Source organism: Callithrix jacchus, chromosome 9 (genome assembly GCF_049354715.1).
Source record: "Callithrix jacchus isolate 240 chromosome 9, calJac240_pri, whole genome shotgun sequence".
In the NCBI taxonomy this organism is placed as follows: Eukaryota; Metazoa; Chordata; class Mammalia; order Primates; family Cebidae; genus Callithrix; species Callithrix jacchus.
Window position 1 is genome coordinate 108255514 of NC_133510.1, and position 72089 is coordinate 108327602.

Below are 72089 nucleotides of genomic sequence, written 5' to 3' on the forward strand. Positions count from 1 at the left end.
TATCCTAAAAAGGAAAAAGGAGGCACTAGACTTGTTTCATTCTACATTAGGAACGGTACTAACATTTATTGGGTACTTACTATATGCCTGACATTTTACTAGGAACGTTTCATACTCTGCCTCATCAAGTGACCTTGCTTGCCCTTTGAATGAAACGTTAACTCCTTTCCAAGGTGTATGTTCCGATCTCCCTCTCTGAAATCCCCACCCTCCCCATCTCTGCTGCACAGATGGGCCTTTGAATTCTGGCCTTTTTTTTTTTCCTGTTTATGAAACACACCCAGCATATTCCTGCCTCAGGGCTTCTGCTCTTGTCATTCTCTTTGCCTGGAATCCTCTTTTCTTGGATCTTCTCATGTCTGATTTCTTTACCTCAATCAGACCTCCACAAAAATATCCTCTCTTCAGAGAGCCTCTGTAACCCTCCTGCTAGGTTAGTGCAAAAGTAATCATGGTTTTTGTCATTAAAAGTAATTGCAAACAAAAACCATGATTACTTTTGCACCAACCTTATATCTACAATAGCAACTCTTCCTCTACCAATAGTTTTCTATTCCAGTCACTTATTTTTCCCCACTGCACTTAAGAGTATCTAAAATTGTCTCATTGTATTTGTTTTAATGTGATTTTGATTTTTCCTCTCTGTCTTGTTTATTGCTGTATCTCAAAAATCCCACTTGATTTTTCCTGTCTTGTTCATTGCTGGATCTCAAACATCTAGAAGAGTGGCTGGCACTTAAAAAAATAGATTGGGGGTACAAGTGCATTTTTGCTACACGGATATATTGGGTGGTGGTGAAGTCTGGACATTTAGTGTAACCATCACCCAAATCATGTACATTGTACCCAACAGGTAATTTCTCACGGCTGGAGCTCCTAAGGTGATATTCAATAGAGCTTGTTGAAATAATTGATAAATAACATAATCTATAACATTATAAGGCAGAATGCACACCATGAGGAACCATGAGGTATCTCAATAAGTGAGTCTTAGAAAAGAACTTACAGTATTTAGGTTCATAATAGGTGATTTTGGTTGGGATTTAAGGGAGCAGGACTTTTTTTTTTCTGCATTGGATATTGTCAGGAAGCAGGGACAATTCTATGATTGGAGATTCTTAATGAACCTCACCTCTAAGGCAGGAAGATGAGAACAGGGCTAAAACCATAACTGGTAAAGCATCAGCAGTCATTCATATCAGGCAGGATGGGAAGATGTTCGGTGTCTTGGGGGTTTGCACAATGACCTTGTTTTGTCAGCACTTAGACAAGATTACTGAGTGGCCTTGTTTTTTGTCTCATTTCACAATTTATAGAGGGGCCTTGTGCGAGACCAGTGTTCTGTACAACTGTGATTAATAGGAGAATGCAAAGGCCCAGCTGGGAGTGTCACAACTTCCAGACCAGTTTCTAGGTGTCAAGGTCCGTTTTCTGCCTCTTACAAGTGTCCTAGGGCTGGTGTCTAGCGTCAGCACAGAAATAAGTAGGGGTATATCTTTTGGCTACTTGATAGTCCCCTTTTCCCCAATTCTGGATTTGTATTAGGATGGACACTGAACGAAGACAGCACAGGCCAAGGTAGAGAAGCAGTACTTCTAGAAGTCAACTCAAAAATGCCTTTATCCACGAATTAATTATCCTCTCAGCACATGGTGAGCATAGCTAATTTGCAAATGGAGAATGCTATGTATTTTGCATCCTGAATGACAGAACCCACCATTGCCTCAAAGGTCACGTTCAAAACTGCCAAGTCCTTGATTCTGGTCCAAATTTTTATCTAAACACAACAGTATGGTTTCAGGAAAGTCTTTTAACCAGCATCCCAGCATCCTCTGGGATTCTATAGCACCTGTTTCCTCTGTTAACATCCCAGCTATATTGTAATTAATTTATTGTAATCCATCTGTCTGGTTAGACTGGCTCCCACATGTCTGTATCACTGGAACTTAACAAAGGACTTGGCACAGGCTAGGCTCCCTACAAATATTAAGTGAATTTAAAATGGATCTTTAATTCCTGGCTTGGATTCACCTCACAAAACATTTATTGAGTCTGTATTACAAGCCAGGAGGATGCTATGAAAAATCAGAGAGTCTTTCCCTTTAAGAAATTTGTAGTCACTTCTAGTAGAGTTAATAATAATAATGATAATAGCTGATATTTACTGAGGATAGGGAACTTTGTAAGGTACTTTATATGTACCCGAGTTATTGTCATTTTACAGGTGAAACAATGGATGTACCGATGGGTTAAGTTACTTTCCTGAGGTTCACAGAGCTATCAAGGGGCAGAACGAAGACTGTCACCCAGACAGTCTGACTGCAATAACACTGGCCCAACTATCAGGTTGAAACTGACAGCACCGTGTCCATCCATAATTCTCTCATTTAGCAGAGAGGAGGTCCTGAATCCAAGTTATAGAAATCGTGGCAGACATTTGTTTTAAAGAGGAATAGGTTAATATGACCAGTCTGGGGAAGAACTTACTTTCTTTGCCAGTCAGCGCGGGTGGGAAACAGCTGCGTTAGCCTTCTGTTAAAGCAGCAGGGGATTTCGGTTTTGACTTCAGACCTGAACATCATTCAGTCAATAGCATTTATTGGGCGTCCACTGTGAGGAAAACAGGAGCCCCCTGCTACTTCCTCTCCTCCCCACATCCTGGGGCAGGGAGGGGAAGTGAGGGAAGAAAAGCAAAGCAAAGGCAAGGAGGATGCGGAGGGTGGGCAGGTAGGCACCCCCGCCCCACCAGCACCGGCCACGCCCTCGCCCCGAGCCTAATTTAAACTCCCGCCCCTCGTAACGACGGCCAATGGCCGATGGTGAAGCGCGCAGGAAAGTAGGGATTGGCCGGCGCCGCGGTTGCCGGGGCAACGGGTGGGCCTGGCGGGTCCCGGGCGGGGCGGGGGCGAGGGGTGCTGGGTGGTTTCCGCCACGCAGCCCGCAGCCAGCCGCGCCCAGGCGGGCGCCCCCCGGCGGCGCAGGGGGCGGCCACCACTCAGTCCTCAGCCCAGAGCAGCCCAGTCAGCCTCCCGCTCGGGACGCGCCGCCCTCCTTCTGGGTCTCCGCCTCCAGGACCCGCGGCTGAGAGCTCTGGAGCTCAGCTTCCCCGGCCGGCGGCGCGATGGGCTGCGGGAACTCCACCGCCACCAGCGCGGGCGCGGGCCGAGGTGAGCGCAGTGGGCGGCAGGAGCCAGCGGGGGCGGCCGGGAGAGGCGGCGGGAAGGAAGGGTGCGGGTATGTGGGGTGGGGGGCGCGCAGCCCCTCTCCCCATCCCCATTTTCGGGACAGGAGCAGACCGCTCGTTTCTGGAAAGACCAAAAGCGTGTCAAGTCCCCCGCGCGGGGGCGGTAGCGCCTGGAGCAGGCGAGCCTGCGGGGCATCTCTGCTTAGGGAGCGCTGGGAGGACTGTGGCGGGTTCCCCTGCCACCGGCGGGGCTCGGCGCCCTCCTGGGGGAGAGGATTCCAGGAGGTGGCCCCCGGCCGGTCCCCCGCCTCCCACAGTTGCTCCTCCAGGCCTCTTCCCCACCTCCTCGGAATCCAAGCGCTGCACCTGGAAAAGTGCAGCGCAAGACAGGACTTTTAGGACAGTGGTGGTGGGGCAGGAAGCGGGGAAAAGGTGGGAGTGGGGTTGGGGAGAACTAGAAGCATAGCTGCAAAAACGCATCCGTGTCAGTCTCGATGCCTAAGACCGCCTGGGATGCTCTTAGGATTTCTTTGAGAAGCTGCAGCAGTAAGGATGTTTTACATATGTGAGACAGTCTGTTATTAACAGTCAGTTAAGATACTTTTCATTTAAACACACACACATACACAGATAGATCGAAACTTTTTATATCACTTCATTTTGTTGATTGGCAGGCCAGGTTTTCTAGCTTTCCCGGGCCAGCCAGGCTTTGTGTCAAGTGACTTTTTCCAAAACTCACCCTTCTATTTCTTCTGTCTCTGGATTTAAGGTAGCCTGGATCTGTTTTGAGTAATATCTGCTGACCTATTTCAGTGTCCTTTTGGATAAAGGGTTCCTATCTCCTCCAATTGAGATCGATCAGATGCCACATCCTAGCCTAACCAGCAAATGAAACAGCAGTCGGAGGCTGCAGTATTTCCTAGGTGGCTGTGGAGGCCCTGGCAATGACTTTGTAACCTTGGGCCTGTCACATCCTTTAACCCAGACGCCGGTTAAAAAAAAAAATAGTTTAAGACTCAAGACTTACTTATTTACGTTGCAGTTTATTTTAACGTTCATGTAATGGAATCGGATGTGGGCATCTACTCAATTACTTGGCCAAGTTTGTTTTTCCTCCTTGGCTGTCATTGCCACACATCAGGAATATTCCACTTCAAGAGAAGGGGCTAACATGTGTGCAATTCTAGTCCTAGAGATATGAATGAACCCAGGTAGCTATGCATTGAAAAATGTATGACTTACAGTTAACCTTTACCATCTTGAGTTAAATCCTGTCCTGGTGATATACAGAGAACCACAGGAAAGCAAGTTTTTTAGATTCATGTAACAGTGGGGAAGGTTAGCTTATGCCTTACGCTATGCCACCGCCCCTGGCTCCCATTTTGATTTATTAATGTATTCCTTGTCAGTTTTAGGGATGAGGGGGGTTACCATTACCAAATGAAAATCAGAATGCTGGACTAGGCGTGGTGGCTCACACCTGTAATCCCAGCACTTTGGGAGGCCGAGGTGGGTGGATCACCTGAGGTCAGCAGTTCGAGATCAGCCTGACCAATATGGTGAAACCCAATCTCTACTAAAAATACAAAATTAGCTGGGTGTGGTGGCGCCTGCATGTAATCCTAGCTACATGGGAGGCTGAGGCATGAGAACTGCTTGAACCTGGGAGGCAAGGGTTGCAGTGAGCTGAAATCACACCATTGCACTCCAGCCTGGGCAACAAGAGTGAAACTCTGATTCCTCTCAAAAAAAAAAAAAAAAAAGGAAATAGTAGAATGATGGTAAGGTCTGATGAGCTAGCTCTAAAATGTAAAGATCAGATTTTGGGGGAAAATATGATTTCTTGGAGAACTATTCTCTTTAATAATATTTGATTGACTTTTTTTTTATTTCCCTAGGAGCACATCCCTTATCACCTAAAGGGAAGTAATATTGGAAAAAAAAAATACTCAGAGTAGTTTGAGGAGCAGCTTCACTTTCGTTTGTGAAGGACAGTGCACGTGAGAGCATGGTATTCTCTCCTCCAGCTTGCTCTTTGCCAAAAATTACTTTTTGTTCAGAGGAGAGCAAGATAGTGAGTGCAGACTCAAATCATGCAGGACACAACATGATGAGCAGAGAGTTATCGCATCACCTCTTTGATGGATCTGTGCTTGTCTTGGAGAAGCCATTCCCAAACATTTCCCTGCCTGTGCGTCCAGCTGGCTGACTTTGGGAATTGGTCATTGTTATTTTGAAATGTTCTGTCAGTTGGTGGTAGGAATTTAGTTTCAGAGAGGAAATGCATTGGAATGAGAGATGTAAGGTTAAGAAAAATAAACCACAATGCAAAGGCACTGAAAATCTCTTTCAGCTGTGAGCTTGGACATCAGCGCCAACTACACTGTTGACCAAGCTGCACACTTGGAGGACTGAACTCAGCAATACGAAATGCATTAAAGAGACGTTGTCCCTTTCTTCTAACTACTCACAGTGCACATCTTCCCGTATGTCCCAGGAGTCATACAATTCAATAGCCAAACTTAAACTTTTCAGAAAAAAAGTGTACAAAGAGATTGCGGAAAGAGTGTTGAACTTAAGCGTCTGGACAGTGAACTTAAGCTTGGGTTTGGTGCTGTGCTGATTGCATTATAGTGTGTGTTTCATGTTACCTTTTGGAACTTTGGTTTCTTTGTTTATATAATGGGAATAATTGGGTGTATCTTGTTTCATAAGGCTACAAAAACTCAAAAATAACATGAAAGCACTCTGTAAACTGTAATTATTACTATATAATAATAGTATTATTATCACCATTTTGAAGGCAAAGTAGTTTTCCTTGAGTATTTTTCTATAAAAACATGGCAAATCTTTTTTCGTGCATTGACATATTATTACAATGCCCCTAAATTTTAACTCTCCATTGTAAGCCCTGTTTTACTTCTTGAGGGGAAACAAAATAATTGTTTCCCCTTTCCCTGAGCTGTCAGGACAGCTGGCTGTCTTGGCTTTTGTCTGGGGACTCCATTAACAGGACAGATTGATATGTAGCAGTGTACTTGAGTTAAGTGAATTCCGTTTGCTTGATGTGTGGAGAAACTGGTATGGAGTACAATGGTCGAGTGGCCATAAGGAGTAGTGAGATGGATCAATCCCTTGATAATTCTGGGAAGACTTGCCCCTGGAGTATGTTTCTATTAATAACTGTAAGCATATGTATCTTCCACCCCTACGTGGGACCTCCTCTGCTAGGAACTTCTAGGGCAAGGGTGGGGACAGTCAGCAATGGATGTTTGTAGAATGAAGTCAAACTGTTGCTCTTGAGAAATTGATAGTCTAGGTAGGAAGATTAAGCAATCGAGAATGATTGCAAAGCAGTGTATAATAGAATATAACCTGGACATCCAATTTTTCAGGAGGTGTTGAATGACACAGTTTAATCAAAGAAGTCCTCCTGGAGGAGTTGAGCTATCAGCCTAGATGGACTTGTGAGAGGCATTTTGAGTACCCAGAAGCTCTCCACTTTCACATTTTGATAGGATCACTCTCTCAAGGTGGGAATTTGATTTTTCCTAACCTACAACTATATTGAGGATTCAGTATATTTTTTTCTGCATAGAGTCTAGACCTCAAATTATAGAGAAACAGCTGGATAGAATAGTTCATTTTAAAGTGTAGCATTTATTACAAGGCAGGGAGCTTTGCACTCTTGCTCACTCTCACTTTCTTTCTCTGCAATCAGATTCTCTACTTGCTTGTTTTTTCCCCCAGCATACCTCCTGACTAGGCAGAGAAATGAGCAACCTTGCATTTTGAGTTAATGGTGTACAGCAGATCAGTCATTCCTTTTATACAGTTTCATACATATAGACTATGAAGCAAGTCTCTGTAATATAAATCAGAAATTCCTTTTTATGTAAACCAGAAAAATCCCTTCAAAGTTTTAGATAGTTCCCCCATCTACAATAGCCTATTTTAATGCAGCCTAAAGCTGTAGAAATTATTTGCAGCAGCAGTAATATTTGGCTCATGATATTTGGTTAAATTGGTTAGTTGAATTTTTTTCTGCCAGAGATATGTAATTGGCAACTGATCTTAACTTCACAGGCAATTTATTGTCAGAATGTTTCCATCATCGTTTTTTCTGCTGTTTATGTAACAATAGTCTGAGGAGGAGGAGCTTGATAATTATTTACCCTGTTTTATCAATGTACCCAGAAAGTTAATACAATCCTTTTGGGTCCAATTATTTAGATTAATTATGTCCTTGTCCTCAATTAGCTAGATAATTGCATTCTTTTGAGGTAGCTATATTGGTCCAGCCTTAATTTACATCTTTAAATGGTCTGGTAGGTATTGAAATGATGCAACTGTTCTTAGCATTAGTCCCACATTTGTGGGGGAAATAATTTAAAAATAATATAAAATTTTGTTGATATCATCCAACGTTTTTATCTTGCACTACTCCCCTTTCCCACAACTATGTACCATTCTTCTTTCTGTCTTCACACATGCTGAACTCACTCTTGTTTTCTCTCTGTTTGAAACACGTTTTTGCTGGAGAGCTGATAGTATGTTTATTTCTTGCCTTTTTCTTTCCCCTCTCCCAACGGAGGCCTCATGAAAGCCTATACATTTTGTTTACAGCTGTATCCTCAGCATCTAGACCAGCTTTCACAATTTTAATGGGTTTTTTGGGCCTTGAAATATATTTGTTGAATGAATGAGTATATTTGGGAAACAAAAAAGATATAAAATGAAGTCCTAAGTTGGTGTGGGCACACTGTACTGGTGTAGTAATTGAGGGAAGAGAATAAAACCTCAGGAAGTCAGGGAAACTTTTGTGGAGGAAGTGGAACTTTATTTGGCCTTGAAGAATAGTGTGGAGGAAGTGGAAGTTTGTTTGGCTTTGAAGAATAGCATGAAGGAAGTAGAACTTTATTTGGCTTTGAAAAATAGGTAAGAGTTGGATAGCAGAAAATGGAAGGCAGTTCATTTTTAGTGCTGTAGGAAGTCCTGCATACGGAAATGGGCTTGGTGCATTTCAGGGTAGTAAGAAGTCTAGCCTGATTGGATTTAGTTGTTCACATTGGTTGCAGGGTAATGGGAAGAAAGAACGGTTAGGATACAGGATGAGGAGGACAGAGAGGCACTGAGGCCTCAGAGTTGAGAGTGGTTTCTGCAGCCAAAAGGCCCAAGTGTAAATCCTACATTTGCCATTCATCATTTGTATGACCTTGGGCAACTTGCTGAAGCCGTCTGTTCCTTAGGTTCCTTGACCATGAAATGGGGGAGTAATAAGAAACCCTACTGTAAATTCGGTGAGTTAATGTGCGTCAAGTGTTTAGAACAGTGACTTGTATGTTGTAAGTACCCAATATACTATTTATTGTTAATACAGGGAAAGACACAGCTGGTATAGAAGGAAGGAGTGAGCTACTGAAGACGTGTCCATATTGAAGTGGCATAATTCAAAGCTGCTTGCTGTCTGCACTCGGGGAAGTGCTGAGGGCCTGGATCATGGCTGTGGGCCCTGAGTGGTAGAGAAGCGTTGAGGTCAGAGATACGTAGAAGACAGCTGGGCTAAGGAGAGGCTGCACATGTGGGATGAAGGAATAGGGATAAGTAAAAATTAAACTGTTAGAGCCGGGGTAACTGGAAGGAGTTGCTACTCTAAAAGTAAGGTAGAAAGGGGCAAGTGATCAACATGCTCTTGAATGTACCATGTTTGGAGTGATGATGAATAAAGAGAGGTATAGAGACCCCTCTGCTCAGGTAGTAATCCCTGGTAAGACAGAACCAAGAAGGTCTGTGCATCATTCACTTGCTCTCTTTCCGAAGAATTGGTGATACAACCATGTGAATGGTTCATAAAGGCATCCAAAGTGAGTGATTCATTTCTGCCATTGTCACAGCCTGGTAGGTTCTTCTTGCCCACTGCCCTAAACGAAACCAGTGAGGGCCAGGCACGATGGCTCACACCTGCAATCCCAGCTCTTTGGAAGGCCGACGCAGGCGGATCACCTGAGGTCAGGAATTCGAAACCAGCCTGGCCAACATGGCAAAACCCCATCTCTACTAAAAATACAAAAATTAGCTGGGTGTGGTAGTGCGTGCCTGTAATCCCAGCTACTTGGGAGGCTGAAGTGGGAGAATTGCTTAAACCCAGGAGGGTTGCAAGTGAGGCTGTAGTGAGCTGAGATCATGCCACTGCACTCCAGCCTGGGCAGCAGAGTGAGACCCCATTATGTAAAAAAAAAAAAAAAAAAAAAAAAAAAAAAAGAGAGAGAGAACAGCAGTTTTTGTGGCAAAGAAAGAGTTTAATAATTGCAGGGATGGCCAAGTGAGGAGAGCAAGGAGAAATTTCTTAAACCTATCTCCCTGAAAATTCAGAGGCTAGGGTTTTTTAAGGGGACTTGGTAGGCAGGGGGTTACTGAGGAATTGGAACCATTGATCGGCTAGGGATGAAGTCATAGGGGCATCTAAAATATCTTTGGGCAGTCAAGTCAGTTCCCAGGAAAGGGTTGGTTCTCAGAACCAGGTGGCATCCCTTGGTCTACCAAAATATGAAATCTGAAAAATATCTCAAAGACCAGGTCTTTAGGTTTCACAATGTGATGTCATCTATAGTCGTATTTGGGGAAGTTGGAAATCTTGTGACCCCTGATTACATGATTCCGGGGCAGTAGGCAACTTAGAGGAAAGCACACTAAACAATGGCAGGTCATTGTTTATGCCTTTTTTTTTAGTAAAGTTTAAGTCCGTATCATAATTTTAACCTTGCCATATGAATGCAGCTTTGATCTCTGAACAAGGACAGGGGTATCAGGGGGGTGAGAGGGTCAGTTTTCCTTGCTTCAAAGTTTAAGTACAAACTAAATTCCTCTCTTAGTTATCTTGGCTTCCACATTAGAATAAGTAAAGGAAAAAAAAGCTTGTGAAATTAAAAGCAAAGCAAAACAGAGTCAATTATATATTAAATTTCTCTCATCATTTATAATTCAGCAAAGGTAGGTTTACCATGAGCCACTTATAGCTCCATATAGGCATGGCTTAAGTTGTATTATATCAGTTAAATGTCAGTGCACTAACTTATTTATGCCTGTACTTCTTATATGGCTGTATTTATTTTTTTGGGTTTTTTTTTTTTTTTTTTTTTGAGACACAGTCTTGCTTTGTTGTCCAGGATGGAGTGCAGTGGCGAGATCTCAGCTCACTGCAACCTCCACCTCTCAGGTTCAAGAGGTTCTCCTGTCTCAGCCTCCCGAGTAGCTGGGATTATAGGCGCATGGCACCATGATGTCTCTATTTTTAGTAGAGACGCAGTTTTACCACGTTGGCCAGGCTGGCCTCAAATTCCTGACCTCAGGTGATCCACCTGACTTGGCTTCCCAAAGTTCTGGGATTACAGGTGTGAGCCACTCTGCCTGGCCATTTTCTTTTTTGGTTTTTGCTTGCCTGAAGTATAGCTACATGTCTTAGTTCATTTTTGTGTTGCTATAAAGGAATACCTGAGACTGGGTAATTGATAAAGGAAAGAGGTATATTTGGCTCATGGTTCTGCAGCCTGTACAAGAAACATGGCACCTGCATCTACTTCTGCTGAGGGCTTCAGGCTGCTGTCATTCACGGCAGAAGGTGAAAGGGAGCCATAGCATTCAGAGATCACACGGGGAAAGTGGAAGCAGTAGAGAGAAGGGAGAGGGGTGCCAGGCTCTTGCTCACAACCAGCTAGCTCTCATGGAAACAAATACAGTTAGAGCTTACTTATTGCTGCTAGCCATTCCTGAAGGATCTGCCGCTATGGTCCAAACACCTCCCATTAGACCCACCCCCATGAGATTTAGAGGGGACAAACAAGGAGAAATAAACCAAACTCTAGCACTACTCAACAAGGATGACCTCTAAAAATGAGATTTTCTATAAGAGCTTCCATTTTCATTGACATAATTTTATATTTCTAGGACACATTGACCTCAATTTTTTCCTCCATTATTTGAAGAAATCACTTACGAATCTGTGTTTTTTTTATTGTCCTCTGAAAAATAAGCATTGCTTTGGATGAAGTAGTAAGCTGTTGTTCATTTCTTTTGGCCAAACCAAGACTATGACATAATTTTATAACTATTATGGGTCAGAAGAGCCATAGCAAGCTGTCAGAATTAAAGGGAATTTTATTTATTTCTCTGCAGTTATATTTATATAGTTCTCAGAGGGACTGTTTCTTTTCTAAAACAAACAAGGAGTAAAACATTCCTGCATGTTTTTATTATTTCCCATAAGAGCCATAGGCATTTATGTTTCTGATTATTTATACTAAAAGAAGAGTGCTTTGTAAATCTTTAGGTTTTTTTTTTTTTTTAACAAATTCTTCACATACATAATTTTATTTTTGGTGTGTGTGTGTGTGTGTGTGTGAATTATCACCACTTGGTTTGAAGAATATAACTTAATATGTAACATAGCAATTCATTTATCTGTGAATATTTCTAGTATATTTTATAAAGTCTATAGAGTCTGTATAGTATAGTGATCATTAAAGGCATTAATAGACTTATTGTTTTAAAATGTAAAATGTATACATAAAATGTATATGACCTTTTCTTTCTTTCAAAAGATATAAGTATGTTCTTCATAATGGAATTTGGAATGTGGGAGGAAACTCTCACATCAATAAATGTTTGAATCTGTATAATACCGAAGACATGCTGGACATTATGACTCAGTTTTTAATGTATAAGACAGGCTGATTAGCTCTCCAAGGACCATCTGTGTGTAGGAACCAAGATATTGTATCTACTTAAAATTACTCCATGCAGGCCAGGCATGGTGGCTCACGCCTGTAATCCCAGCACTTTGCGAGGCCAAGACGGGTGGATCACAAGGTCAGGAGATCAAGACCAGCCTGGCTAACATGCTGAAACCCTGTCTCTACTAAAATTAGCCAGGCATGGTGGCATATGCCTGTAGTCCCTGATACTCAGGAGGCTGAGACAGGAGAATTGCTTGAACCCAGGAGGCAGAGGTTGGAGTGAGCCGAGATTGTGCCACTGCACTCCAGCCTGGGAGACAGAGCAAGACTCCATCTCAAAAAAAAAGAAAAAAGAGAAAAAATTACTCAACGCAGTAAATTGTAGCTGGCTTGCATTATCATTCACTAGGAATAAAATTCTGTTTGTGTCGTGCATGATATATATATATATTAAATTTAGTTTCTCCCCAGATATTTTACTATGTATTTTAAAAGAGTTTTTTTTTGTTTTTTTTTGAGCCAGGGAAGGACAAAGATAAGAAGGTGTAGTGGGTTGAATGGTAGCCCCCCAAAAGGTATGTCCATGTTTTCATCTCTGCAGTGAGTGAATACAGTCTTACTTGGAGAAGGATCTTTGCAAATGTAATAAAGCTAAGGATTTTGAGATGAGAAGATTACATGAGATTATCTGAGTAGGCTCTAAATCCAATGAGAAGGGTGTTTATGAGAGATATAAGAGAAGACAGACATAGAAAGGAAAGTGATGTGAAAATGGAGGTGGAGCAGAGAGGGACCACAAGCCAAAGAATGCCAAGGAATGCTCACTGTACCAGAAGCCAGGAGAGGCATGGAATGGTTACTTCCCTAAGGCCTCTGGAAGGAGTGTGGATCTGCTAACACCTTGATTTTGTACTTCTGGCCTCCAGATCTATGAGTGCCTGGATTTCTGTTGTTTAAACCATCTAGTTTGTGGTAATTTGTTATAGCAGCGATGGGAAACCAAGACAATATTTTTCTGCAGTTGTTCAGGAATGGGACAAAATTAGAAAATAAGAAAATTTATTAAACTCTATACCTGGAGTATAAATAATTCTTTGCTGAAATAAATACAGCATGATGCAATCTCGGTATGATTCATAAAGTCCTTCAGGACTGTTCAGAACCTTAGCCATTACTAGGAAACATAAAATTTTTTATATAAAACATAAAGAATGTCTGAGAGGTTTTTTTTTCTTCCCTTCCTGACATCTAATTCTCCCAACACCAGTGTCCTACAATTCAATTCAATTCTAACACTACCTGGAGTTATAGTGTCAGCCTTCACAGGTTTAACAGGTCGGTCCCACAATACTGCCCTCACTTCAGACTCTAGTTGCAAATATCCGGCGTCTGGGTTGCCATACTTCTGTCAGCTTGGCTATAGATTCGGGGATCTTCACAAATCTTCTCCTCAGGCCCAGTGATTTGCTAGAATAGCTTATAGGACTCAGGAGGACACTTACCTCATGTTTACTGTTTGATGATAAAGGGTCTGAATGAATAGCCAGTGGAAGAGGTACTTGGGGAAGTCTGGAAGCATCCCAAGTGCAGAAGCCTCTGACCCCAGTGGAGTTGGGCTGTGCCACAGTCCTGGTGCGTAGATATGTTCACCAACCTGGAAGCTCACTGAATTCAGTGATAGAGTTTAATTGTTTCCACCCAGATCTCACCTTGAATTGTAATAATTCTCATATGTCAAGGGCGGGGCCAAATGGAGATTACTAAATCATGGCTGTGGTTTCCCCCATACTGTTCTTGTGGTAGTGAATAAGTCTTACAAGAGCTGATGGTTTTATAAATGGGAGTTCTCCTGCACAAGCTCTCTTGCCTGCTGTCATGTAAGATATGACTTTGCTCCTTCTTTGTCTTCCGCCATGACTGTGAGGCCTCCACAGCCATGTGGAACTGTGAGTCCATTAACCTGTTTCCTTATAAATTACCCAGTCTAGGGTATGTCTTTATTAGAGTGAGAACAGACTAATACATCCAGTTATTTTGAGGTTTTTGTAGGTGCTGTGGTTTGAATGTGTCCCCCAAAGTTCATGTGTTGGAAACTTAATTCCCAATGCAGTTGTGTTGGGAGGTGGGGCAATAAGAAGTGATTAGAGCTTAAGACCTCTGCTCCCATGAATGGATTAATGTGTTTAATCATCAATAAACTAGGGGATGAGAGGAGTGGGTTGGTTATTGAGAGAAAGGGCTGTTATAAAAGCAAGTTTGGCCCCTTCTTGCTCTCTTGCTGCCTTGCCCTTCTACCTTCCCCCATGGGATGGAGCAGCATAAAGGCCCTCACCAGATGTAAGCCTCCCAATCTTGGACTTCCCAGCCTCTAGACTGTAAGAAATAAATTTATTTTCTTTATCACTTACCCAGTCTGTGGTATTATGTTATAGTAACACAAAAAGGACCAAGACACCAGTATGACTGGTTAAATCCTTGGCCACTGGTTATTAACTCAATCTCCAGCCCCTCTCCTCTCTCTGCAGATGGCAGGGTGGAGCTGAAAGTCCCAAGCTTCTAATCAAGCCCCCATCCTGAAGCTATATCTGAGCTTGGCCATATATAAAGAGTCATCTCATTAGAAGTCTCACAGAGACAGGCTCCTGTCACTCATCACTCAGAAAATTCCAGGGGTTTTAGGAGCTCTGTACTAGGAACCAGGGACAAAGTTGGAACCTTTTTTTTTCCTTTGGGAAGTTGTGTGTTAGGGAGCCATATTCTCATTACCCTGGTTACAAGCTTATCAATAATCACCATATGGCTGGGTGCGATGGCTCATGCCTGTAATCCCAGTGCTTTGGGAGGCCGAGGTGGGCAGATCACCTGAAGTTGGGAGTTCGAGACCAGCCTGACCAACCAGAAGAAACAAAAAATACAAAATTATCTCTACTAAAAATACAAACTTAGCCAGGCGTGGTGGCTCATGCCTGTAATCCCAGCTACTTGGGAGGCTGAGGCAGGAGAATCGCTTGAACCCAGGAGGCGAATGTTGCAGTGAACTGAGATTGTGCCATTGCACTCAGCCTGGGCAACAAGAGCAAAACTCTATCTCAAAAAAACAAAACAAAAAACTCCACCATGTTTCCTTGTTTCTAAGATGCACATTTTCTTCCCTATTAAAACATGGAGTATATTTTATAATCACATATATATACACACACATGCTTCATGCAGTGTTTCTGACTTCTTTGCCCCACTCCTACCATTGCAGTTATTCCGTCAATGATGCCCTTCCAAAGGAGGGCCATTTTAGAACAGAGGGAATGGTCTGTTGACTTTGTTTTAAATGATGTGGCACCATGCATTTCCCTTGGGCCTGCTGGGATGTTAAATGATGAGCCCAGCAGGGAAGAGGCCCTTGATAGTGCCCATAGCTTGGTGCAATCAAGGTGAAGTAGATGGAGAGTTTCTGATGCTGATTAAACACTGAATGCACAACATGTGGCCATTTATAAACTCATTTCTCATTTCATACATGTTACTGTGCTTTGCCTTCCTAGCTGCATTTGTTGGCCCAGTATGTCTTTGTTTATTAGATGCTGAAACAAAGTGCTTTAGTGACTGTTAGACAAATATTGGCGCAGGGACCTGACTCTAGTCATCTGCCTTCCGATTCCATGCTGTTCTTACCCCATCACCCTGCTGCCACTCCTGAGATGTAGTGGAGGCAGCCTTGGCCACTCTCTTCTTCCTGTGGATTGTAGTAGATCGCCCTTAGTCTTTAAATGTTGAGGACTCAGCTGGGTGTGGCAGCTCACACCTGTAATGCCAGCACTTGGGGAGGCCGAGGCAGATGGACAACTTGAGGTCAGGAGTTCAAGACCAGCCTGGCCAACATGGAGAAACCCTGTCTCTACTAAAAATACAAAAAATATTAGCTGGCATTGTGGCAGGTGCCTATAATTCCAGCTACTTAGGAGGCTGAGGCAGGAGAATTGCTTGAAACTGGGGAGTGGAGGTTGTGGTAAGCCAAGATTGTGCCACTGCACTCCAGCCTGGACAACAGAGTGAGACTCCATCTCAAAACAAAAGTTGAGGACTCATGGTCCACATTGTAATCATCGTTTTCTTCTCTGTGTAAAACTTGCAGAATCAAAGGCTCACCTTTGGCTCTCCATTCCCTGACTACAGGAAAACCCAAACACATTCTTTATTCTTTTCCACAAAAATAAAAAAGAAAATAAAAGCTAAAAAGATTTTATTTTCTTTCTAGATGTAAACTGAAAATTCTAATCCCCTGAACCAATTAAATGGACCCCTCCTGTTGGCCAAAGGCATTCCTAAGTTCACCTGAAAAACTAGTTCAGGCCATGACGGGAAGTGGGGATTGTACATACCTGATTATAACCTCCTTCCTTTGAAATTCAGGCACAGCAGACCAGCATTTAACATTAAAACAGTCCTTAAGACTGACAAAGCAGACTCTTTGTAGCAATAAGATACTGACATGACAGATAGCAGGCTCTAAAAGATCTCAGGTTGGGTGTGGTGGCTCATGCCTGTAATCCTAATACTTTGGGAGGTTGAGGCAATTGGATTGCCTGAGCTCAGGAGTTCGAGATGAGTCTGGGCAATATGGCGAAACCCTGTCTCTATTGAAAAATACAAAAATTGGCTGGGCATGGTGGTACACACCTGTAATCCTAGCTACTCAGGAGGCTGAGGCAAGAAAATAGCTTGAACCCAGGAGACAGAGGTTGCAGTGAGCTGAGATGGCACCACTGCACTCCAGCCTGGGTAACAGCGTAAGACTCCAAACGAAATAAAAAATAAAAATAAAAGAAGTCAAAGTATTTTACTCCAAAATATATTTCTTTGACATATTTTGAAATGGCCAAGCAAAGCTATCACTTGTGGGGGAAAATCTATATTCTGTAGAGAATTCTCTTCCCTTTCCACATCTTTTTGCTGATCTAGGAGAGAATTAACTTCCTTTACACTAAGGTGTAAAGAAAAAGGAAGATGTGCTACAAGGTAAGTAAATAAGTCTGTGGGGAAAGTTATTGCCAAATTGTAAGAACAATTCAACAATGATATTAATTTTCCCTCTGAAATACTGCAAATTAAAGGCTGATCCTAAAAATAATCGAGGCTATGTCTCAAATTCTTTTAAGGCTTTGAATAAACCTAAACTTCGTAATAAACTTAGTTCCTTTCTTCAGGGAAGAACATTTCTACGCTGTAATTATTGTTTAAATCATACATATGTAAAACTGCTTTAGAATCAGAGATTATTAAACCAAAAAATTCTAAACTTAAAAAAAATGTAACATAGGGAAAACTGCCAACAGTAGTGTTTTGATAGCAAAAAATAAACAAAAGAGTAGTGCCACCATAAATCCATGAAAATGAGCGCTCTGTTTTAGAGTCAAACAAGCATGAGAATCTAGAAGAAAGTCTATGTAAATCAAAAAGTGTCTCAGATAGGTCTCAATCAATTTAGAAGTTTATTTTGCCAAAGTTAAGGACATGCCTGTGACATAGCCTCAGAAGGTCTTGAGGACATGTGCCCGGGGTGGTCAGGCTACAGCTTGGTTTTATACGTTGTAGGGAGACATAAGATGCCAATCAATTCATGTACGATGTATATTGGTTTGGTCCAGGACAACCCAAAGGTGGTGGGGGTGGGGGGTTGTTTCCAGGTCATAGGTGGATTCCAAGATTTCCTGATCAGCAATTGGTTGAAAGAGTTTATTTAAAAATCTGTAATCAATTGAGTTAAGGAATTGTTTGAGTTAAGATAAGGGGTTGTGGAGATGAAGGCTTTATTATGCAGATGAAGCTCCTTTAAATGTTTCTTATCAGACTTAAAAAGGTGTCAGGCTTGGACATAGTGGTTCACACCTGTAATCCCAGCACTTTGGGAAACTGAGGCAGGCAGATCACCTGAGGTCAGGAGTTCGAGACCAGCCTGGCCAACATGGTGAAACCCTATTTCTACTTAAAAAATACAAAAATTAGCCAGTGTGGTAGTGGACACCTGTATCCCAGCTACTCAGGAGGCTGAGGCAGGAGAATTGCTTGAACCTGGGAGGTGGAGGTTGCAGTGAGCCGAGATTGCATCACTGCGTTCCAGCCTGGGCGACATACCTAGACTCCATCTCAAAAAAACAAACAAAAAAATAGAGGTGCCAGACACTAAGTTAATTCTCTCCTAGATCAGGAAAGAGACCTGGAAAGGGAAGAGAATTCTCTACAGAATATAGATTTTTTTTTCCCTACAAGCAACAGCTTTGCTTGGCCATTTCAAAATATGTCAAAGAAATATATTTTGGAGTAAAATACTTTGACTTATTTATTTTTATTTTTTTATTTCGTTTGGAGTCTTACGCTGTTACCCAGGCTGGAGTACAGTGGTGCCATCTCAGCTCACTGCAACCTCTGTCTCCTGGGTTCAAGCTATTTTCTTGCCTCAGCCTCCTGAGTAGCTAGGATTACAGGTATGCACCACCATGCCCAGCCAATTTTTGTATTTTTTAATAGAGACAGGGTTTCACCTTGTTACTCAGGCTGGTCTTGAACTCTGTGACTTGTGCAGAAGTTATTTTAATTTCAAAATTAAAATATTAACAAGTGTCATTTCTATATGCACCAGCTTTGTTTTGAGTGTTTACATTGTCTTTTTACACATTGTCTTTTAAAATCTTCACAATAACCTTTGAGAAAGATACTCTTTTACCCTCATTTGACATGAGGGAAATGAGATCTTAAGAGGTTAAAGGATGCTTAATAACGTATATCTTGTAAGAGCTGGAATCAAGTACTGTGCCTCCCAAATAAAGATACTGGGAGGAGGAAATGTGGGCAGAGAATCTGAGAAGTAAAGGGGATGAGGACCAAAAGAGATGGGCTGTCTTTTTCTCATGGGTGGTGTTTTAAGGTTCTCCAGAGGGACAGAACTAATAAAATAGATGAATGCGTGAAGGGGAGTTTATTAAGGAGAATTGACTAACATGATCACAAGGTAAAGTCCCACAATAGACTATCTGCAAGCTGAGGAGCAACAAAGCCAGTCCCAGTCCCAGTACCTCAAAAGTAGGAAAGCCAACAGTGTACCCTCAGTCTATGGCTGAAGGCCTACAGCCCCTGGCAAACTGCTGGTCTAAGAGTCCAAAAGCTGAAGAACCTGGATTCTGATGTTTGAGGGCAGGAAGCATCCAGCTTAGGAGACAGATGAAGGCCAGAAGACTCAGCAATTCTGCTCTTTCCACCTTCTTCTTCCTGCTTTATTCTAGCTGCGCTGGCAGCTGATTAGATGGTGCCCACCCAGATTAAGGGTGGGTCTGCCTCTTCTAGTCCACTGACTCAAAATGTTAATCTCTTTTGGCAGCACCCTCACAGACACACCCAGGAACAATATTTTGCATGCTTCAGTTCAATCAGGTTGACACTCAGTGTTAACCATCACACATGGAAAGCCAGTGGGGCAGTTAGGGATGCATGTGGCTCTTTTTGGAACTAGGCTGGTGTCTTTGAGGCTTCCTAATTAATGTCGTCCATTGCTTGCATTAGTGCACAGTGTGACTCAACCATGCCATGCAGACACCCACTTTGAAGGTGTGTGGCTTAGAAAAGAAAAAGTTTCTCGAAGTCTGCCAGTTTTAAAATTCGTAAAATGAGAGGTTGGATTAGGTGATCTGTAAAATCTTTTTCAGAACTGGCACCTTGTAATTTACAGGAGTTGTTGAAGATGGCTAGAATAGATTCCAAAGCTAAGATTTGAAACTTAAACTAAATTTGAAATTTAAGATTGGCATTTTAGGCCAGGTGCAGTGGTTCATGCCTGTAATCCTAGCACTTTGGGCGATCAAAGTGGGAGGATTGCTTGAGCCCAGGGGTTGGAGGGTAGCCTGGGCAACATGGTGAAAACCTATCTCAAGAGAAAATACAAAAATTAACCGGGCATGGTGGTATGCATCTGTATTCCCAGCTACCCAGGATGCTGAGGTGCGAGGATCAGTTGAGCCCGGGAAGCAGAGGTTGCGGTGAGCTGAGATTGCATCACTGCACTCCAGCCTGGGCGACAAAGTGAGACCGTGATTCAAAAAATTAAAAAATTGAATTTTATGATGTTTTGCCCTCCTTTCTCTGTTTTTGAAATTTTTAAAAAATCATTTTCTTGTCTCTTTAGGAATATTACTGTATTTTAGTTAGGTATTAGACAACATTTTTATAGCAAAACTATCACACCAACACAAACCTATCTTCTTTCTTTTTCTCTAGGCCCTGCAGGAGCAGCTAAAGATGTGTAAGTATTGAATATTAATGATTTTTTAAGCTCTTTTTCTGAGGAAGTTGCTTTTTTTTTTCGTGATTATGACCTTTAGATCTCTGTGGGTATGGCTGAAAAGACATGAAAATGCTTTTTGTATAATGCACATGTGAAGATGATCATTTGGTTTGTAACTAAAGTGCTATTTGGAGAATATTCTTTGTGCTTTTCATTTTAGCCTTTTAGTTGCCTGGGCACTTTAACTCAGGATCTTAAGAAGGGGAAATGTTGAATTGTGTTTCCATCCCAACTTGTGTAGTGATTATAGGAGAATTAAGCACGTAGCTTCTATGACTGTGCAGTGTTTTAGAGTTAGCCAGGGAGAAAAGCCTGGGGCCAAGCAGTTACCCAGTGCACATTGAGTTGTTTTAAAGTTGATAACTAGATATTCAAGTGAATATATAGGGCTGTTCAACACAGTCACATTGAGCTATCTTTAGAGCATAGGACATTTAATCATGGGCATTTCCCTTATGCCCAGGGTTCTGGAGCTCAGGAATATTCAGTATTTCCATGCCCCTTCTCTCTGCATCATCCTTTTCTAAGATAGCTATCTTGAGGACATCGCAGCAGTTCCCTCTTTTAAGAGTGTTTGTGGTTACCCAGTGGAGGGTGGGATCAACTCTCCCACCCAAAACTGGGTTGGATATCAAGACTGATTCACCACACCCTAGGAGGGTGTGAAAAGATGTATTACTCACATGAGCCTTTCTGGGGAGAGCAGGGCAGCCATCCAGATGGGTCTGTTCAGCTAGAGTGAAGGAAAGGATATGAGTGATTTTGGTTGGAGAGTGGGCTGGGGTGAGGCTGCTTATGAATGGGCAGAGGTTTGATTTTCCTGCTGGCACAGGAAAGAAGTGCCCCTCCTTTCTTACTGGCTTATACAGATGTGTGGCAAAAGGGGAGTTATGGGGCTCAAAAGCTGTCAATGGTCAAATATCAAAAATAGGTCCAGGCCTGGTGGCTCACGCCGATAATCCCAGCATTTTGGGAGGCTGAGGAGGGTGGATTACTTGAGGTCAAGAGTTCAAGACCAGCCTGGCCAGCATAGTAAAACCCTGTCTCTACTAAAAATACAAAAAATTAGCCAGATGTGGTGGTGGGCACCTGTAATCCCAGCTAGTTGGAAGGCTGAGACAGGAGAATTGCTTGAACCCGGAAGGTGGAGGTTGCAGTGAGCTGAGATTGCACCCACTGTACTCCAGCCTGGGTGACAGAGCCAGACTGTATCTAAAATGAAAAAATAAATAAATAAATAAATAAATAAATAAATAAGAGCCAGACTTTCTTATTTCTTATCACAAAAAAATTTAGAGAAGATGAGAATGGGGTCGTAAAGCTTTCTGGGAATTAAATATGCATTTTTAAAATCAGGACTTTAGATACAAAGGAAGTAGTAATCAGTTGCTTCTAACTCCTGGTTACAGTGTTGTAGCTTATTACCCAAACATTTAGCAATAGTAAGTTGTGCACTCTGACTTTATTCCTATTATTGCAATATTTTTGTCTCTCCTTCAGTAGCTCCCTTCAATTTCTATATGTGTTGCCAGATTAATTTTCGTCAAGCACCGCCCTGCACTGGTATAGGACCTCTGCTCAAAACCTTTCAATTATTCCCCATTGTCCACTAGACTGAACCCAGGATTTATTAGGAATAGGAAGAGCATTTATGTTTTAGCATCAAACCAACTGGCTTACATGGTATGGGAGGAGATGCTGCAGTGAGTAGTGAGCCGAGCTCAGGACCAGGAGGGCAGTGCAGAGCTGCTCTAGGCCACTGTTCTCACGGGGCTCCTGCTACATCATGTTTCCTGCTCCTGTCCTTGTGTTTTGCTGTGCCCACTGCCTGGAAAGGCCCTTTCCCTTTCTGTTTATAGAAATGCCATCTGTTCTGTAGGGCTTGTGTGTCATCCTTCGTGAGAAGTATTTCCTGGATGTCTCAGCTGCATAGTGTGTCTTTCTCCTCAGAACCTTCACAGCATTTTGGACCTTTTTGTGATGCATCATTTTGGGTTTATATTGTAGTTCTTCACGTTCTTGTCTTCTTTTCCTTGGGGATTAAGGATTAAGAGTGGGGAAATGTCTTACTCTTTTTTTTTTTTTTGTATTTTTTTTTATTGCATTTTAGGTTTTGGGGTACATGTGAAGAAAATGCAAGATTGTTGCGTAGGTACACACATGGCAGTGTGATTTGCTGCCTTCCTTCCCATCACCTGTATCTGGCATTTCACCCCATTCTATCTCTCCCCAACTCCCCACCCCTTGCTGTCCCTCTGTCTTACTCATTTTATAGTGCTCTAGAGTTATTCATATCATGCTTTGATCATAGTTTGTGTTGAATAAATAGTTGTTGAATCAATTCCATCATTTCTCTTCAAGGACAGAGTGATTTCATGACATCTTTCTTTTTGTAATGAAATTTAGTGATGATTTTGTCAGCAGAATTAACTGTTCCAGGATGTCAGATGCCATTTAACTACTTAACTATTTCACTCTTTTAAATTCTGAATTCTTCAGATTTAGGTTTTCTATGACTATACCTCATTCTGTGTCCTATAACTTTAAAATAAAGTAATTTTATTAAATACATGACCGTTTAAAAATAAATGCAGTAAATTTAACCAGAAAAAGTTAAGGAATGTTATAATATTACTTTTCCTTAGACAAAAAATGTATTCAAACACATTCAATTTTTTTAAGTGGAAGCTATAGATTTATATGTCTTGACTATAATATTAGGTGATACCGTGATTGAATGACAAGCTAAGAAATTAAGATGACTTAAATTTTTTATTATGCCCATTAAAATAAAAAAAAAAATCTAAACAGACTGATGCCAAACCAGAAGAATTGGCCAAAGTAATATAATAAGTACTGAGAGTAAGGAACTTTGAATAGGGCAGCCACAATATTACACAGACCACAGACAAGTCTTTGTAGGAAAATGGTAGTTATTTTTGGAAGCCAGAAATACTTTAATTACTCCCTTACTATATATTAAAAAAAATCAGTTCTCTAGGAAAGGTCTGCAATTTTTACTCCTCCCCCTTTTTACGTATTTATTTGCTATTTTCTATAGCTGAGAAGTTGGTATATGATAACAAATAAAATGATGTATTTGTCCTGAAGTAGATCGCACTCTACTAGGGACCAAAATACGGTGTGATAATTGCTAATTATTACAATATTCAGAATTTAATTCTGGCCTGGGCATTGAAGGATGAACAAGAGTTCATGCAGAAAAGGGGGAAAATGGCAATCCAGGGCAGAGGACAAGCATGAAAAAAGACATGGGAGTGCAAGAGGACAGTAGGTCTGGGAACGGCCAGCCAGGTGGTATCTCCTGGAGCCTGTGGTACAGTCTGGGTAGAAGTGAAAGATGAGGTTGATGGCCAGGACTGGCTTGTGAAGGGCCTTGGGTGCAAGGCCAATAATTGTGCTTTTTTTTGTTTTGTTTTTTAATGCATTCAAGGGCCAATAGAGATTTTAAGGTGGAGGAATTAAATGATTATGTTTGAGTTTTAGGGCAGTAACTCCCAAAGCAGTGTGACAGATGGGATGAGGGAGGGTGGAGGTATAGAGGAATAATGGAAGTGAGGCTACAAGAGGGTCAGATGGCAGAGGGAAAGGAGGTGATGCATACAAGGTGCATTAGTAAATACAATTAGTAAGATGTGTTTAATGACTGAATGGGGAAGGAAAGGAAAGGAAATTCTAAGGTTAGTGCTGCAGTCAAACTTGAGCCAAAGGAAGGGATGGCCGATAGTCCAAAGAGGTCACTGGGGCCGAAGGTGGAAGGGAAGTCTTCGCTTGTTTCATCATAGTCACATTGGTCACCCTGGGGACTGTAGTTTCAGTTGAGCAGTGTGAATGACAAGAAGTCAAAGTGGAAGTGAGCCAGGTGCGAGGAAGTGGAGAGAGTGATGTGGGTCTTTCATTTTATGCTGTTTGGCAGTAAGGAGTGGAGAGATGTTGGTGGCTTTAAGAAGAGGCGAATTTTCAACTGTATATTGTGTTATAAAAAAGAATACCAGGGAAATTTGGAAAGTACAGGAAAGCATTTTTTAAGAGAAAAATTCAGTTATTATTCTGCCACCAGAGACAATCATTATGAACATTTTATACTTTTCTTCAAGTGTTTTTGGTTATTTTTTTCTGCCCAATGGTGAGTATGGTTGATTTTGTGGATTGAAGTTTGTTTTTCCTTTTGTTTGTTTTTTTTTAAATTGTTTTTTGACATGGAGGACGCATGGATATTATATTCCTGTAGGCTAAAAGGCAGGAACCAGGAGAGTAAGAAAAGTTGATGGTGGTTTGGGGAGGTTTTCCTGTGGTGACGGAGAGAATAATGATGCAAGTAGATCCTACAACAGACTAGAGAACTCAAAACCTAGCTAGGTTAACCTTCAGAATTTGAAGGCATGGTTAACAATGTCTAGAAATTTAATCACCGTAAGGAGAAGCCTACATGCATATCAGAAAATGAGCCTTTCTTTTCCTCTCTGTCTCTTTGAAATCAACACACTGAACAAAACAAACAAACAAAAACAGAAGTGAATTCAAGGTGATGCCATTTGGCTGCTTTCACAGACCTGCAAACATCAACCATGTTTTTATTTTAGTGTAGCAGATTCTTAGCTATTTGACACAAATAGGCTGTGTTGCGATATTTTTGGTAGGATATGGCAGAAACCCAGTTTAAACTGGTCTAAACAAACAAACACAAAGGAATTTATTGGCATGTGTAGTGGAAAAGCTCCAGGGACTTGGCTTCAGTCACAGCCGGATCCAGGTGATTGAACGACGACAAGAAACTGTCTTCTCTGGTTTCGTCTCCATTCTTAGGCAGCTTTCCCCAAGTGGTGACAAACAGGACCAGTTTATATCTTATCCGCTTCGTAATTCCTGTGGAAAAAAATAGCTTATTTTTCCTTGTAGTTTAATCAAAAGTCCTAGGGATGGGCTTTCACTGGCCAGTTGGGGTCACGTTCCTATCTCTGAGTCAGTGGGCCAGGAGAATGTGGGATTCTCATTGGCCAGGCTGTGGTCATGTGTTCACCACTGGAGCCAATCAGTGTCATGAACCACATGGCCAAAAAGTGGGAGGGGGGTGATTCCTTATAGAAAAATTGGGATGCCATTATCAGAAAAGGGGGAAGCAATTGTAACTGGGCAAACAGAAACAATTGGAATTGAATTGAAGGCATGTTTTCTATGTAGGCCAATCTTCGTTTTCTTAAAAAAGTCTTGATTTTAAGTTTAAGTGATATTTTTAAGAATATTATGAATATGTTTCAAATAAGAAGCAGTATTAAATAAGTTGACTCAAATGCAATGTTTGCTGTTGAAAATAAAAAAAAACCCATAGCTACTCAATGTAAACAATGTAATTCAAATACTTCTTTCACTTAAAACAGGTAAAATGAATTTTATTGATATTCTTTCCTTAGCAAAGCTGTTTTTTTTTTATTTATTATGGAAGTTAGCAAATATAGAGAAAACTATTTTAGAATGAAATAACATAAAACCCATTGGTGATTTGTATTTGTTTTTGTGTTTGGAAAAAAAGAAATGATGCATCTTTTATGTTGAGTTTCTTGAGATCCTTTATAAATTTCCCATGTCTAATGCACTCATGTCAGCTGAGCCCTCTTTGTTCCTCATAGATCCAGAACTGAGAGTATCTGATGGGCTCTTTTCTCATCCATGTAGCAGGAGGCAGGGCTGTCGTCTGAGAGTGAAGAGGATGGGGTCGAAGTAGCATTGGAAAAGCCTGCATTTTGGAAGCAGAGAGACCTGTGTTTAAAATTCCCATCACCATTTACTAGCTGTGTTATATTGTGTCCTTAGTATAATTCTATGAAATTGGCATAATATAATAGCTGTGCAAGGTAATTATCTTCATCATGACCATTATTACATTAGTAGCTAATCTTTACTGAGGACTGTGTACCATACACCGACTTCCAGTATTTTCTGTACATTATCACCTTTCATACCCATGATAATCTGATGGACAGAATAATGATGTTTCATTTTGCAAGTGAGGAGTTGGGGAGCACAGAGAACTGAAGTAACTGCTTGAGGAACAGATTACAAATACAGTGTATTTAATATCCTAGGAAAATACTTGGCATCACACTTGTTACCCCTGGTGAATGACAGCTAGAATTATTAGTTTAAAATGTTGTTGAAAAAATTTGGCAGGGCCTCTGTTATGAATACTTAATGGCAGAAGACCCAGCATATTGAGGGCCTTGGTGTGGTTAGAAGTCATATATTCATATTGGTAGCCACGATCAGATTTGCCTTAGGGTAGGACTCTGTGAAATAGGAGCAGGAAAAGAGAAAACAGATGGATGATTCATCCAGGGATGGAGAGGAATGGGTGGTGACCAGCAAGTGTTGCAGAAACACTTGACTGCAAGACATATGCCAGGGAGAGACAGAAGGGAAGTGCAAGGGGTTGATGGATGGGGAGGATGGAGGGGGATGGGCGAACTGGAACTGATGGTGCAATAAGAAAGCAGGCTTCTTGAGAATGATGGAAATATCGAAAGGAAGGTTTTTTTTCTCCCTAGGGAGTGGGGTTTTTTACTCTACAACGTGGTAAAATAGTTCCGAGAACTAAGCTCCACAGAGCACCCATGGGTGTGTGTTATAAGAGCACACAGAAGTTGTTGGGATAGAAGAAGTCAGCAAAATATGAGGTGAGAGGTTATGGGTGGTTTTCATGGATCTTTAAATTGACCAAGCTAATGGTGCTTAGAAGCAAACACTTTGGGTCAGGGCCAAAATCTTTGGTGCACTGGGGACAGTTATGGTAGGGTTTAGACCCCAGAGAGGAGACATTCTGAGTGAAAATGAAATTGCCTCACCTTGAGAGCTCTGTGGGGATGGAGCATGCTGGCTCCATCTCCTGTTACGAGAAGCTAGGAGAGGTGAGAACAAGCTGCGTATTCTTGAAGTTTTGAGAAAACTGATGCCTAAAAGGGAAAGCAAAACTTCTTAAGGAGATGAAGAGAGCACTCTTGCCTTATATCAAATGATGCTTCTACAGCCAATACTGAAATAATTCTAAACACTGTGTGCTCCTTAGGAAGAGAACAACTAGGAGGAGAGCCGGAGAGTGCAGGAAATTTGCAGTCCAGCTCTTGGTCCCTTACTTCCATACAAAGAGATGTTGACAGCGTTCCTTTGAAGTGAATGTTACTCATCTTCTCCAGTCATACATTCTGGAAGAAAGAAAGGGACTAATAATGGCCAAGGGGCTCATCCAGGGAGAGAGATAGAAAAAAATTATCCAAAGAAGTCTTGAAATTGGGAAGAAATGAATGATAATAAACATAGGCCCAAACAGCCAATGGCAAAACCTAATTCAGTCAGAAGTCATTGCGTAGTTAAGGGTTTGCTAGAATGGACTGAAACCACCCGAAGGAGCCGGAACCATCATGAAAACATGTTATAAAGAAAATTAAATAATTATATTTTATCTGGAGAATTGTAGTGTAGATGGAAGTAAACACAGTCTATTAATAAACCCACTCCAGAAGGCTATCATGAATGGTAACTAGAAACAGATCAGGGGAGCCGTGGTCGCCAGGGTTTCCATATTCAATTTTTACTGTTTATGAATCAAAATAAGTTTAGTCTCTTTAGTGACACTGCAAATATGGAAAAAGAAAAGACTACAGGCTTTTTTTTTTTTTTTTGCTTTTTAGCTAAGCTCTAATAAGAATAGCTTATATTTAGAACATTTTTCTTGATGAATAAGTAGAAAAGTCATTTCTTTGCCACATAACTTTGTTAGTTCTGGAAGGCTAAGGGAAGTGAGAACTTTTTGAATTTTCAGGCAAGCTGTAGCAAGGATGAGTTGGGAGATGCTGTTTTGAGTGGCTGGCTGCTTTCTAATATTTGTCATCTGTATTCGTCCTTGATCATGACATGGTTCCATTATTTCACTGTTAAAATCTTTAGGTCGCTTGGGATAGCTGTTTTATACAACCCGGCAACTAAGCAAATATAGTGAAAAATTTTTACTACCATATATAACTGAGGAAGAAAAAATAGATTCATATTTTATATATTAACTGAATAAGGTTTCAATGAAAGTGATAGTTATTGATAAGGTAAATCATAGTAATGTGAAATTATTGTAAGGTTTAGGTGTTCCATACAGATATTTGGTTTTAAATAGGCATGCACAAAATACATTAACTAACAAAAGCCAGGTAGGCAAAAGCCCACCCGCCCCAAAGAGCAGCCACAGACACATGGTAGTTATGGGGGGCAGCCCACCTTCCAGAACCCCGATCTAAAAGAAAGCAGAGCTTTTTATGATTAGAGAGACATTCGGTGTCTCTGGTTCATTCAGAAAAAGTCTGTGACCCTAGTGTGAAACAGAAGGGTGCATAACTACTTAGAGAATCTGGATTAGCACTCATATTCACACTGAGAGGGGTAAGAAGAGCACCTGGCTGGTTTTAGCAAGTTCACAGGAGGTGGGCTAGAAGTAGAATTAATAAAAACTCAGACAGAGGAAACCCAAAGTTATCTGTCTGTAATCTTAGTTGCAGTGGTTGCCTTTGGTCAGTTGCTTTCTTTTCTTTTCTTCTTTCTTTTTCTTGCATGCCAAGTGTCAAGCCAACTTTGGTAAGATACATATCACTAAACAGTATCTTACTCTACAAGAGTGAGTCATATTCAAACCATCAACTGAGGATTTATCTTTTCAACAATCCCAAATGGCGTTGAAAGTGGGGAGAATATTAGTTACGGGGGTCCAACTTGAATTACAGTTTCTGCAAACAATTTTATTAATGCTGTGACTGAAAGTCCAAGTCAGAGCCTTGTAAGCATGTGACCTTAGGCCAGAAGATTATTACAATACTTAGCGGGTGACTTGAACCTCAACTCATTCTTTCTCCTTGATCACCTGCTCTTTAATAAAAGAAGCTATATTTTTTGTTAACAAAAGGAGACCTGATTTTAATTAAATGCCCAATGTATTTATATTTTCTCTCTCTGTGTGTGTGTGTGTGTGTGTGTGTGTGTGTGTGTGTGTGACAGAGAGAGAGAGAGAGAGAGAGAGAGAGAGAGAGAGAGACAGACAGGGTCTTGCTCTGTTGCCCAGGCTGAAGTGCAGTGGTGCGATCATGACTCACTGTAACCTTGACCTCCCAGGCTCAGGCAATCCTCTCATTTCAGCCTCCCAAGTAGCTGGGACTGCAGGTGCAAGCCACTGTGCCTGGCTATTTTATTTTGTATTTTTTGAAGAGACAGGGTCTCCCTTCATTGCCCCAGCTGATCTTGAGCTCCTGGGCTCAAGAGATCTGTCTGCCTCAGCTGCCCAAAGTGCTAAGATTCCAGATGTGAGCCACTGCACTGGGCCCAGTGTATTTTTTAAGCCTGGTCCAAATTGGTGAATACATGTTCCATGGTTCTTAGGGAGTGTTTTCATGGTTTAAGAGGTTTTCTAGCTGGTTGTGGTGGTGCGTGCCTGTAGTCCCAACTACTCAGGAGGCTAAGGTGGGAGGATCACTTGAGCCTCAGGAGTTTGAGACCAGTCTAGGCAACATAGTGAGACTCCATCTCTACAGAAACAAAAAAAATAGATGTTAGCCAGGTGCAGAGGTGTGCACCTGTGGTCTCACCTACTAGGGAGACTGAGGTGGGAGCATCACTTGAGCCTGCTAGGCTACAGAGGAAGACCCTGTCTCAGAAAAAAAAATACAATAATTAAAAATAAATAAATAAATAAAGGTTTTTCTAAGATGGTATTTGAGGTTATGATTAAAAATATTTCTTGCTTACATTTTTTCAAATGTTGCATCACTTTCCACACAGTTTTCAATTGTGTATATGATGAGAAATAAAACATTGTCTTGATACCAGAGAAAGCAACTTATCGATAGGTTTTCAGTCATACTCTGGAAAAATGAGCTTATCATACAAGTTTATTCTTTAGAGTAGTGGCTTGTGTTTAACGAGAAAATGGAACACTGCTCAGTAAAATTAATGTAAATACTTTAGCACTGGCTTCCTCCAGCACTCTTTGGACTCCAGAAATCAGTCTTCCTTCTGAGATTGGCTCTGGTCACAGCTGTAAAGCGAACAGTGTTTCGACCAAACCCCAGCTCTTGGTTCCTGTCCCTTCCCTTGCGTCTTCCTTCCCCTTTCTCTTCTCTAATGGACTTAACATCTAGCACAGGTGCCCTGGCAAGAGCAGGTTTTGTCTTGATGTGCTATGTGCTTGTTTCTAGATTACCCTCCATCCCTTGGTAATTTGGGCTAGTTTCTCTTCCCCTGCATTGGCTCCAGCATTTGATTCCATGGTTGTGAAATTGGAGAAGTCCTGATAAGCCTCAATTCTTGGGGCCAGGGCAGAAGAGGTGGGACAGAAACTGGTAGAATTCACCTGTTACTTTTTGATTTTAGATGATTTGGTTTTGTGGCACCTAATCCCTTATCTCTTCTAACTGCATTTTGTCTCTCTTGGTATAAGCCTTATTCTCAAGGTTTCTTCCCCATACAGTAGATTAAGAGATACTCTTGTTGTCCCCAAGCTGCTTCTCTCCCATTTTCCAGTTTTTGGTGCCTTGGCTTGTGGGTGTCTGGGCATTGCCTCCTGAAGTATGCCCCCTGCCCCAGGAGGCTATTATTTAGAAGTGGATTACTACTAGCTGGGCTCAGTGGCTCACGCCCATAATCCCAGCACTTTGGGAGGCTGAGGTGGGCAGATCACTTGGGGTCAGGAGTTCAAGACCAGCCTTGCCAACATGGTGAGACCCCGTCTCTACTAAAAATACAAAAATTGGCCAGACATTGTGGTGTGTGCCTGTAGTCCCAGCTGCTTGGGAGGCTGAGGTAGGAGAATTGCTTGAACCCAGGAGGTGGAGGTTGCAGTGAACTGAGATTGTGCCACTGCATTCCAGCCAGGGCAACAGAGCCAGACTCTTTCTCAAAAAAAATAAAAAATAAATAATAAAAATTACTATGGTACTATGAGAGATTTATTCTGGTTGCTGTATGTCCACTTGCTTTTCTTCTAAGGGAGCAAGATTATGGGTAAACTGAGTTCGTAGAGAGATTTGGACCAATTAACTCCCAAAGAGTGTGATCACGTGCAGCAGGACAGTTTGACCTCTTTTCTAGTTTCATCCACTGTGAATTGCCCTCATCTTCACTTTGTTTATCCACAGCACAGAATAATTCAATCTCCAGGCTCTGCTCTCTAAGGGAAGATTCTAGAGGGTGAAGTAATCTCATTCCTTGCTCTTACTGATCTGCATTAGGACTGTAGAAACTAGGGCCATGCTGCCTCCTTCCAAGGACTTTCTGGGCCCTATCAGTGGCTGCTGTTCTCACAAGGCTGGGGAGGGTGTGGCTCTGTGTTCTGTTCTCCCTCCCCATTTCTTTCTCTGGTTTGGGGGACAAATTTTGCAGTCCATCAGCAAACCCAGCTGCAGGCCATGCAGTGGTCACTGTCCTACATCTGGAGCTGTAGTGACCAGAAAAGAAAACAATCACATCTTTGGTGAGCAACAGAGTGCCAGGATGGTCTCGATCTCTGGACCTTGTGATCCGTCCGCCTCGGCCTCCCAAAGTGCTGGGATTACAGGCATGAGCCACTGCGCCCAGCCAGAGTGACAGTCTTAAACATGGGAGTGTGTATACAAAGGCAGGCTTTACAATGTATTAGAAGGTTTAGAAGGGTGGACATCTTATAAGGCTTTATAGGTGGTATTTTTTAAGATTTGGCATTATATCTGAAACTTAATTTATTATCCAATAAATATAGCAACTACATTATCATTTAGTGTCAGTTGTATGTGTAAGGTTGTTGATTAATTTTATGATGGAGAACATAGATTGAGTTTTAAGATAATTGAATAATTAATAGGAGAAAGTAAATGACTATTTTCTTACATTTGGGAAAGTGAAAATGTACTTTAAAACTTTGAATATATCCTTAAGCACAGTTAGGCAAAAGGAGAAAGAATTAAAATAAACAGATATGTAAATGGATGTGAAAAGAACAGTCATGGCAGGAAATGTGTGTCATAAGCTACCAGTTACATATAGGTTCAAGTGATTTCATGATAAAGTTAAGCACTCAGGACCAAAGTAAACAGTTCTGATCATCTTGAGCAAGTTTGTCATCGCCATTTCTCCATTATCTATATGAAAGGATTATAAATCCATTTTAATTTTAAACTAGTGAACAACACCGTCTTATACCACATCAATAAGCATAACACCGTTAGTATGACTTTGACACTTTTGAATTAAAAAACGATCCAGCATTAACAAGAGGTAAATGAAGTTGATGACTGTCTGGTGAAGTTAGGTTATATGCTCAGTCTGGATAAATTAGGTCTCAAGATGGATTTTGCACTCTCTTCCAGTATTAGCTGTTCATGGGCAGCATTTACCAGATAATTGTCAAATCTACGCTTTCCTTCTTCATAGACTTGGACTTACTGGCTGTTGCAATAAAGCAAAAAATCTCATGCACATTTATAGTCACATTTGAAATATTCACAACTTTTTTTTTTTTTGAGACGGAGTTTCGCTCTTGTTACCGAGGCTGGAGTGCAATGGCGCGATCTCGGCTCACCGCAACCTCCGCCTCCTGGGTTCAGGCAATTCTACTGCCTCAGCCTCCTGAGTAGCTGGGATTACAGGCATGCACCACCATGCCCAGCTAATTTTTTGTATTTTTAGTAGAGACGGGGTTTCACCAAATTGGTCTCGATCTCTTGACCTCGTGATCCACCCGCCTCGGCCTCCCAAAGTGCTGGGATTACAGGCTTGAGCCACCGCGCTCGGCCGGTTTAGATGTTTCCAGTCTGATGTTTAGATGTTTCCAGTCTGCTTTCTTCTCAACTGAAGCCCCTTAGCATCACAAGTTGAGTTTAACCAGATGTACTGGATACATTAGAATCTTGTTGAATTTTGTTTTCTTTCAGAAAAGCAACTAATGTATGCCAACTAGTGCTTCAAGGAAAGCATCCTGATTCTCTTAGAAGTATGTCAAAAAATTCTTGTAGAATATGGACTGCTCTTTTTTTTTTTTGAGACCAAGTATCTGTTGCCCAGGCTAGAATGTAATGGCGTGATCTTGGCTCACTGCAACCTCTGCCTCCTGCGTTCAAGTGTTTCTCTTGCCTCACCCTGAGTAGCTGGGACTACAGGGGTGCACCACCAGGCCCTGGCTAATTTTTGTATTTTTAGTAGAGACAGGTCAGCATTTCACCATGTTGACCAGGCTGGTCTCAAATTGCCTGCCTTGGCCTCCCAAAGTGTTGGGATTACAGGCGTGAGCCACCGTGCCCAGCCTGGACTCCTCTTAATTCAAGGAAAGAATCTGTGCATTTTAAAGTAGTGATCCCCTCTAAAAGTGTCCTTGTAAACATTTCTCCCTCTCTTTGCATAGATCATATGTGAAATGGCTCATGTTTTTAGATAAAAAGAAATCAAATAGACATTAACTGTTTTTAGACTGAAGAAATCTTTCTGTACCTATAGTTGTGCCACTGAACTGGCATAAGAGATCTAAAATAATGTATTAGGATTAGAAGAGACCTGAGGGGTCATCTGGTCAACCAGCTTATTTTACAAATGAAACACAGGGTGGCAGCTCACCCACAGCCTGTCTGTCACACAGGGAGTGGGTGGCATACACAAGACGAGAGCTCAGGCTTCTTTCCAATTTCAGCTGCCCTCAGTTTTCCATTTCCTTTGGCAGTTGTGCATTTTGGCATTTGCTGGATTCACACATTTTGGTTTGTAGAAAATTACCAAGTTTTAATGTATGAGCGATTGAGGTGAAGGCAGAATATTGTCACAGAAACACTTGATGGGTAGTTTCGCTCCTCTGCTTAAGTCTGATGGAAACATTTGAAATCAAATTACCTTTAACTCAGTAGTCCCTTTTTCTTAGAACCAAAAATGAAGTCCTCAACTATGTAACCAAGTGTCTCATAGCCAATGTTTCTGACCTTTTAGAACGGAAGAATCCATAACAGAAGATGACAAGAGGAGGTATGTTTGGCGTTGCAGTTGGCTTTAGTTTGAATGGTTTTGGCCATACCTCATGGATTTCACACACTGTAGCACATTCCCAATAGCGCAGATTCCGCCAGGAAAACTGTGGCACAGAAATACAAGTAGGGGCATAAGATCTGAAAAAGAACTTGCCCAGGATTCATCATCTTTGCTCCTTCCAAGCAAACTTGGTTTTTGTCCTGTGCATGTGGCATGTGCTAATTTTCATCCTGTGACCTTTGGGTGTGCTCTTCTTCCTAAATGGACAGCTTCCCTTCATTCTCTCGGCCTCCCATTCCTCCTTCTTCTCTGATTCACTGCACTCCACCCTCATTTCTTTCTAGCTCTCTCTGCCCTCATTTTATATCTCCCTATTAGTAAGATATCTTTGTGTGTCCATAATGTCTAATATCATACCACATTGACCACTCTGAATTTATTTTTTTGATACAGAGTCTCACTCTGCTGCCCAGGCTGGAGTGCAGTGGCACAATCTTGGCTCACTTCAACCTCTGTCTTCTGGGTTCAAGCAATTCTTCTGCCCAAGCCTCCTGAGTAGCTGGGATTACAGGCCTGTGCCACCACACCCGGCTAATTTTCGTACTTTTTTTAAGTAGAGACGGGGTTTTGTCATGTTGGCCAGGCTGGTCTCAAACTCTTGACCTCAGGCGATCCGCCTGCCTTGGCTTCCCAGAATGCTGGGATTACAGGTGTGAGCCATCTGAATTATTGATAAATGTTAACTGTAGCACATCACTCTACTGATTTTTAGTACCATACGAAATTATAGCATCTTAAATTCTTTTCTTCTTTCTCATTTTAAGCAAAATATCTAAAAATTCTAGATATATCATTTTAAGATATTTCAAGCAAAATATCTAAAAATTCTAACTCAATACATGTTTCTTAAAAAAAAAAAAAAAAACTTCTTTTTAACATGGGAAACCAATTATATTCCCAAGGGCAATAATACTCTAAATTCTACTTTTGAAAAATCATGACTTATTTTAATAATTATATAATTGTTTGGAGTACTTCATGCTTCTGTTGCTTTCTGTAACTAGATAGTACCATTGAAATTGGTCTGCTTTCTTTTTATTAAGAAACTATGGGGGAGTATATGTTGGCCTACCATCTGAAGCTGTCAATATGGCATCCAGTCAAACAAAGACAGTTCGGAAAAGTAAGTGAAATCATGTGCTATTGATTTTCCCTAATTATTTATTTTTATGTTTTATGAAAAAATGTGAAATTTATATTTTGGCTTACTTAACCTGTGTATCAGCTGCAGTGAGCCATGTACAAGTACCATCTATTCATTGTAATCATTGGTTGAAATGACCACCCACAGGGTAAGAAGAATTCCAGAGCAAAATTTAGCGTTTGTTTGTGGTTATGCTCCGTATTTTTAATTTCTTGTTAATTTCAGTAATGATCGGGTATGGAAATGAAAGCAAATATTTATGTAAGCTTATGGAGTTTTCATAGAACAGAAAGGTAAATTTCTGTAATATAAGATGATTGACTGATAAGCAATCTGCTTTTTCAAGGAAAATAATTGCCTATTGCATAGTTAAATGAAATGAGGTTCTATTTTCTGAGTTTTAATAGTGATTGTTGGACTGATGAAGTCCTTTTGACTAATAGGCACCTTTTGACTGACAGATAGCTTCTTGTTCAAGTCAATTTTTAAGTGAGGCTCAGGGTAAACAATGCCGATTTACAAAACCACTGTACAGTGTATTGTCTGATGTATAGTTTGTTCACTTTATACACAAGGCTGTATTACATTATTTTTAACATACTATATTTGTTCCTCATTGCTCTTTCTGTACTTTGTGATTTAGACGAGCACATACATATATGTCATTACTGTGTAGTTCTATAGAAAACTAGAATATGCTCTTTATAATCTGAACATTTAACTTTTCTTAATTTTCTCTTTAAGATTAGAAGAAAATAACCTCGTGACTCAAGAATCAAGAGGTGCTGTATATTTTTCTAAATAATTCTATATATTTAGACTTGTTGATGAATGGACTATAGATATTATTTGCTCTATATTTCTAAGAAATCTTGCACTTTATAATTTAAAGGATGGGTCTCATCCTATGGAATTGAGTGTGTTTTATTGCAAAGAGGTAAATAATTAGATTAATTTTCTTTTCAGCTACTTTCTTTCATTTCATTTTGTTAAAAATAAAACTTTAGTAAGAGCAACCTAAGTGTCTACCTAAAACATTGAGATCTCACCCTTTTTCATTGCAAAAAATCTTTGAGGGCCTAGGACTTGAGAAATGACAGAGAGAGACCAGAGAGGCTGGAACTGGGAATTACATTAGAATCAATATTAAGTGGTACTAGCCAGTGGTTAATATACAGAGAGGAGATGTGTCAGTACCAAAACTCCAGTAGAGATGGGCAATCAATCAGTTAAATGCCAAACAATATTGATTCTAATCTAACCGAACAGAAATGTAGTTATGCAGGAAGGAATAGTAAGAATCAGGGAATAAGTTAACAGATTGGTTTTACAAAACACGTTCAGTATGGGCATGGCGAAGAGCTAGGAGTTAGAATTACAGTAAGACAAACAAGAAAAAGGACAAGAGAAAAATAGCTTTCATGTATTAACTACCCTGCATACCAGTCTCTAAAGGACGTGGAGCAGCATTTCCATTCAGGCAAAGAATCTTAGTTCACTGGGTCCAACAGGGGTGTAACAACACATTCGATGCTGGGCTCCCCATTGCATTTTAGTCTTGCTGAATGACATCCAACCTCTTTTGAAGCCTCCAGTGTTTAGGAATGTCTTATTTCCTGAGAGAGCCCATTCTCTTCTGGAAGTCAGGCAGCCTTGGTTTTGAATTCAGGCTCTCATTTACTAGCCGGGCAGTTTCCTTCCCCTTTATGACCTCAGTTTTGTAATCTGAAAAATGGAACCAAGACTTAGACTGAAGAGTTGTTGTTAAGATTAAATATGAAATAAATGGTAGCATCTGCTGTCATCATCGTCACCACCATTATCATCATCACCATACTATTAATTTTTTTGATAACCAGAATCTAATCATTGGCAGACCAAATGCACAACTGATTTGATACTGAAGCATCTTCTTACCCAGGGCCAGTACCGGAGTTCTGTTTGGGATGGGGTGGGATTACAGACTAATTTCACAGTAGAGACAAACAAGCTTTCCTGCTGGGGAAAGGAGACATAGAAACTGTTACCAGTTTCTTCCTGACAAGAACTAGAGCAATCTTTGGGTAGCTACTTCTTTGAAGATTTTCTCAAGGCAGCATTATGGAGGTTTATCCCGTAGTAGCCACAAACAGAGTGTTCGGTTTCTTTTTGAGAAGTCACTGGAGATTTTCTATTTCTAGTATTTTTAACATAGCTCTAGCCCTCCATATAGTTTTCTGGGTTCCCTAATAATTTTCTCCTGTGCAGAAGTACTTCTATTATTTGTATGAAATAGAAAAGGTGAGTCAAAACCCAGAATATACTGTCGTTTACCCTCCTGGAAACAGAATGCATTTCAAAAAGCATAGGAATAGAGTGGAAAGGGGTGCTGTCTAGATAGCTATCAAGAGACTGGGTAGCTCTGCTACCAACACAGACCTAAGATGAGTCCCTTAACTCCTCTCAATCAGTTTTCTCATGGGAGTGTTAGATACGATGATTGCTCACCCTTGTGGGTGGATCTGAAGTTTGCCCCTAACACTTTAGCAATAATCCTGGTGAGCAAGCCCATGTAACTTTAGGCAGCTAGCTAAAACATTTCTTACTGTTCGTGGCTGTAAATATATTTTATTTCATTGCCACCCCTCTTCTCAATTTTCCCCATTCTTTTTTTTAAAAATTTCTTATATTCTTTTATTCTGCATTGCATCCAAACATTGTTTTACTACATTGTTTTACTTTGATCATTCATCTCCATAAAATTTGAATTGCTAAATAAGGCCTATTCCCTAGATACCAAACTCCATACCTTACAAAATGGCAGCTTACAGAGCTTTTAGTTAATATATCCCAGGAAGTATATGCTCCATAGGGGTAGCCAATATTCAGAAGCTACATTTTCTTATACTGCCCAGGTGATCATGAATAACCAAAACATTTGAAATGAATTTAAATTATTTATGGTCAGAAATACAAGGATAAATCCCAGAAATGCAAACACAGGAGGACAAATAAGTGTAGAATTCATTCTCTATCACCCAGTAATAGTTGTTATAGTGAGTCCATTTTCAAGGCAGATTCCTGGGTTTTTAATGCTTGTAATGAAAACCTTTATGAGAGGACTTTAATTTTGAGAAATGCTATGTGGAACTCTGCTGGTTTGTAAAATGAGTGTAATCCAAATCTGTCATGATGGGTGGTGGTGGCTGTGCTGGCCCTTCATTCTTAGAACAGTGAGGTTCATCTCTTTTTTTTTGACTTTGAGTGTGCTGCTTTAGCTGTTTTCCCCATTCTTTAACTCTCTCTTTTTTTCCTACTACCCTTACATTTTATCTATTTATTATTTGTTTTTCAATTTTACTTTAAGTTCTGGGATACATGTGCTGAATGTGCAGGTTTGTTACATAGGTATACATGTGCCATGGTGGTTTGCTGCATCTGTCAACCTGTCACCTGGGTTTTAAGCCCCACATGCATTAGATGTTTGTCCTAATGCTCTCCCTCCCCTTCCCCCCAGCCCCCAGCACGCCCCAGTGTGTGATGTTCCCCTCCTTGTGTCCTTGTGTTCTCATTGTTCAGCTCCCACTTATGAGTGAGAACATGCAGTGTTTAAGTCTCTCTCTAAACAATCAATTTGATCCTGGTCTTTCTGTAGCCTCCTTTGAATTATCTGAAAAATTTTCTAAGTTGATAGGCTGTGCATTTTCCGTAGATGCTGAGTATCCGTGGTGGTGCTTATCTGTGACACGTCTGAACTCATGGCTTTCTAGGCTTTAGTTCTTGGGCAGAAATTCTGATGTGAAGACTATTCTTTAGGAAAGAGATGTTTGATGGAAAGGATTGGAGACAATTTCATTGTTGCTTGTTTTTTACCTAACGTGTAGACTCTCTTTGAACTAAATTCACGCAATGACCAAAGTTCAAAGCTGGTTTGGTTTTGTTGATTTTGAAACAAATTGAGAAATGATTTCAGAAACCCTTAGAATTACTTATGTCAGGATGCAAATGTGTAGTTTCTTCTGCAGATGACCCTGTGGTGAAAGGTATGCCCACTTAGATGTGCAGAGTATTTCCAGCACAGATGGGCTTAAGTGATGGTTCTCAGATGACAATGGATGAACTGGCTGCATCAGAATCTCCTGGGGGAGTGCCATGTAATATGGAGGGCTAGGCTCTCCCAGGAGGTTTGGACCAAGTAGGGAAGGGATAGAATTGTGGCTAAACAGTTTCTCTTTTTAGTTTGGATGATGTTAACATACATGCAGCTAGGTTTGGGTATTGCTTATCAAGATATATTTTAATTTTAAGTTTGCAAGTCTCTTTTCTTACCCATCTTTGCCTCTTTATATAATTATCATTAGCGCTTACCTCTATAGTGGCCACGGAAGTCTTAAATTAATATTGGGCGAATATTAAATGTGCTTTACTTAAAAGAAAGTCAGTAAATAACTTGTAGGCTTAAGGCTAATATATTTTTTGACCTAAGTTGTACCTTTGCTCACTCTTTTCTCCTCTTCTGTTGTCTCTGTAGCTTGCTCATCAATTTGGAAGGAATTTGGCTCCGTGGGACATTGCAATGTGCACAGACATTTCCAAGGAAATTCTAAATAGTCACCCTTCCCTCTCTCGTTCCCCCAAATCTGAAGTGTGTACGTAAAACCCTGGGTACATATTGTTATGGTACTGGAAGGGAATTGGTTAGGCAGTACACCTGTTGATGGAACTTTCTGTGGCCACCTACGAAAGACAAGTTAACGAACTGTCACGGAGGCTGTTGTTGCCCAGCCAGGGCTGCTGCATTTTGATAACATTTCCACCCTGGCCACTCAGCACAATCCATGGAGGTCATGGCTTTTCACTGATACTTTTTTGATAGTTTTTATATAACAAAATCCTTATTCTATTTATAACTTAAGATGATAAGGCACTATAAATGAATGACTTAAAATAATATATTTGTCTGTTATCTTTCGCTATTTCTACTTCATGTTAATTTTTCGCTGTAAAATTGGTAAATGGATTCTTACAACTATCTCATTCAGTTTTTTACTATTTGTTTTTCAAATTTCATTTAAATGTCAGAATTTCCTTTTTAGGAACAGTGTATTTCATTGCAATATTAAAAATAAACTCAAATTGGCATGCCATAGGCACATGTGGATTACATTTTTATTTTCTTTCGTGAAAGGCATATGCAACTACAAATACTTCGTAGTCATTGGGTTGCTCATTCTGCATCACAGCGTCTCATCGTGTTAATTCTGTAACTGTTTTCAAGGACTTGGATGGTTAGTGGGCTATCTGGAAAGTTCTTAATTTGATAATGACTTGTGTATGTACTTAGTATTGCAATGTAAGTTACTCGATTTACCAATTTATTTCAACGATTAAAACATTTTTATCCCTGTTCACCTACATTTCTTATTTTTCAAAAGAATGCTAAAGAAGTCATACATGGCATTGTGATGTATAGATACATTATATATATATAAAGAAAATAATGTATAAGTAGGTTACTATGAAAAAACAGTTTTTCTTAAGAAGAAAGGCATTATCTTATATATTTGGTCCATATAACAACCACAGGGACATCAAATTTATTAAAAATGTCAAAGCTAAGAATTACTAAGAAATTATCCCAATACACTCATTCCTGTCTCATATCCACAAGTCCATAATGGTATTTATGTGGAATATCGGCAGTATGTCCTATTAAGGATGACAGATAAATGGACTTTTTTTTTTTTTTTGAGATGGAGTCTTGCTCTCTTGTCTAGGCTGGAGTGCAGTGGCATGATCTTGGCTTACTGTAACCTCTGCCTCCATGGTTTAAAGATTCTCCTGCCTTAGCCTCCCAAGTAGTGGAACTCCCAAGTAGTATGCACCACCACACCTGGCTAATTTTTTGTATTTTTAGTAGACATGGGGTTTTACCATGTTGGCCAGACTTGTCTCAAACTCCTGACCTTAGGTGATCCACCTGCCTCAGCCTCCCTAAGTGCTGGGATTATAGGTGTGAGGCACGGCGCCCAGCCAGATTGACTCTTTAAAAACTTTACATTTTGAAATAATTTTAGATTCATGGATGAGTGTAAACATCCTATGAAGAATTCCTTTATGTGCTTAACCCAGCTACTTCTAATGTTAATCTTGCATGACTGCAGTACATTTGTCAGAAGTAGGAAATGAAACATAAGTACGACGTGATAAACTGCAGCCTTTAATTGGTTTTGCTTAGTTTTTCTACTAATGTCCTTTTCGTTTGTTTCAGGATCAAATCCAAGATTTCATTGCATTCTGCTGCACTTGGTCAGCCTGTCTTCTTCTTCTCCATTTGTCTCCTTTCTCTCCTTTTCCTGGTATTTTCTTCATCTTTCCTTGTTTTTCATGACCTTGACACTTTTGTAGCCTACTGATTAGATATTTTGTAGTGCATCTCTCAATTGAATTTGTCTGTTCTCTTATGATTGGACTAGGATTATAGATTTTTAGGAGGAGAAATTAGCTGGTGTGTTGGCACACACCTATATTCCCAGCTACTCAGGAGGCTGAAGTAGGAGGATTGCTTGAGCCCAGGAGTTTGAGGCTGCAGTGAGCTATGATTGCACCACTGCACTCCAGCCTGGGCCACAGAACGAGACCCTGTCTCTGGAAAAAAGATTGTTGGGAAGAGGACCACAGAGGTGAAGTGGCCCCCTCATTAGATCATATCATTATATCTTATGATCTCAACATGACTTATTACTGCTGATATTAACCTTGATTACTTGATTAGATGATATCTGGCAGCTTTCTCTTCGATAAAGTTTCTAATTTTTTCTTTTTGTTATTTTGGAGACAGGCTCGCTCTGTTGCCCAGGCTGGAGTGCAGTGGCACAATCACAGCTCACTGCAGCCTCAAACTCCTTTACTCAGGCGATCCTCTCACTTTAGCCTTCTGAGTAGCTGAGACTAGAGGTGCATGCCACCATGCCCAGCTAATTAATTTATTTTTATTTTGTAGAGGTGGAGGTCTTGCTCTCTTGCCCAGGCTGTTCTTGAACTCCTGGCCTCAAGCAGTCCTCCTGCCATAGCCTCCCAAAGTGCTGAGATTACAGGGGTGAGCCACCACACATGGCCTCTAGTTTTCCTTTTTCATCCCCTGTTCCTTGTAAGTGATAAGTGAGCCACTAAGTTGAGACCACAATCAAGGACAGGGAATTAAGCTTCACCTCTTGGAGAAAAGAGTATCAAGGAATTTTTGGACACTCGTTAAAGGCACCATGGTAATTAATAAGTATTTTGGAGAAGATAGTTTGAGACCCTGCAAATACCCTGTTTCTCCTTAGAGTTTTGCCCACGAATTTTAGGGTCATCCTTAGGTCTCATCTGCAGCATCTGTTATGTGGCATAAAAATAGTGACTTTCCATTTCCCTCGTTTCTATACTTGTATTATTTGGAATTCTTCTCTAAGGAACATTTGCCCCTTTTTCCCCATTTACTTATTTATTCAATCATTCATTTGCATCAGTATAGGCTTTTGGATATTTATTTTGTCCTTTAGGTTATAATCCAATACTCTTGATATTTTGTTGCTCAAATTGTTCCAGCTTTGGCCTCTGGGAGCTTTTTCAAGTTGGCTCTGACATGCCCTATCCTCCTCCCCACCCCTGTCCCCACCTTTGGTTGATGTTTAGTAACAAGCAGCCCTCTAAAATAAAAATCCAATTCAAAAGTTAGTTTAAAACACATTCCTAAAACTTTCTCATATTTCATCGTAACTGAATAGTGCTTTCCATATTGTGACAAGTCTTGGTTGGCATTTTCCTTCAACTAGACGTTCTTTAAATTTAGAACCTTGTGATTCTCACTTGCCACCCACTTACCTATATCTTAAAGCTAATGACTGTAATTTTTATTAAGTACTGCAAGAAACTTGAGTGAAGAACTTAGAGAAGAATAAACATTAAAACATTTCAGAAGAAAAGTGAGAGATGGGTAAATACTTAAAAATGTCTGAAATTTAAGAATTAATGCCTTTTCAAACAACATATGGTTTCTTTGCAAGATTATTATTTAAAAATACAACAAAGAGATGAGTTTCTGAGATTTTCTGATTGATAAGATTGTCTGAATAAAACGGGTTTTATTTGCTAAGAAATCATTCTTAGCAAACTGACACAAGAACAGAAAATGAAATACCGCATATTCTCACTCATAGGCAGGTGATGAAAAATGAGAACACATGGACACAGGGAAGGGAGTACTATACACTGGGGTCTATTGGGGGGAATAGGGGAGGGACAGCGGCAGGGGGGGAGCTGTGGAGGGATAGCCTGGGGAGAAATGCCAAATGTGGGTGAAGGGGAGGAAGGCAGCAAAACACACTGCCATGTGTGTACCTATGCAACTGTCTTGCATGTTCTGCACATGTACCCCAAAACCTAAAATGCAATAAAAAAATCTAAGCTAGAAGGCACTCATTACTAGACTCAAAGAAGACAGCTATAATTTAGTTTTGGAGAAACTGCTTGAACTCTGGAATGTAGAAAACTCTGGTTTTGACAGGTACAGCTGGCTTCTGGTGTGTTATGAAGAATACTGGTCTGTTGGAAAGTGATCTGGATGAGGCTTTGGGGAGAGAGGCACAATGATTGAAGGCACTGTAAGTTAATACAATGGGGAGTTGCCTTTCCAGTTTTTTGAATGTCAAGAGTTTGAAGAGGAAGAGAAAACAGAATTAGTCTTGCAAATGGGAGCCAGTGTATCTGTACTGTATCCATGCCCAGGGGTGTGAAGAATTTCTGGAGTGGAAAAGTTGTGTAAGGAACTCATTCCCAGGAAGATAGTTTGTATTTTATATACTTATTTACATTTACTGAATGCACCTGGTAAATTCAAGCAGTTCAGAAGTATAAGGTGCTTTTCGTAGATTTTGTCCCAGTACCCAATTCTGATTTTCAGTTGTTTTGTAGTCATCACCAGTTGAGTTCTTGCTGTGCCCCAGATGGGCAGTGGTTACTGGGGTACAGCTGAAAGACCCAATCTGTGCACTCAAGGCTCTTCAGATGAGTGGTGGATACCTGGGTAGCCTGTAAGGAACATCTGGAGTAGTGGCTGGGGTTGCATGATTACTTTGGAACCACAAAGCAGGGATGCCTGAGTCAGAATGGTGGGCGAAGAAAGACTTTGCAGAGGGCAGGCCCTGGTGCAGAGCCACAGGGAGGGTGTGAGTTTGCCAGCACACGTCAAGGAAGAAAGCAGCTTCAGGCAGAGAACTACAGATGCAAAGGCACCTGGAACACCCTTGGTGTAACCTGGGAAGTGCTAGGAGTTGAGCCTGGCTGGGTGGGAGGTGATGGTAATGGGATGGGAGAGGCAGGCAAGGTGAGCTTGCCTGGAGCCTGGAGGGTCACCTTTGAACTTCTGAGGCTTGTGGGAAGCCACTGGGGAATGAAGCAGTCATGGAGCTCAGGTGCTTAGGGGCCGTCCTGACTGGTTTTAGTTTCCCCTCCAGTGCCTGGTTTGTGGGTCTCTGTAGTAGGCATGATAAATACTTGTAGTAGGCATGATAGTAGTACTTACCATGTTTTATGAAGGTGCAGCTTTCCCATTTAATCTGTAATATTATACAAACTACTTGTAGTTTGCAGGTGCACTGTGTGGGGGTAGATGTAGCCAGGCAATAAGTGTGTCAGGAACATTCCATTAGGGCAGGGCCATGCCTATCCCAGCACCAGGTATAATCACCAGCTGCTTAGTTCAGGGTTTGTGACAATGTTGGGGTTATCCTGTTGCTTCACATATTTCTCCCCTCTTTTTTTTTTTTTTTTTTTGAGATGAAGTCTCACTCTGTCACCCAGGCTGGATGTAGTGGTCTGATCTCGGCTCACTGCACCTTCGCCTCTGGGTTCAAGTGATCCTCCCACCTCAGCCTCCCAAGTAGCTAGTATTACAGGTGCTGCGTGCCACCACGCCCAGCTAATTTTTTTTGTATTTGTAGTAGAGACAGGGTTTTACCTCATTGGCTAGTCTTGTCTCGAACTCCTGACCTCATGCAATCCGTCCGCCTTGACTTCTCAAGTAGCTGGGATCACAGGCATACGCCACCATGCTCAGCTTCCTCTCTCTTTTTTCACAAAACTATTCCATTAAGACAAATTTCTGGCTGAGCATAGTGGCTCACACCTGCATTCCCAGCACTTTGGGAGGCTGAGGCAGGTGGATCACAAGGTCAGGAATTTGAGACCAGCCTGGCCAACATGATGAAACCCCGTCTCTACTAAAAATACCAAAATTAGCCACATGTGGTGGCATGTGCCTGTAGTCCCAGCTACTCAGGAGGATGAGGCAAAAGAATCATTAGAACCCAAGAGGTGGAGGTTGCAGTGAACTGAGATAACACCATTGCATTCCAGCCCAGTGATAGAGCGAGACTCCATCTCAAAAAGAAAGAAAAAGACAAATGTATTTTTCCTTCAGAGGAGTCTGTAACACTTAGATAATGAAGCATTCAATTATATAATTTGGATATTCTCCAAATGTTTAATATTAAAATACTGCAGACTCCTTAGAAGGCACAGGCTTTGTATATTCTTTTTAATTCTTACAGTCAAGCCTCAGGGACCCATCATGAAGAAAAGGCCTTGTATTTGTGTAAAAGTAAAATAATTTGTGACTTTTTCCCCAGAGAGAGATAGGCCTTTTGGGCATCTACAGTGTTATCTCTCTTAAGAGCAACAATATATTGGCCGGGCATGGTGGCTCACACCTGTAATCCCAGCATATTGGAAGGCCGAGGCGGGTGGATCATGAGGTCAGGAGTTTGAGACTGGCCTAGCCAAGATCATGAAACCCTGTCTCTACTAAAAATACAAAAATTAGCTGGGCATGGTGGCACGCGCCTGTAATCACAGCAACTTGGGAGGCTAAAGCAGGAGAATCGCTTGATCCTGGGAAGCGAACGTTGCAGTGAGCTGAGATTGTGCCACTACACTCTAGCCTGGGCGACAGAGCGAGACTCTGTCTCAAAAATAAAAAAAGAAAAGAAAAAAGAAAAAGAGCAGCAGTATCTTTGGAATTATTTTTAGGGCCTTTGGGAAGTTATTTGGCTTTTCTGTACCTTAGACATTTTCAGTCAATGGGATAAAATGAATTCTAATTCTAAGGTTGTTAGCAGAATTTATGTATTCATTGATTCTTTCACCAACAATTTTCCCTGAGTATCTGTTAATATGCCGGATATTGTCTTAGGGATTTGAGATGTAGCAGTGAACAAATGAGAAAAAAGTTTCTGTCATCCTGGGGTTATGTTCTAGAGAGGGAGGCGCATTAAATGAATCAATAATATACATGTCATCGCTACAGTAATACCAGAGAAGAAAAAGAGCCAGTTGGGAAGGTGAGCATTGCAATTTTTATCTTAAATAGATGATCAGGGAATAACTCACCGGAAAGAAGAACTTTAAAGGCAAAGACCTGAAGGAGAAGTAGCTGTGCATGCGGGTACCCATCAGAAGACAGTCCCAGAAGGTCAGGTTAAAATGCTTCCTGCAAGAGTGTGTCAGGCTTATTTGCAGGAAAGCCAAGAATTCGGTGTAGCTGGGCAAAGATTGCAAATGGGAGAGTATTAGGAGAGTTTAAAGGGTCGCTGGGAGGGGGATCTGGAGGAATATCAGGTCTCCTGCAGATCACCAAGTGTATTTCCCGGGTAGCTTTCACCTTGGGAAACCATCCAGCGCATGAATGGTTTGGAGCAGAGGAGTCATGTGATTTAAGTTCAAGGCAAGTTCCTGGCTGCTGAGTCAGGTGTGGTAAGGATGGGAGCAGGGGGATCACTTGAGAGGCTGTTAGAATAATCTAGAAAGGAGGATAAGACTTTGGAACAGGGTGACAGTACTGGAAGTGATCAGATTCTGGATAGATTTTGAAGATTGAGTGGACAGAATTTACGGATGTGTTAGCTATGGGGTAGAAGAGTGGAAGAAGAACTAAGGAGTAATCCAAAGATTTTGGCTGAACCACTAGTATAAAGTTGCCATTTGCTGAGATGGTGAAGACTGCGGGAGGAGTAGGTATGAGGGTAATCAGGTGATTTGGGCACATGAAGTTTGAGATGCATCTTGGACTTCAAAGGGGAAGCATAGAATAGGAAGGCAAGATATTAGGAGAGAAGTCAGAGCTGAGCTTTCAGTTTTTTGTTGTGCATACCTGGGTGTGTATTTGGCTATCAGTTAGGTAAAGAATATTTGCACCATAGGGCTGGGACCTCCCACAGAGTGAGTAGATAAAGAAGAGTTTGAAGGGCTAGTCCTGGCCACCCAGTGTTTAGGATCTGGAAGATGAAAACGTGTCAGTGCTGAAGTAGCCAGAAAGAGAGAGACAGAGAGAGAAGAACAGGAGAGTTTGGCGTCCTTGAAAGCACACAAAAAGAATGCTGAATGAGGTATTTAGCAAATAGGTAGAATAATCATACTCTCACAAGGACAGGTTTCCATCAAAACAAAGCCGATGGGAGCAGAGAAGAAAGTCTGGGAGTATTAATTTTGTATTAGGCAGATAGTCTATTAGTAGAAACTCTCTCATATTTAGGTCTGTTATAATTGTTGGCTTAGGTATATTTTTATAACAGATGTAGTTCTGTCTGGAGAAAAGAATAAAATCTGTAACCTGAACTTCCTAATTCCCTCCCTAAAGGTGGTATTTGCTGTGAGGGAGTGATATGAAGAGGTTGTATCCTTTAGGAACAAATGATTGTTTATCTATGTAATAGCGTTAGTGCAGTTACAGTCATAAAATATGTCACTTGAGAGAGTGGAAGTGACAAGAAGAACTTGCCTTACTGGATATCAAAGCATTTATGTAGCCACAGTAGACACAGGAGGACGGGAGCAGGAATAGATAGATGGATGGAACAGAAGAGGGAACAACTTATACTATACACATTTTGCATATGATGATGTCATTCCTTGGAATGTAAAGAAAGTTATTTTTTAAAATGGTGCTGGAAATAGTTAAATAGGTGGAAAAATGTCACATGTCACCTACTGTCCTATAAATATAATCAAGTGGATTTGAACGTAACATAAATGATACAACCATAAAACTGAAGAAAATATTGGTGAATGGTGCTATCTGACCAGAGATTAGAAAACAGATTTACGTGAATGCTGCATGAAGCTGAATTTATCAAGTAAACTACTGGTAGATCTGACTATGGAAAAAAACGGGCTGGGCGAGATGGCTTACACCTGTAATCCCAGCACTGGGAGGCCGAGGCAGACGGATCATGAGGTCAGGAATTTGAAACCAGCCTGACCGACATGATGAAACCCTGTGTCTACTAAAAAATACAAAAATTAGCTGGGCATGGTGGTGTGTGCCTGTAATTCCAGCTACTCAGGAGGCTGAGGCAGGAGAATCACTTGAACCCGGGGGTCAGAAGTTGCAGTGAGCCAAGATTGCGCCATTGCACTCCAGCCTGGGTGACAGAGTGAGACTCTGTGTCACACACACACATACATACACACAAAAAAAGGCTGGAAACATATAAAAGGTAAATGACTGGAAAACAAGGGAACATTTGTGACAGACAGAGAAATAATATGCTTTGTAAAGAGCTCTTAGATGAAGGGCCTAAGAGAATTACTAACAAAGGAAACAAAAAGACAGTTTGTACAAAGGAATATAAATGGCCGTGAGTCATAGGAGTGAATTGAGCCTCATTAAAGTCAAATGATTGGGAATAAAAAATGAAAGACAGTTTTCACCCATCAAATGAAACTGCCCACCACCCCTACTGTGGCTGTTAGCTGGACCGTGGGGGGCTGCTGGTCCATGAGGACTTCTGTTCTTGGTCACTATAATCAACATGACTCCTTGGTGATTTCCACACCCAAGTGCAGGAACCATGCAGCACCCTGGCCTCGAAGCTCCTTGATCTTCCCTTCTCCAATGAACTTGTCCTCCACCCAGCCTCTGACATCTGCTCCCATCCTGACACCCAGCTTTATAATCCATAACTACCGCTTCTCTCAAGGGCAGTTTCTAAAATCCCACACTTGGGCCACTATTTCCTCTCTTTCTGTCTCTGACTCCAGCCATCTTTTGGCCTCAGGGCTCGCTTACTGCTCTTTTCACCGCTAGCCTTTCCTGTCCCTCCTTCCTCAGCTTAAACACCAAGATCGCTGTGTCATCCCTCTCTTGCCCCTCTATCTTTTTCTTGTAATCATTTGCCTGACTACAACCCTGGTTGAAGCCATGTCCCTGCATGCATGTGCCAAGCTGGTATGGCTGCATAAAAATAGACAACCACGTGGACAGGGACTTCCAGCAGGTCCACATGCTGCCAGGGTACCGCCCTCTGCTTCCTGAGCCCATTCACTCTCCCTTTCCTTAGATGACTATTTCAGATCTTCTCACTTTTCCTCAAACCTCCAACACATTTCATCCTCACTCTCAGCTGACACCCTTGCTTCCTGTCTCACTAACAACAAAACAAAACAACGTGGAAACAATTGAGCTTCCCTCACGATGGGTGCCACTTCTCCCCCTTTCCCGTCATTCCTTGGGACATGGTGTGAACACCCCTATACATGTGCATAGCATCCCATCCTCTTGCACCCAACCAAGCACGTTGACCCAACAATTCTCAAGTCAGTTCTTCCTCCTCTACAGGATTATTTCCATCACCATACAAACATGATTTTATTTCTCCTGTCTTAAAAAAAGAACCCTCTCTCTTGACTGCCCCTTTCTCTCCTTCCCTTGGCATCAAAGCTCCTAATAAGATTAGTCTACAATCGCTGTCTCCACTTTCTCTCTTGAATCCACTCCAGTCAGGTCTTTGCTCCTCTCACTCCACTAAGACTGACTCTCATGGGCACCAGTGGCCTCCTTGTTGCTAATCTAATGGTCAATTCTTAGTCTTCCTCTTAATCCTGATACCTCCAGCCTCCCAGAGACTTCACTTGGCTTCTGGGTCACTGCATTCTCCTCATTGATTTCTTGGCTCACTGTCTGCTCATCCTCAGTATCCTTGGCTGATTCCTTCTGGCATTCAAACCTCTGAACACAGGCATGCCCACAGCCTTCATCTTTGGATGGATCCTCTTTTCTGTCTATTTCATGTGCTGTTAATTCCTGTGTGTCCTCAACCTCGACTTCTCCCTAAGCTTCAGTTCTCTCTCCAGCTGCCTAGTTGGTACCTCTACTAGTATGTCTTAACCTGTTTCTCATATTTAATAAGCCCATATCTGAGGTCTTGATATCCACCCTCTACCTCTGTTCTGTTTTGTTCCTTTCCAGACGTCTCCAACTTAATAAATGGCAACTTCCTTCTCCAAGCTGCTCAGGCCAAAAAGCTGGGACTCACCCTGACTCTTTCTTAGCTCTCTCCAGTTCCGGAATCAGCTAATCCTGTAGGTGCACAAGCTGCCTTCACGATGTCTCTAGATTTCAATCTCTTCTTACCATCCCCATCACATCTATTCCATTGTAACCATCATTTCCATTCTGGGTTACAGCACTAGCCTCCTTCGTTCCTCAGCCTGCCCCAGCCTGTTGTGAACACAGCAGCCAGAGGGATCTTGTTAAATCCCAGTGCTCCCCCTCTCTTCCAGGGAAAGTTGATGTGCACACGGTCCTCCACAACACATCTCCTCCTTCTCTTCTGATTTCAGTTACTCCTCTGACCTCACCTACGTGCATGACTCTTCTCTCTCCCTTTCTCCGGCACACTGATTTTGCTTTACCTTGAACTTGTCAACCAGGCTCTCATCTCATCCCTTCATGCTTGCTGATCCCTCATGTCTGCAATCTTCTCCTCTAGATATTTGCATGCCATCTCCCTGTTTAGGACTTCACTCAACTATCTCCCCAGTAAGCCCTTCTCTGCCCACCCCTTCTAAAATTCATGTTCCTTTTCACCCAACGCTTCCAGTTGTCCTTGCTGGATTTATTTTTCTTATTAGCATTTACAATGAACATGCTATATACTTTACTGATTTCTCTTATTTACTGAAAGCCTCCTGCACAAGAATGGAAGTTCCAGGAAGCAGGAATCCTTCTCTCTGTTGCTTACTGCTGTGTCTCAGCAGCCAGCCCAGAGCCTGGCACTTAGTAAATACCTAATAAGTAGTTTTTGAGTGACGATATTAAATGTGATAATTCTCAGCCTTGGCATGAATGTGGCCAAATGGTCACTCTCATCTTTGCTTGGAAGGTTCAATTACTAAAAGCTTTTTTTTTTTGTTTTGAGATGGAGTTTCACTCTTGTTGCTCAGGCTGGAGTGTAGAGGTATAATCTCAGCTCACTGCAACCACTGCCTCCTGGGTTCAAGTGATTCTTCTGTCTCAGGCCTCCTGAGTAGCTGAGATTACAGGCACCCATGCCCCCACACCTGGCTAATTTTTTGTATTTTTAGTGGAGACAGCATATCATCATGTTGGCCAGGTTGGTCTCAAACTCCTGACTTCAGGTGATCCACCCACCTCGGCCCCCCAAAGTTCTGGGATTACAGGCGTGAGCCACCGCACCTGGCCCACTAAAGCCTTTTTAGAGAGCAGTTTGGCAATTTGAATCAAGGCCAGGTGCGTTGGCTCATGCCTGTGATCCCAGCACTTTGAGAGGCCGAGGCAGGCAGATCACTTGAGCTCAGGAGTTTGAGACCAGCCTGGGCAACATGGCAAAGCCTGGTCTCTACAAAAAATATAAAAATTAGCCTGGTATGGTGGCTCTCATCTGTAGTTCCAGTTACTCAGGAGGCTGAGGTGGGAGGATTGCTTGAGCCTGGGAGGTCAAGGCTGCAGTGAGCCATGATCACATCACTGCACTCCAGCCCAGGTGATCCTGTCTCAAAAACATATATAAATAAATAATGAGATGTAGCGACTTCAAAAGGAATGTTCATCAAAGTTGCTTAAAGGAGAGTTGGACGCCATATAATGTCCAACAATAAAGGACTGCCTAAAAATTATGAATCAGCTATACAAGGGAATATTGTATAGTCATAAAAATTATACTTTCGAAGAACATGCAACTTAATGGGGAAATGTGCATTGTCTATTTCAGAAAGCAAAGATGAAATTTTGTATAGAATTATCTCATATACATGAATGTGTGTATATATACATACACATATATATATATACACATAAATATAATAGTGTGTCTACAAGACAGGAAATACTGCTTTTCTGTTTGTGATGAAATGCAAATTCCTTATGTATTTTCCTAAAATGTTTAAAATGAGACTTTTGTAATCAGAAGTACATAAGCCCCCTTCCCCTAAAGAAAATGATTATTGTACGGCCTATCTTGGCTGTATTCTTACTTGGGGGTAGGGTGGGTGGAGTGAACAGGGAGGGCTAATCTCTCCTCCTTCTTTCTGACTCATTCCACAGCCAATCCTCTTTCTTATTATTCTCCAAAGGCATGAGGACCTTCGACATTCCAAAGTATTTCATTTCCGAAGTATTTTATTGTCTAGGGTATTTCTTCTGGACTATTTTCCACTTCCCTCCATCTGCCCAGCCAGGTATTCTGCATCTGTAAAAGCTGGTTTCTGATGTCATCTCTCAGCAGGACCACTCCTTCTCTCTCCTGCACTCCTATACTTCATGGCAAATCTGCCCCAAGGTAGCACTTGTCCCTCTGTTTTCGAAATTCAGTTCCATTCATTTTCTTCACATTGCACTGAGCCCACTGATTTCTTTCCCTCTCTGTTGCCTGCACTGGAGACCAAGCCTGCGCCATCAGTCATCTTTTAACACAGAATCAGGGTGAGTGGAGAGTGGTGGATGGTGTGGCTGGTCTTTGCCTCTTGCTGTCTAGTGAACGTCATGCCTGTCCTCCTGATCCCCAGCGCTAGCGATGGGTCAGGCTCATGGAAGTGAACAACCACTGATCTCTGGAGTATTGGCAGAAGTCCTTTCATTTACTTGACGGTTTACCTGTCAATTTTACATACGTGGTCATTTCTAAACCGCTACACTTTCAGGTAATGGAAAAATAATGTAAATCAGTTTCTTCCTTCACCACTGGTCTCAAATCAGTGATTAAACTTTTTGTCATTTTAATTTTTATTATTGTACTTTAAGTTTTGGGTACATGTACAGAATGTGCAGGTTTATACATAGGTATACACACGCTATGTTGGTTTGCTGCATCCATCACCCCGTCATCTATCAAATAAGTGCAATCAAGTTAGAACTCAGGAATTAGAAAATCACGCAAAAATGCACAACTCCATGGAAACTGAACAACCTGCTCCTGAATGACTACTGGATAAATAATGAAATGAAGGCAGAAATAAAGATGTTCTTTGAAACCAATGAGAATGAAGGCACAACGTACCAGATCTCTGGGACCCATTTAAAGCAGTGATTAAACTTAATATTTAACATCTTAAAAGAAAAATTCTCTAGGCTAGCCTCATGCCTAAATAATGCATGCATCTGCTTCCCCCTGGTGGACTCATCTTCTAACCGCAGCTTGGCTTTTCCCCCTTTATTACTGGCAGGAGTAATCCATCTCTCACTTTCCTCAACACAGAGATTAATGGATTGCAAGGTTCAGCAGTTTCTTCATAATAGCAGGAAGTTCATGTCCTGGCTTTGCCACTTATTAGCTGTTTAACTTGGGCAATTTACTTATCTTCTCCATGACTCAGTTTCTTAATTTGTAAAATGGAGACAGTATCAATCATAAAATATTTAAAATGAATACATATGAAGTGCTTACTACATAACTTGTATTAAGTCACTAAAATTCTACAAAAAACCCTATTGCACAAGATTTAAAATGGCCTACACAATGGAAACAAATAGCCTGAGCAACATGGTGAAATCCTGTCTCCAAAAAATACAAAAGCATTAGACGGGTGGTCCCAGCTACTTGGGAGGCTGAGATGGGAGTCCAAGGAGGTGGAGGCTGCAGTGAGCTGTGATCGTGCCACTGTCCAGCCTGCTGGACAGAGTGAGACCCTGTCTCGATAAATAATAAATAAAGTGGACACAAATATTCTTTCTGTTTATAAATAAGGAAATCAAGAACTGGAGAAAATAGTTCCTACTTCATAGAGAAGTGTGAGAATCACATGAATTAATACAGGGAAGATGGTTAGAGAGGGCCTGGCACATAGCAAGTGTCCCCTAACATCCTGGTCATTGTTAGTGTTACAGGATTGGTTCTGTGACAGAGGCATTGCCATGGATCCTTGTTCAGACTTGAACTCTCATTTTCAACACATACCATTCACTTGTGTAACAAAATATACACTATATCAAACAATGAGCTATGCTTATATATTCATAGTTTTCTAGACACTTGTTAAGTCAGAACATAAGTCTTCATTTCTCCAGAGGCTGAGAAGGTCAGCCTGTTTCACTCTTGAGTGTATTGGGGAGATCTTTGGAGAGGGGAAGGAAGAGTGAATGGGCAGATTGAGTATTTATATTAGGATGCAGCTGTCTAGTGGTAAAGGGGATCCCCATATATTTTCCTCACATTTTCCCAGGTCTGAGTGTGAGCAGTGGGGATGAAGGAACTGCGAAGGCACCCACAGCTGTGCATGTGGTTTGTTAGCCTGCTCATTTCCTCACGCATCTACACCCTGAGCCCCCGAGTGTCTTGCACTGGTCGAAGTACTGGCCTCTTGCTCAGTGCTTCCTTATGAAGTCCGTCACGCTGCTGATGCCAACAGAAGCAAAAGAATCACGGACACAGATGAAGATGAGAACACAACCAATGTGTGGACTTTTGTGAAGAGAAATCCTTTACATTTGCTAGGGTCTGAATACTTACGTCCTCGCCGCCACCCCAACTCATGTGTTGAAATCTTAACTATCAACTTCATGTTATTAGGAGGTGGGGCCTTTGGGATGTGATTAGGTCATAGGGATTCAGGCCCTTAGAAAAGAGGCTTGAGGGAGCTTGGTCATCCCTTCTACCAGGTGAGGACACAGCAAGAAAGTGTCCTCTATGAACCTGGAAGGGGACCCTCACCGGACATTGAATCTGCCAGAGCCTTGATCTTGAACTTCCCGGGCTCCAGGACCGTGAGAAATATGTTGTTTTTGTTGTTGTTGTTATTTATAAGCCACCCAGTCTATGGTATTGTGTTATAGCAGCCTGAACGGACTAGGACAACACTGCATTTAAAAAATAAAATATAGGTATTGTGTTAAGAAATGCAACAGGCCGGGTGTGGTGGCTCATGCCTGTAATCCTGACATTTTGGGAGGCTGAGGCAGGTGGGTCGCCCAGGAATTTGAGACCAGCCTGGGCAACATGGCAAAACTCCATCTCTACAACAACAACAACAACAACAAAAAATTAGCTGGGTGTGGTGGTGTGTACCTATAGTCCCAGCTACCAGGGAGGCTGAAGTGGGAGAATCACCCGAATCCGGGAGGTTAAGGCTGCAGTGAGCCAAGATCAAACTACTGCGCTCCAGCCTGGACCACAGAGTGAGACCTGAGATCCTATCTCAAAACTCAAAAAAGCAAAGAAACAAAAACAAAACAAAACACCCAAACAAACAAACAAACAAAAGAAATGCAATAGTGTGACTGTTTCTGAACTCTCAACAACTGATATTAAATTTGATTCTTGATTAAAGGCTAATCATGCAAAATTAAATATTGAACTTCAAACAACTTAAATTTAAAAATAAATAAATGAAAATTAAATTTTTATTCCAATATGAATGGAAATTATTAGGGGTGGGAGGGAGTACATTTTGGGACTTGATTTTTTTTTTAAACAAATAGAGCACCAGAAGCCATCTCATAGAAAGCCGAGGAAATATGAGAGAACATTCTAGGGAATGGCCAGGTCACAGAGTGCTCCATGGAAAGTAGAGCTTGGTGCTGATTCTAATCTGAAGATGAGTACTACAGTGACAGCACAGGCTACTTCACGGAAAATGGGCAGCTGCCCCCACGTGTCCTTCACCTAAAAGCACCAGTTCCCTCTAACGCCGATGCTGTGAAGGTGCACACAGGGCACGGTGGATGTTGTCATGCAATTCATTGCCATTTACCTTTCTGTTGAGCGTAGAATGGAATCTCATCCACGCTCATTTTACTTGCTGAAGACATTAGGAGCCCCCGATTTATTTATTTATTTATTTATTTATTTATTTATTTCTTCCTTCCTTCCTTCCTTCCTTCCATCCCTCCCCTCCCTCCCTCCCCTCCCCTCTCCTCCCTCCCTCCCCTCCCCTCTCCTCCCTCCCTCCCCTCCCCTCTCCTCCCTTCCCTTCTCTTCCCCGTTCTCTCCCTCTCCCTTCCTCCCTCCCTCCCATCCTTCCTTCCTTCCTTCCTTCCTTCCTTCCTTCCTTCCTTCCTTCCTTCCTTCCTTCCACTCTGTCACCCAGGCTGGAATGCAGTGACATGATCATAGCTCACTGCAGCCTCCAACTCCTGGGTTCAGGTAATCCTCCTGTCTCAGGCTCCCAAGTAGCTGGGACTACAGGCACGTGCCACCACACCTGACTGTTTTTATTCTTTTGTAGAGACAAGTTCTCACTATGTTGCCCAGACTGGCCTCAGACTCCTGGGCTCAAGTGATCCTCCTATCTTAGCCTCCCAAAGTGCTGGGATTACAGGCACAAGTCACCACGCGAAGCCTGATTGAGTTATTTATTGGTTTTGAGAGCAATGCCCAAAGGCCTGAGAAATGGTAACTCATTCAGTGAAGGCTACAACATGAAATGTCAACTTGAAAAAATGGAAAACAAATTGCTTAATTTCTCCCCCACAACTTGAAAAGGAATAGTACAAGATGTTCATTTAGAGGAAAATTCATCATGCAAGATTTAGAGGAAAACTGAGCAAACATTTATTGAGCACTTACTATTTGGGCCAGGCCAGTGTTAGATCCTTTCTATATTTAGTCTCTCATTTAATTCTTAAAGCCACAGAGAAATGAAAACTATAGAGATTATTATACTATAACAAGGTTAACTCTCTATGCAATGGTTTGGGATTTCCATGTATGGCTATTTACTGCGAGAGAATTTAATTTGGAGACAAAGTGATTTTAATGCCCTCACACCTATAGGTATACTTTCCTTTCTCTTCCTTCTGTTGGAATGTGAAGAGGCCCAAGAAAATATTACTCTTCCTACTGAGTTTTGAACGAGTTGAGAAATAGAACAAAAGAGTAAGGCAAATGGAAGAGCAAGATGTCACTTTTGTTGCTGATAAAGCTGACTTTGGAGACTGTGGCTTTTTTTTCTGTGGGCAAGCAGATTTCCTACTACTGAACCCCAGAATTAGAAATACCTAGCCACCAGCAGTGCGGGGCCACTCTGGGCCTCTGCACACACAGGAGTATCCCCAGAAAACCCTCAGTGTGTGTGTGTGGTGGTAGGGCGTGGGGAAGAGAATGTGTATTTCCTGCAGGGAGTCCTCTCCCAAGGAGAAAGGGAGGAAAAGGGCTGAGCTGCCCTGGTGCAGCACCTGCTTTTAGCAGAATTGGCCCGCACTGGCTTGTGGATATCCCTTCTCAGCTCAAGGTTCAGTGAGTGCTGGTTGGTAGCTTGGAATCAGCCATGCTGAGATGGGTATCTTTACAGCACAGAAGTTATCAAATGCTGCAAATTAAAGCTTTTGCCCCAGAGAACCAGTTGTTGAACATTTACCAGCACAGCACTAACTGCTCCCCAAATTTCCAACCAGAGATCTTTCTTCTTCCCCAGCAAAAATGAGAGGGATGGAAAAAGGGTGGAGCTTCTTCCATATGGAAGGAATATCAGGAGCTGAGAAGCAGAGTTCAGCATCACCACAGTCTTCCTCCAGGTGAGGTAGAGTTACATTTTTCTCAGTGATTCTCAAGACCAGGGCCATGAGAATGACCCCTCCAGCTAGGGCTCTGCTCTCTGTTTCCCTTTACGGCAAAATTCCTCAAAGGGTTGCCTACACCTTCTGGTTTTTTGTTGTTGTTGTTTTTCTTTTTTTTTTTTTAGATGTAGTCTTGCTCTGTTGCTCAGGCTGGAGTGCAGTGGAGTGATCTTGGCTCACTGCAACCTCCACCTCCCAGGTTCAAGCAATTCTCCTGCCTCAGCTTCCTGAGTATCTGGGATTACAGGCGTGCAACACTATGCCCGGCTAATTTTTTTAAAAAAATATTTTTAGTAGTAGAGATGGGTTTTCACCATGTTGGTCAGGCTGGTCTCAAATTCCTGACCTTGTGATCCACCTACCTTGGCCTCTCAACGTGTTGGGATTATAGGCGTGAGCCACTGCACCCCGCCCACCTTCTGTTTAAAATATTTTCTTTGGGTCAGATCATTAATGAGATAAGGCTGATGAAGCTTCTTACCCTACTGAGAAGCACTGGGAAGTTACAGGCTCAGGATGCATGCTTTATGATAAGGATGCATACTCCTTTTGGAGAGGCATGAAGAGGAGCCCGTCATCCACTAACCACTACCACCCATGGTCCTTGAATTCTGCATGCTCATCACACTGTTGAGGACGATCGCTATGGGGTTCCCTAAAGCTCTGCCTTCCAGGGGCATTTTGTTTCCAGAGATCACAGTGATAGTGCAGTGGCTGGATTTACACACATAAGGACATGCACTGTCAGAGCCTGATCCTCTATTTTTAGCTGTATTCTCCTGACTTCAGATCCAACCATGCCAGAAAATTCATCCTTGATTTTCATTTCCTTGAGTGTTTGGCCACCTCAGATCACTCCTAATACTGATTACTGTAACAGGGCTCTTGTCGTAACAGCAGAATCCACTTTAGCTAATTGTGGCAGAAAATGCAGGTACTAAAGGATATTAGGAAGTGAAAGAATCTTGGGGGTGAGGAGGGAGAAGGAAGGCAGAGAGTGTCAGGCTCTGAGGCTATTTCAGCTAGAAGCAACACCCAACTCTTCCCATGGGGGTGCCCCAGTGAAGACCCCAATGCTTCTGCTTCTGCTGCTGCTGTGCTCAGCACCGACTCTGCTTTCCCACTCGTGATTCTGGGATTGCACACCTGAGGCTCTGCCATCTGCATCAATGCCCTGCTCCTTCTAGCACTCCTGTCCTCACTTTGTGAGCTTGGAATGCATACATCTAACTGATGGAGTCTATGTCACATGACTGACCCCAGCTGCAAGGGTGGCTGCCAGGTGGAGTTCTGGCTCCCTCCCCTGGGGAGGAGGGAGGGACTCATAACATGGTACTTTCTCCAGTATAAGAGGGATGGTCCCAACATGACGCATGTCCACCGCCCTTTCCAAATCCCACTTCTCACCACCTGGCCTTTCCCTCCACAATGCTTCAGTCATTGTGAGTGGCTTGGAGGCCATGTGATTTCTTGTCACCAAGCTTTTAAACAATCTTTTCTCTTTACCTGGGAGGCTCAGCTCACCCCACTATGGTGGAGGCGTCCTCAGGCTCAGCTGTCACCTTTTCCAGGAAGCCTTCCCTGGCCCAGCAGAAGCCAAGATAGAATCATCACAGACACATGCATGGACTCTCATGGAGCTCCAGAAGCAAAATGCTCCCCCTCTGCAAGAATTCTCCCAAGGGTCTCCCGCCCATTCTTTTTTGCTCTTCCTTCAGGTCCTGGTGCTGGCTGCTATTATTTTCATTTTTTCTTATTCATGCCTCAATGAAGAAGAATCACATTTATTTATTTATTTAGAGACAGGGTCTCAGTCTCTTGCTCAGCTGGAGTGCAGTGGCATGATCATAGCTCACTGCAGCCTCGAACTCCCAGGCTCAAGCAATCCTGCCGCTTTAGCCTCCCAAGTAGCTGGGACCACAGGCATGCACCACCATGCCCAGCTAATTTTTAAAATTTTTGTGCAGATGGGTCTCATCATGTTGCCCAGGCTGGTCTCAATCTTCTGGGCTCAAGTCATTCTTCTGCCTTGGCCTCTCAAAGTGCTGGGATTACAGGCCCAAGCCACAGTGCCCGGTCAGACAAATCATGTTGTTTTTTATTTAAAACACAAAATCTCACTCTGTCACCCAGGCTGGAGTGCAGTGGCGCGATCTCAGCTCACTGCAACCTCTGCCGCCAGGGTTTAAGTGATTCTCCTGCCTCAGCCTCCTGAGTAGCTGGGATTACAGATGCCTGCCACTGTACCCGGCTAATTGATTTTTTTAATTTTTATTTTTAGTAGAGATGGGGTTTCACCATCTTGCCCAGGGTGGTCTTGAACTCCTGACCTCATGAACCACCCACCTTGGCCTCCCAAAGTGCTGGGATATACCCGGTGACAAATCACTTTTAAAAACAATCTAGAGGCCAAGTGCAGTGGCTCGCACCTGTGATCCCAGCACTTTGGGAGGCTGAGGCAGAAGGATTGAGTGTGCCCAGGAGTTTGAGACCAGCCTGGTGGCAGTATAGTGAGACCCTGTCTCTACAAAAATTTAAAACTTAGCTGAGTATTGTGGTGTGTGCCTGTCCCAGCCGCTCAGGAGCCTAAGGTGGGAGGATTGCTTATGCCTGGGAGTTTCAGGCTGCAGTGGGCTATGATCAAGCTACTGCGCTCCAGCCTGGGCAACTGAGGGAGATCTTGTCTCTAAAAGCAGCAACGAAAACAACAAACACTCTGAAATGGTATTTGAGAGCAACATGCACCTCTTCTGGCTTCAGTGGCTTCGGTGAAGAGCCAGATTATTTCTCAGGAGTGTATCAAGTATGCAGCCCAATAGCACCCTGTTGGGCCGTTCTTTGTGTTGCTCTAAAGAAGTAGCTGAGACTAGGTAATTTATAAAGAAAAGAGGTTTAATTGGCTCATGGTTCCGCAGGCTGTACCAGCGTGGCTCCAGCACCTACTTCTGGCGTAGCCTCAGAAAGCTTACAACTGTGGCGGAAGGCAGCCTCTAGGGCTGCTCTGTTTACTACACTGAGCTGCTGTGAATTCTCTTAATATCTGCAAAAACTGACCATATAACACTTCTGTCTCCTTGATCCCACTCATATGAGAACCATTTATTTCATAGTCTTTTTCATTAAGCAGAGATTTGATATTTATTAACACTCCCATGTTTCAAAAGAGGAAACTGAGATACAGGAGAGCAATGCACTTGCCTCAAGGCCTCTCATCCACTGGCAGGTTCCACCCACACCTTTACTGAATGTCTACAAAGGGTCAGGCCGTAAGGACTGGTAGGTGGTGGGGGGAGTCTTGAACCCAAGTCTGTAAAACTTTAGTGCCTTTCCACTAAAGCAAGGCAGCAGCATGCACCAGAGATCTAAATGGCAAAGGAGTGCTTAATAACACAAAGAAAGATAGAGAAGAGGAAATGAGAGGAAGGAAGAGAAAAAAAAAGGAGAGACGAGAGAAATGAGCTAATGATGGTGTCTTTTAGAGGTTGCTGATTGGTGGATTCATGTCGAATATGGCTGCTGGGTTCCCGGAGATAAGGAAACAAAGGTCCTTTCTTCCTCTCCCAGTTGGAACCAGTGTAGAGACAGATGGGGAATCAGACAGGTGAATATTAAAATGTCACATATTAAGAAGGGAAAGTGAAAACAACTCTGTTGAGTTGAATAGCCCTAAATCATGTCTGCTAGCACCTCAGAATGTGATCTTATTTGGAAATAGGCTCTTTGCAGATGTAATCAGTTAAGACGAGGTCATTCTGGATTAGGGTGGACCCTAATGCGATGACTAGTGTTTTTATAAGAAGAGAAGACTGAGTCAGAGACACACAGAGAACACCTTGTTAAGACAGAGGCAGAGACTCGAGTGATGCAGCTGTAAGCTTAGAGATGTCAAGGATTGCCGGAGTCACTAGAAGCTGGAGGAGGTGAGGAAAGATCTTTCCCAGTGCCTACAGAGGGAGCACGAGCCTGCTGACACCTCGATTTTGGACTTTTAGGCTCCAGAACTGTGGGAGAATGAATTTCTGTTGATTTAAGCCACCCATTTTGTGATACTTTGTTACAGCAGCCACAGAAAAGTAATGCTAGCCAGGCAGTTTGGAGAATTGGTTTTCTGTTTGCAAGGAAGTGGGTTTGTGGGTGCCTCCTCCCTAAATAGACAGACTTTCCCTTTCCAGGAAGTAGAGACCCTCCATGGGCAGGCTGCCTCTCCAGGAGGAAGGAGATAAGTTGAGTCTTTCTCCAAGACTCACCAATTAGAGGCAAAAGATGAGAAATGAGGGTAGTCTAGCTCAAGTTCCTCCCGTGGGAAGCATGGGGAGTGGGAAATAAGAGTCCTGTCTAGTGGTGGGCTGTAGATGCCTATTTTTTTAGCTTGCACTGTGTGTGTGTGTGTGTGTGTGTGTGTGTGTGTATACATAAGTTGAATATATATATATATAAATTGAATTGAATTGGTAGTCAACACCTAAAAGTTGGAAGATTTTTTATATAAAATCCAGATTTCAAGGTTCTACAGAAAAATCTGGCCACACTGGGCTCACATCCCCAAAGGGCTATGTTGCAAAGAGCCTGCTTTCTGCAGATGAGGCCCAAGCTCTCCAGCTCGCCGTTCTGTCCCTTTCTACCTCCTGCCACTCCTTACCACCCACCCTCATGCCTGTGTCCCGTGGTGTCTTTAGATATTTTGGTTTGGGACTTAGAAAGTAGAGGTTAAGAGCACAGACTCTGGAATCAGCCAAGCCTTCTGTTCAAATCTGATCCACGTCACTTACTTAATATGTGGTGTTGGGCAACTTAGCTGAACTCCTTGATACTTGGTTTCCTCATTTGGAAAATGAAAATAATAATAGAACTATCTTATGGGGCTGTTGCAATAATTAAATAATGTAATCATGTGAGTCTTTTTGTATACGTGCAAGATACATAATAGATGGGAATTACTGTTGCTCTTTGAAAAGCAAAACTGGGCAATGTGAGAGGGACCTGGAAGAGAACTAGAGCCTCTGGCCTGATGCACACTTTGTCTGGTTTTAGCACAGCCCCTGGTCTCATCGGTTTTCAGAAAAATATTTTCATAAGCTCACTTCCAAGGAGTCCCCTTTCTGTGGCAAGGAGTCCAATAGCAGTTTTGGGAATTAGGGGTTCAATTAGAGCAGTTTTCCCTCTTCCCCACATTTTGATTATCTTCTGGAAGGAGGTTGCAGTGAGGCAGGAAACTCTGGATTCCATCCAAATACTTTGATGTCTGGCTTTTAAAATAGCAGTGATCTTAGCTGGCTTCACAGACTTCCTAGTGGCCCTCAAAGGACAGCTTCTGCTTTGACTGATCACTTCTCCTGGGAGGCCCAGAATGATGGAAGATGCAGAAGTAACCAATTTACTTCAAATAGCCTACTTCCAGGTAGAGGTGAGAAACCAGATGGAATTGGGAAGGAGGCAGGATGATAGTGTGGAAAGCTTTTTCAGGAAGAACATATACACTTCTCACTAGGAGAAAGAATGTCCAGTTAGAAGGCCACAGCCTTTAAAATAGTTGCAAGCTACAAAACCCAACTCAATCCAGTCCTTGCAAAAAGGTAAATTTATTTGGAAGGACACAGGCATATTCTGACTCAGGAGGGACATAGGAGCATTCTCTATAAACCCAGGGACACCTAAGGACAGCAAGGCCTCCCCAGGGACAAGAATCAGGATCTAGAAAGCATACAAGGTGCCAGGCATTAGGTCTTGGTACAAGAATTCACTGCTGACACAACAGAGGCCTACCTCATAGTTCAAACACTGTGTATTAAGTAATCTATTTTTTCTCAACTGGTTTGAAATGCCACATTTTAGGATTCTAATATTTTTTTGTATTTGGGTCAATTTCTGGCAAGATTTTATCCCATCTGCCGTTTGTGGTTGTTATGGGTTGAAATATGTCCCCCAAAAGACATATGTTAATGTCCTAACCACCAATATTACGGTAACTGACTTTTTTTTGAAAATAGGGTCTTTCTAGAGGTAATCAAATTAAAATGAGGTTATTAGGTGGGCTCTAATTCAGTATGGCTGGTGTCTTTACCAGAGGGGAAATTTGGATGCAGAGACAGACATGCACAGGGGGAAGGCAGCCATCCGAAGCTGAGGACTGGAGTGATTCTTCCATACACCTGGGGACACCAAAGATTTCTGGCTAACCACCAAAAGCTAGGAAGCCGCAAAATAGGAAGCTTTTCCTAAAGGCGTCAGAGGGCACATGACCCTACCAACACTTTGCTTTCATCTTCCAGCCTCCAGGGCTGTGAGACAATACATTTTTCCCAGTTAGTGGTACTCCAGTAGGGGAGCTCTAGCAAACTAATACAATACTGCAATACCAAACTATTTAGTGATAGCTTTGTAATATTTCAAAACACCTGGTCATGCCCATCCCAGGGAGGATATATTTAAGATGAAAAAGATTAGATTTAGTGGAAATGCTGACGATTGTCATCTAAACCATCATTTAAAAAATGGATTTCTTTTTGAGACACAATTTCGCTCTGTCGCCCAGGCTGGAGTGCAGTGGTGCCATCACAGCTCACTGCAGCCTTGACCTCTCAGGCTCAAGTGATCCTCCCACCTCAAGCTCCAAGTAGCTGGGACTACAGATATTCACCACTATGTCTGGCTAATTTTTAAATTGTTTGTAGAGACAAGATCTCATCATTTTGCCTAGGCTGGTCTGGGCTCTAGCAAGCCACCTTGGTCTTTCAAAGTGTTGGGATTACAGGTGTGATCCACTGTACCTGGTCTACATTTTAATCATTTAGAACACTAATAGAAATACATTCTTGAAATGGATATATTTTATTGCATGTTGATTATACCTCAATAAAACTGATTTAAAAGACTATAGAAACAACACAGATTCAAATGTGTTATATACCTAAATGTAGCAAATGGAAACCACCACCAGTTGGTCCTTTATTTTATGTTGCATGGTTTATGTAAACTTTGGACTAGAGCTCTGCATATATTTAGAATTCCTGTGGAAGTCTCGTTGACTTATGCAGGTGGGGTGTTACACTAATATTTCAAGCACTTTAGGCTAGCACTTATATACTTACCTAAAACTGTGCAAGTGAACACATTCTTATATGTGCAGGCCATTCTCAAGTACGGCCTGGGTGAGGCTCTATCATTGCTTAATGGATCAGCTGTGTAGTAACAGCAGAATAAAAAACATGGTGAGTTGTGACAATGTAATGTCATAGATAATTTTCACATTTAAAGTTTTTGTTGTAGTTCTGACTTTGGTAAGCAGAATGGTTTCAGTATAGCAATGTGGGGCTCACTACATTACCATGCCTATAGGAGCAGTTAAATCTTCATGAAAGTAATTGAAAGACTAAGCTTTGGACTCAACATTTAAACCAAATCAATTAGATGGTTTAGAAGCATTTTATGAATATCCAACGGAGACAGAAATGGAAGTTTCCAATAATTAAAAATGTTGTTGAGTGTGTCAAGATGTATTTTAAAAGTGTTTCGTTTTTTCAAGGAAAATTTAAATTGGCTGTCAACCCTATTCATCAAATTCCCCTAAGCAACACAATAATTTAGAAATGGAAGCCATTGTTAGTGATTTATTATTAGACCAAAAATTCTTACTGTTTTCTGACCTCTGGATCCTTTCTCTTATACCAGATTGAAAGATGAACTCTTCAAACTTTTATATGTGCAATAACTTATGCAAATTAAGTGGTCTGAAAAAGATAAAAAGCTTGGCCTAATGGGCATATACAGATTTCTGCATTTAGCAATTAGAGAATATTCGTTTTCAAGCACACATTGGGTAGTTGCATTTAAAAAAAAATCTTGTACTAGGCCATAAGGAAGTCTCGACAGATTGCAAAGAAATCTCTGACAACATAATATTATGAAGTTAAAAATCACTAACAAAATGGGAAATAAAAAATTTTATATATCTGGAAATTTAAAAGTATATTTCTGCAGGTAATGAAATAACTCAAATTAGACGACTTATCTTCCAAGAACAACTAGAAAACCTGTAAAGATATGAAAAAAAAATCTGTTTAAAGGCCTGAGAGAACTCCAGAGACAGCCAAGACTTGAGGGGCCAAACTCCTAGAGAAGAGGGAATCACAGAGGTTAGTTGACATTCTATAGCCACTTTCCCCTTGAGGCATTTGACCATTCTGGGAATGGGATAAGAATCTGAGAACTGAGGCAAAGGGTCTGGATAGAAGGGCTGCTAATAAGAGGCAGAATTTTTGGCTGTTCCACAGGGCTAGAAAGACACAATGTAGAGGTTCAGGGCCCAAGATCCCAGGGGGAAGGGAGGAGCAGTGAACTGATCCCATTCAAGGTCAATTTCCCTCTTACGATATTTGCTGATTTCTGAAATGGCTTAAGACAGGAGGCAGGCAGAAAGTCTTTGAAATGTAGTTTGTATATTGTTTGGCCATCTTGTGATGTTGAAGAAGCAAGGACTATAGTTAAGGACCTCTGTGGGGCTGGGGGAAAGGAGCGCTGAATAAATCCCCAAATTCTCTATTGCAATTTCTGGACCTTATTGCAATTAGTGTCCTTGCTGAATTTGCATTTTCATCGTTTCCTGTCGGGGATTCTCTGAGATCTGTGGGAACTCCACACCTGCATTTCTCCGGATCCACCCTTGCATAGGAAATGCCCTGAACTGAGCCAAGGCTGCCTTGGCTTTGGCAGGAAGTCAAAGCTTGCCAACCTCATGTTCTTCTTAACTCAACAGTCTTCATTTGAGTTGTATTAATCTAATTAGCAGCACGTGGAACTTATTCCACCTCATGTGTCCTTTCAGGAGGCACAAAGGTATTAATAAATAAAATCGGCATTATAACACATAACGTATCGATTATGTTACATTTCGCCTCTTTGAAGTACCGTGTGTGCTCTTGACTGATGTTACTAGCCTGAGAAATCATTACTTTCCCTGGCTGAATTGTCATTTGCGATTATGCCATAATTTAGTAATTAAAATCTATTTGTAAGCTAACCTCTTTTCTGTTTGTCTGTCTGTGGTAGCTAGCAGATGGTTCCAATGATCCTTGCTTCCTGATATGCATCTCTTGTGTCAGTGACCACGGTGAATGGGGCTGATCTGTGCAAACAATAGAATATTGTAGAAATGCCAGTGAGTTACTCTGGAGGCTAGGTCAGAAGAGACATTGTGGTTTCACCTTGCTCTCTCTTCAAGCATTTTCTCTGGGGTGAGTAGTTGCTATGTTGTGAGGACACTCAAGTAGCTCATGGAGGTGGAACTGAGGACTCGTGAAAACAACAAACACCTTGTACATAAACCATCCAGAAGCAGATCCACCAGTTCAAGCCAGACCTTCGGATAAAGGCATCCTTGGCCAACATCTTCACTGCATCTTCATGACAGACTGAGCTAGAACTACTCAGCTAAGGTGCTCCAGAATTCCAGACCCGTAGAAATTGTATGAGATGATAAATATTTGTTGTTTTAAGCTGCTAAACTTTGGGTTAGTTTGTTATGCTGAAATGAATATTATTAATACACTGTCTTATTTTCTTATCTGAATTCCTGAGTTCTTTCTCCCTTTTCCCTTCATATGTGTATTAATATAATTGAGTTCTTTTCATGGTGCACATTTCTGTGCATTTATTGAGCGCTTTTCCTGTCTTTTTTTTTTTTTTTTGGCCATTGGCTGTTTCAGAGAAGGATTCAGTGATGGAAATATCCTTCTTTAATATTGGTTCATTCTTTTCCCAAGATGCAGCATAGGGAGTTTAATTTGCAGTATTAAACATGGCCTTGGATTCTGTCCCTTGGGATAGCATACCTGATATGGTTTGGATATGTCCCCACCAAATCTAATCTTGAATTCTAGTCCCCCAAATCCCCACATGTCATGGGAGGGACCTGGTAGGAGGTAGTTGAATCATGGGGGCAGTTACTCCCCTGCTGCTGTTCCTGTGATAGTGAGTGAGTTCTTAGGAGATCTGATGGTTTTACGAGGGGCCTTTTCCCCTTTGCTGGGCTCTCATTCTTCTCCTTCCTGCTGCCATGTGTAGAAGGACATGTTTACTTCCCCATCCACCATGATTGTATAAGTTTCCTTAGGCCTCGCCAGCCATGCTGAACTGTGAGTCAGTTAAACCTCTCTCCTTTATAAATTACCCAGTCTCAGGCATGCCTTTATCTTTATTAGCAGCATGAAAACAGACTAATGCAATACCTGAAGGGGTTTCAGGTGCTGATCTTGCTCAATCATCTGTGAAAGCCACACAATGGAAGCAGTTTATTTTGGTTTAGAGATCAAGGTTGTATTTTTGCTAATTAGTGAGAGGAGTAGTGGGGAGGCTTTGGCTGTCAGGAGTAGATTCTTTTTTGCTGACCCATGGAAAGTGACTTTCCTTTCCTGGCCAGAGCCTTTCAGATGGCTTTTTAAATGGTGTGTTTTCAACTAGGGATGTGCGGTTGAGAGTCAAGCTGTTGGAGAAGGCTTTTGGCAGACTTGCGGGCACTGTGATAAACTGTCTTTCCTCCAGAATTTTCAGCAGCACTCTGCTGAGTTCATTTCATGAATACCCAGAAATGTTTGCCTAAGTTATTCACTTTTAATAGTTGGAAATATTATGTTCATTAGGATCAGCACTTTTGTTCCACCCTAGCCTCAACATCTAAACTTTTTTTTTTTTTTTTTTGACAGAGTCTTGCTCTGTTGCCCAGGCTGGAGTGCAGTAGCACAATCATGGCTCACTACCAGCTCAGGTGATTCTCCCATTTCAGCCTCCTGAGTAACTGGGACTACAGGTGGCTACCATGCCTGACTAATTTTTTGTATTTTTTTGTAGAGAAGGGTTTTCACCATGTTGTCTAGGCTGGTCTTGAACTCCTGAGCTCAAGAGATCTGCCCACCTCAGCCTCTCAAAGAGCTGGGATTACAGGCATGAGCCACCATGCCTGGCCTGGACATTTTTTATGTGAAGATAGGGTAGGTTCTAATCTCCAACTGATCTTGAAGTCTGTGCTCTTGATGTTTTGGGGCTGTGATAGGCTCGATGGCTTTCTGAGCTGAAATGCTCTTGTGTCATCCCTTGAAAATAAGGGCTGCTTTTCACTTAAGGTTCAGGCACTATGCTAAGTGATGTACCTGCATTATCTCATCCAACCCTCCGCACACCTGTGTAGTAAGCACCACTACCGTCGTTTTATAGGTGGTGAAGCAGAGGCTGTGACAGGTGAAGTGATTTGTCTGAGACTGTGGAGTTGGTCAGTGAATGGACAGAGAACTGATCTCAGGCTGATGGATTCCAAAGCTGGTTCTTTGAACCACAGCACGACGAGGCCACCCTTGCTCTGCCATAGGCCTTTTGCTGGGACAGTAATACCAAGGGCAACAGAACAGAGTCCACCTGCTGACTCGATGTGCTGAACACCAGTGTCAGTCCTCCTGGCAACACTCTCGCCCTCCACACCCATTCATAAAACCAAGTGTGGGTGTGTGACATCAATGTGACATCCTGTGGGACACCTGTGTTTCACTGGCTACAGTATCATTCTCCATTCAGTTCCATTTGTAACTAGCTCAAGAAACAAAATTGTGAAAAGGCTCAGGGAACATATATCAGCCCGTTTCCTCTTTCCCTTGGCTGGAAAATGCGATGCTGGCTGAATGACATCTTAAAAATATTTATAGCCATAGAATATGAGTGCTACAAAGGCTGTTAGTGCAAACCCTATTTTTTAGGTGAAAAACCTGAGGCCCAGGGAAGGGAGATATCTGCATGTGATCAGAAATCAGTGCAGTATAGTTGTGACAGCTACTTGGATCAAAATCCCAGTTCTTTCACTTACGGGCTACGTGACCTTGAGCAAGTCACAGAATGTCTCTTAACTCTCAATTTCCTCACCTGTTAAATGGGAATGATAATATGAGTTGGTGCAAAAGCAATTGCAGTTTTTGCATTTAAAAAAATGGCAAAAACTTTTGCACCAACCTAATATTATCATTTCCATTTTACAGGTGAGGAAATTGAGAGTAAAGCAGGTATTATTAGGTTGGTGGAAAAAAAAATTAGCTCATGCCGAAATGAGCTAAGACTTTAGGGGACTGCTGGAAAGGCATGATTGTACTGCTTTTCCAGTGTGCAAAATTACTTTTGTACCCACCTAATAATACCTGCCTCATGGTGGAATCATGGAGATTGGATGAGCTTAGGCGTGTGTGTGCGTGTGTGGCTCTCAGCCCCATACCCAGCAGTGGAGAAGTGCTTAGCTCAGGTGCTTCCTACCAGTCCTCCTTCACTCACTCTTCCAGTATCACCCAAGGAAACTGCGGTAGAAAGCTCATGCTCTCCTCTCCACAATCCCCACATTCTGGATGGAAAATTGGCGCCATTTTGTTTTAAGGCTTCCGTCAACGCCAGAGTCACATATGCTGCTTCGCCTTTGAGGACAACTTTGGTTTCTCTACTTATCTAATTAAACATGTCCTTGTGATCACATGAATATTTATATAATTAAATTTATTATAAAAAATAACAATGGGCATACATGGAGTGTGTTCAGTATGCCACTGTGCATGAGTCTTCCTAGCAACCTTCTGAAGTAGGTTCTGTTTTTATCATCCCCATTATTCAGATGAAGAAACTGAGGCCCTGAGAGGCAAAGTCACTTGCCCAAGGTCACTGGCTGCTAAGTGGCAGTGTCTAGATAGGGGCCTGGAGCTATATGATTTTGGAGTTACAGTGCTTCACCCCATCAACTCAAATAGCACGCCTTTACTCTAAGCTCTTGCCCTATTTAAAGGGGATCATTCTGTTTTTCTTTTTTCTTTTAAAATCCATGTTGACTTTACAAGTTTTATGGGCAATTATATTGTTTCCCAGTTGTTGACTCTTGGGTGTGGGTGTAGGTGTGGGGCTGGTGGTTTCTCTTTAGATGAAATGGGAGATGGCTGAGGCCTACTAGTTAGCTTCAGATATTTGACAACTGGAATTCTTTGCTACATTCTTTCTTTACATTGAACAACTTTGGTCTCAGATGAAATAATTTATAGTTTTTTTAAATGACTTTCTTTTTGAAAATTTGAGGGTTGGAGGTGATGGGTGGAAAAACAGGCAGGGCAAAGGAGAAGGTCTTGAGTTTTGAGTCTGGCCTCATTTAGAAGACTCTTTTTGCACTCTCCTTAACATTTCGGTTTTTAAGTTTTTCTCTTTTTTGTGGTTTCACCCTGTCTCTGTTTATTTTGTGAGTCCTGGCTAAGGGGGATTTTCTCAAAAGGGAATTATCCACACCGAATCTTGTTCTGGCCAAGTGTTGACCACCCTCTCTGTCAAGGCCTTCTTTGTGCAGAGGGGCTGAGTGTTTATTCTGGTTGACATGGATGCCGTATAGAAGCGATCATCAGGTGGGGCAGGGACATAGTGAGCTTCATTAGAATAACCAGACATTTGAGATGGAATCCCATGACAAGGGGTTTTTCCTGGCACCACAACCACTTCATCAGAGGTTTAGGGCACAGGACTCGAATGTAGGTGATGGAAGCACATCGCGGTTCCTGTTGTTTTAGAGCTAAGGAAACAAAATTTAAGGTGGTTTAAATGAGGGGACTCATTTGAAGGTGAAAACAGATAATCATCACACTGGAAAACAAAGAAGCTTGGGCCTTGCAGGGACCAGAGCTGGACTTTAGGGGCACAGGTCGTGCTCTCTGGTTCTCAGTCAGTGCAGGGGTTCCCTCTTTCTCCCATTTCTCAGCAGCTGCAAGATCTTCTCTGAGCCTCAGTTTTCTCATCTGTATAATGGAACA

General features: G+C 41.9%; 1 protein-coding gene across 1 annotated transcript; it reads left to right on the top strand.

Moving 5' to 3' along the window:
• Nucleotides 1-2901: 2901 nt before the first annotated feature.
• On the top strand, nucleotides 2902-40610 carry C9H12orf75 (chromosome 9 C12orf75 homolog). The gene is made up of 6 exons (XM_009004528.4): nucleotides 2902-3167; nucleotides 20179-20203; nucleotides 34238-34273; nucleotides 35380-35459; nucleotides 36225-36262; nucleotides 39991-40610. Exons 1-5 carry the CDS (start codon nucleotides 3122-3124, stop codon nucleotides 36227-36229), a joined length of 192 nt encoding a protein of 63 aa, XP_009002776.1. The 5' UTR covers nucleotides 2902-3121; the 3' UTR covers nucleotides 36230-36262; nucleotides 39991-40610.
• Nucleotides 40611-72089: the final 31479 nt, after the last annotated feature.

What these genes read in the sequence shown, in the direction of transcription:
- C9H12orf75 (XM_009004528.4), top strand. Translation starts at nt 3,122, where the DNA reads ATGGGCTGCGGGAACTCCACCGCCACCAGCGCGGGCGCGGGCCGAG. An exon ending in CAGCGCGGGCGCGGGCCGAG is followed by an intron (nt 3,168 to 20,178) that starts GTGAGCGCAGTG and finishes CTTTTTCTCTAG; the next exon opens with GCCCTGCAGGAGCAGCTAAA. An exon ending in GCAGGAGCAGCTAAAGATGT is followed by an intron (nt 20,204 to 34,237) that starts GTAAGTATTGAA and finishes CTGACCTTTTAG; the next exon opens with AACGGAAGAATCCATAACAG.